Here is a 72,089-nt window from a genome sequence, read left to right as displayed (position 1 = left end):
GGAGACATTGATTGAAAAACAACCAAGGATTATTTCCGATCATAGTCCATTAATATTAACAGTGAAGGTTCCGCAATCGGAGTATAAGAGATCAACATGGACTTTTGAGAGGAGCCTCCTTCAAGATGCTGAATATAGGAAGCACATGGAGGGGTGGATCAGGGTCTTTTGGGAGATCAATCATGGTACTGCCTCTATAGGACAAACTTGGGATTGTTTCAAAGCTGGAGTGAGAGGAGAAACTTTGTGTTTTGTAGTGACAAGACGCAAGAAAGAGAGGTTAAAGATTGAAGCTATCCGGCAGAAGTTGAATATAGAGGAAGGGAAGTTAGCAGCTGCTGTAGAATCTAAATCCAGTTTGGAACACGCATTACTAAATTTGGTAGTATTGAAGACAGAAGCTGTAGAAAGCTTTTCCAGAAAGCTTGCTGAAAAATATTTGGCTAAAAAAGAAGAGGCCTATGAGTGTAGTGAGAAAGTGGGACACATCCTTGCAGTTAAAGTTAGACAGCAGAGGGCAGCTGCAGAGATAAAAGAGATACTGGATCCACTGGGTGTCACTTTTACAGACCCGGACAGGATAAGAGATGTTTTTAGAACATTTTATGAAAAACTGTATACACGGGAAGACACAGGGGGAATAGTGGAAATTAGCAACTATCTTAAAGATATAGTCCCCTCATCTATCTCAAAAGAGGAAGGAGAAATGCTAGAATCTACTCTAGGCCTGGAGGAATTCATCGATGCATTAAGTAGTTTACCATCAGGAAAGGCATCTGGACCTGATCAAATTCCGGTTGAGTTTTACAACGTATTTCGTGATTGTTTATTGATTTATAGGTTTGAGGTTATGTTGCATGTACAACAAGGGGGGCAGGCACCGGATTCATGGGGAGGGGCTGATATAATTGTCATTGCTAAAAAAGGGAAGCCCTTAACTCTCCCTGGATCTTACAGGCCAATCACACTGATGAATTCAGATGTTAAGGTATATTCAAAGATGTTGGCAAAAAGACTAGCAGGCTGTATTGAACACTTGGTGAGCCCATCACAACATGGCTTTATACCTGGGAAGGGTACTACACAGCATACTAGGACAGTTATTACTATGTTTGATGCGGCAGAGGTCGCAGGCGACCCTATTTCAGCTCTCTTCTTAGACGCCGAGAAGGCTTTTGATAGGGTCGCCTGGGAATATCTATGGGAAGTTATGAAGTGGTGTGGTATCGGGCCAGGATACATACAGGCCATACAAGCCCTATATAGAAACCCGGTCGAAAAATAAGAGTAAATGGAGGACACTCAGATCTAGTACATATACAAAGAGGGACTCGACAGGGTTGTCCGGTTTCTCAATTGCTTTTCGCCCTATACATAGAGCCACTACTCCGCAAACTAGAGGGAAATCCTGAAATTCAGTCTATGTCATTAAATGGCTGTACTGTGAAAACTCTCGCCTTTGCGGATGACGTTGCTATATTGACTCCGAACCCAGATATAGCTATGGTGGGAGTAGAAGCAGAGGCGCAGGGCTTTGGGCTGGTCTCAGGATACAGCCTAAACAAAACAAAAACCCAAATAATCATGAATAGGTTTGCAACTAGTCGGGATAACAGGGTGGTCAACAGTGCAATATATTTAGGGATCGATATTTCTGCAAATTTGGAGGAGATAGTCGAGCGCAATATGGAGCCATTGATAGCGAAGGTAAAAAGCGATTTGGAAAGGATAAATAACTTGCACCTTTCTCTGGTTGGTTGCACGAATGTGTTGAAAATGATGGTCTTGCCCAAATGTTTGTATTTATTTAGGTCTATACCTTTAATTTTTGAGAATAAATGGTTCAATTTGTTGGAGAGTGTAGTTAACAGATTTATCTGGGCCCAAGGAAAAACTCGCAGGGCTTATAAATTCATCACTTTGCCAAGGGATAGAGGGGGTTGGGGTGCACCAGATTTTAGATTGTATTATTTGGCTGCTGCTCTCCAGTATATGCAGGGACTAATAGGTGGAGGTGGAGGGTCATCAAAGTCTATTAATATGTCAATCGAAGGTTACACAGCGGTATTAGGACAAAATGCGGAGAACTGCTTCCTGTATTTTACAGATTTGGGCTATCTTAGAAGACAGACTTATAAGACTCTTAGGGCGGCACTTAAAATCTGGAGCTCCTTTTTGAAAAAGACAGGCATGGGCAGATTCAATAGATACACCAAAGTCTATAAAAATAAATCCTTCCCTGAAGAAATGTTTGCTGATTCTGTAATGGCGGTCTGGGAAGACAAAGGGATACATCAAATTGGGGATTTAATAAATTCAGAGGCTATGGTGCAATTTGAGGATTTGGTGAATATATATAATATAAATAGAAGGGATTTTTTTTAAAACCTTCAGATTAGGAGCTTTTTAAGAAACAAGCAAGGGGGGCCGTTGGGTTTTCAACCTAATGAATTGATGGAAGGGATAACTACGGGAGAGGAACATTCCATTAGGTCAATATATGCTGCTTTGGCAAAAAATAGACCAGATAACCTGGATAAGCATAGGGTTAAATGGGAGGAGAGAATAGAGGCTACTCCTGAATCTTTTAACAAATCCCTGGAATTAGGTCGGTCCATGCTCTGTTCTGCCTCCTTGCAATCCCAACATTATAAAACTTTATTCTCGCTGTATTACACTCCAGCTAGGATTGCGAAGTGGGGGGGTACAGAGGGTATTACTTGCCCCAGATGTAACTCCACTGAGGCAGATATTGTCCACATGTTTGCTACATGTCCCCAGTTACATACATTAATTAAGGATATTGAGCACTTTTTAGTTAATTCACTAAGGATACAGATAACCTTTACAGTAAGTTTAATTATGTTGGGGGTCGACGAGGGTAATGTCCAAATGGATTCGGGTGACACAATGTTTTTGTTTATGGCAGCTGCTGTTTTTAGATTAATGTTAGCTAGAGTGTGGCTAGATAAGAGTCCCCCATCCATACAAACATGGTTATCAAATCTTATTGCTATACATAATCTAGAGAAACATATATATGCAAGAAAAGGCAGGGTGGGGAGGATTCGAGGTATCAAAATATGGGGACCCTTGGAGAAGTGGAGAACAGGAATAGGCTGATAGGATTTGTTGACGATTGATGAATTGCTTTTCAAAATGTTACAACATGATATGTTGATGTATTGACTTCCTTCTCTTGAGTTTATCTTGTTTTGATTTAGGATTCCCTTTTATATTATGAGATGAACGAATGTAAGAGGAAAATTTGTTTTTCTTTTAATGTGTGCTTTTTTTGAAGTTTAAAATAAAAATATATTTAAGAAAAAAAAGAGAACGTTCTCGAAGTGCATGGCAGTGGTAGCAGCACACCAGAGGAAGAGCAAGGTGTTTGTCTACCCGTACCTGGACGATTGGCTGATCAAGGCATCCTCCTTCTCGGAACCTCAAGCTCACTTCCAGAAGATGTGCGTTCTCTTGAACAAGCTGGGGTTGCACATCAACATGTCCAAGTCTGTCCCGACTCCGGTCCAATGCATACAGTACTTGGGAGCCTCCATCAATACGCTGTCAGCAAGCGTGTCTCCTTCGGAAGAGCGACGATTATCACTCCTTCGGAAGGCTCAGGCTCTTATGACCACTCCATCTACAACAGTGAGGACGGTGTCTCCTCTACTGGGATCGATGGCCTCTTGTATCTTCCTGACGCCGCACGCACGGCTGCACATGAGACTGCTGCAGGAGTGCTTGGAAGATCAGTGGGATCAGAAGAAAGGATTTTGGGACGACAAGATACGACTGTCTCTGCATGCTCTTCAGTCTCTGAAGTGGTGGTGTTCAGCGGAGAATCTCCTCAGAGGGGTTCCGTTCCACAAGGACATTCCCACGCAGACTATTGTGACGGATGCGTCTCTCCAGGGCTGGGGAGCGCACTCCGGAAACCTACAGATTCAAGGAACGTGGTCCCCGATGGAGACGGCGTATCACATCAATTTCCTGGAATTCAGAGCTGTTCACTTAGCACTGAAGGCTTTTCATCCGTCCTTCCGGACCAACTCTCTGCTTGTACAGACGGACAATACGACCACGATGTATTACCTCAACAAGCAGGGGCGTTCGAGATCACGCACTCTGTCACAGGAGGCGCAGGCGATCTGGCACTGGCTTCTGGCCAGAGGACTGACGATAACGGCTACCCATCTGCCAGGTGTGCAGAATGTACAGGCAGACGCACTGAGCAGACTGATTCAGGAAAACCACGAATGGGTCATAAGAAGTACTAGGAGAAGTCTTCGCAAGGTGGGGGACTCCAGACGTAGATCTGTTCGCCACTGCCGAAAACAGCAAATGCTGAGACTTCGCCTCCAGGTACTACCAGCAGGGGACGCTGGGGAATGCGTTATGGATCAACTAGTCGAACAGCTTTCTGTATGCTTTTCCACCCATTCCCCTGATTCCGGCGGTGCTCATCAAGCTGGCCCGGTCCAGAGCTCGGATGATACTCATTGCCCCGGAATGGCCCAGACAGTGGTGTTTCACGGACCTGCTTCACCGGTCTCTCCTTCCTCACATTCGGCTGCCGTGCAGGCCGGACCTTCTCACGAAGTTCGGGGGACAGATGTTGCACCACAACCTCTCGTCTTTGAGTTTGGCGGCATGGCCATCTGAATCTGCCCGAAGATTGCATGGACATACTGAAAGAGTCTAAGAGACCTTCCACTCTGACTTCCTATGCTTACAAGTGGAAGAGGTGCTGTATCTGGAGCCAGTCTAAGAACCATGACCCGACGACGTGCAAGGAAGATGTCATCCTTCCCTACCTTCTACCTTTGGCGCAGTCTGGCCTTAATGTTCACTCCATTAAGGTTAATCTTGCTGCATTGACTGCCTACAGGAAATGCCCTTCACAGACTTCCTTCTTCCAGATCCCTGTGATCAAAGATTTTCTGGAAGGCTTGTAGAAAGTATTCCCTCCTGTCAGGCTTCCTTCGCCTTCATGGGAACTGAATGTGGTGCTGTCCAGGTTGATGAAGGAGCCTTTTGAACCTATTCATAAGGCTTCGTTGCAGCACCTGTCCTGAAAGGCGGCGTTCCTCGTGGCCATTACATCGGCCCGCAGGGTGAGTGAAATTCAGGCGTTGTGTTGCCAAGAACCTTATACTGTATTTCATGCTGCTAAGGCTGTTATGCGTACTCACCCTAAATTTCTTCCCAAGGTTATTTCTGATTTTCATGTCAACCAGACCATAACTTTGCCTACGTTTTTTCAGAATCCTTCATCTCCAGCTGAAAGGTCTCTCCATTCCCTGGATGTTAGGAGGGTGTTGAAATTTTATCTGGATAAAACCAAAGATATTCGTAGGTCTGACCAATTGTTTATCAATTATGGATCAGTCAGGACGGGTCTTGCTACCTCTAAGCAGTCCATTTCGAGGTGGATTGTGTCCTGCATACAATTGTGTTACCAAAAAGCTAATAAGACCTTAGGAGGTAAGCCTAAGGCTCATTCCACCAGGGGCAAGGCTGCCACGACAGCCTTGCTCCGTAACGTGCTGATTGCAGAAATCTGCAAAGCAGCCACTTGGAAGTCGGTTCATACCTTTGGTAAGCATTACTGTCTGGACACTGATGCCAGGGCAGATGCTCAGGTTGTACAGGCTTCGCTGCGGAATTTGTTCGCACAATAGTGGTGTTAATTTCTTTTATTTCAATCAGTGGGGGGTTGGATCACTTGTCCTGCCAACCTGGATTACTCGGGTATTCGGTACATCCCTCTGTAAAAAACCCTCATACACTCGAGGTGGAATCGTGGGTAGCGGTATATCTTGATTCTCCGCTGAATTTATCGAGTGTCTGCATAATCACAGGGTTCTTTGGTATGCAGCCTCCGCCCGGAGGTAGTCATCCAAGGTTGTGTGCAGTAGTGTCCAGTGATTAGTGAAAGTGGTGAATTTAAAATAACTCGAAGAGCCAGAGCGTGAATTTTATTATTCTGGATTCGAGCCAGTGACGTTGAAAATATCGTTGGTATGCGTTTCTGAGAATTATTAGGGTTCTCTTCGCTACCTATTTTCGTGAGTTAAAAGGTCGACATGTTTCAGCCCTTATTCGTCAAAGTGATCGTCGGGCTTTCTTCAGGACCAGGTGAGGAGGTGAGAAGGGATCTTTTATGTCCCCTTCCTTATGAGGTCAATTTTTGTGCCTGTAGAAAAAAGGGGTGTATCAGTTTAAGGGAGGGTGTTATACGGGACGTTTTCTATATACATTAATTCACCTATCTGCTCTGTGCTTGAGGTACATTATTTATAAAATTCTTTTATTACCAATCATAGCTTCGCCATAATCCTGTCTTGGGTAACCACATACCCAAAATTTGCCAATTAAAAATTCACAATACTTTAAGTCACAGAATTGTCCAGTCATCAACCCTCAATCAGAAATGAAGTTTCTCATGGCTACTCACCAACATAAATTTCACGGGATTCTATTCTTATACCCCTATTGGATGTTATCATTCTCCACTAAGACTTCTTTAACTCTACTTTTTGCTTTGCATCTGAGTTTTCATATTAAGTTGCATATTCTAAACATTTCACAAAATTAGTTTCATTGCGTGCTCAAATTAGGTTTCTGTGATATTCTCCTGAAACGGTTATATGCCCCAAACATAAGGTGTGCTCTCAATCGCATGCTCGTAACATACCTCCGCACGTGTTAATACGTGCTTCCGCGGGTGCCTTGGGAGTCTGTGGGGAGGTCTTATCTAAAATTTAAGAAAATAGGAGGCAGGGATTGTTAAGGTTAAGCGGGGATAGCGGTACTTATCTGTTTTCTCCGGAGCAATTCCCGCGTTCTACCTGTAGATCCTCCTTTGCGCCTTGTGCTGACTCTGCCGTCCAGGACCCGGTGGTGTTACCTAGTTCCCGGCACTCTTTTATTCTGTTTGTCCTTCCAAGTAGATATAGTAGAAAGACTATCATCATAGTTTTGATACATTGTGTCTGTTTATTTATCGTGAAAAATACGAATGCGTTTGTTACTTTTCATTTTGCGAAGGGGCAATCTGTATTCTATTTCCATGAGTATTTATTGTGTGTTGGGTATATTTTACTTAATTTCTTTTCTCCACCGCCGCTTTGGTGTGGGGATGGGCTTGCCATTCTATTCACTAGATTATGACTATACACAGAGATCCCCCTACTACAGAAGGAGTAGTTTCTGTCCTGTAACTCCAGTTCTGTAGTAGGGGTATCTCTGTTACAGTCATAAGCGCCTGCCCTCCTCCCCGGTGGAGATAATTATTCGTGTAAGGAATGCTACAGGTCTGGCGTGCTACGCCTTCAAAAAGAACTGAAAGTAAGAGGGACCTGCTATGCATTCTGGGATACTGGGAGAAAGTTCTGGAAAGTTCTCTTAAAGGCACAGTATCCTATTTAAGCCACATAATGGCAGCCTATGGGGCTTGTCTGTCCATTCCTTCCTCTCTATCATTCCAGAGTCTTTTACTGGTAGAGGCAGGTTTCTCTATGGTAGAAACTGGGCAGGCTGTGTTGTGTGTGGTGTTGTTTGGTGGAATTTCTAGTTGAAGAACTGGACAGTGTAGCCTGTGGATATAGGCTGCATTATTTGTCTTTAAATTCTCTCTTAAGTGTATTTGCAGTTTCTGCATGATTTGACAACTTTAGAGATTATTTTTGATTGCCGGGGTCCACGCACATGGGCGGGACTATTCCCTAGATTATGACTATAACAGAGATACCCTTACTACAGAACTGGAGTTACAGGACAGAAACTACTCCTTCACCTTCATTGAAGGTTAGGTAAGTGCTCCCCGATTGACCCGCTTTAACACATCACCAAATTTGGGGTGTTTACACGTGTGTGTAGGTGTTTGGAAGCTATCTTGTCAGCTTGTAATGAACAAAGGATATCTGTGTTCTTGTGTCCAATGCCTAACTGAAAAATCAGGTCTAATTAGGTCATACAAATGTGTACTTTTTCTGTGTAATCTAAAATGTAAATTCTGCCAACATTTAAGAATCCCAATATGGATTGTACATTTTTCAAAGATTTTGGAGATTGAAGCAGCACACACTCCTCTAAAAAGTTAGCTGCCAGGCTCTTCCCTTCACTTGAAAGGTCATATCCCAAAAATTGGACATTGAAGTGGGCTATTTTGATTTTTTTAAAGTTGAATTTGTAGCCCTCAAAGGCAAACCCCAAAATTATGTTGCTTACTCTGGTCAAATGATCCATTAAATCATCATCCATCAGATAAATGTTATCTACATAGGACAATGCCTCTTCATCCAAATTTTGAAGTAACTCTGTTGAGAACAACCGAGGGCTATTCTTATACCCTTGGGGGAGTCGACAGAAGTGAAACTGAAAACCGAGCGCTGAAAATGCTGTCAAATATCTGCTTTCAGGTGCTATATTTTGACTGAAAAATCCATTTGAGATATCCAGTGTTGATTTTGTCCTGCAAATGTTTTTGTGCGTGTGTTCAGATGTCTGTAGTCTAAAACTAGACTGTATGAATTATCGGGTTACATTACAAGAAACAAAGGATTATTCAATGTTCAATTACACCCTGGTATTCAAGTTGATCTAAGATCTCCCTGACTTGTTTAAAAGGGTACTCTCTCTGTGAAGTCGAAGTATTTTTTACTGGTATTAAATGGTGAAGTGACTCCGCATCCCACCCTACAAGGTTGTGATATAATGCTGGAGCAAGTGCTACCTCCCACTCCTGCATGTTTGAACGTTTTAAGTATATTGGAACGAGGTCAGAAAAAGCCGGTAAAATTACAGTTTCTCCCTTTGGGCACTCAATAACTATCTCTGGCGACCAATCTTTTTCAGCCAAAAGGATGTCATAGCCAAAAGTGAGGTTCTCCCAAAAGAGATTTAATTTTTCTGGGTTTGTCCTCCATTTGAGTGTTATTTCATATGTCTGGTGATATGTTCATAAGAATGAACATATCACAATGTATCCACTGTGATATGTTCATTCAAGGCCACTGTCACCAGAAATTCCATCAGGTTCTGGTGAGCTATTGTTACTTCCGCTGCGCAGTCTAGCATCGCCGGAGCCCATTCCCCATTGAGAAGTTGAGTCCTCGGAATACTGGGCATGCCTAACTTTAAGACCTGCTACTTTATTCTTTTTGAATTGAGGTTTTGTTTGTGGTTTATCTTCTTTTTTTGGGAGTATAGTCAGAAGCGCGTTGCATGTCTCTGGAATTTGTATCCTCTTGTAGTCTGTGTCCTGACCGTCTTTCCCTCTCAGAGTTTTTTGATGAATCCAATGAGGAACGTGTATCAGTATCCCGATACCTGTCAGGATTTTTAATGTTATCTCTATTTCTGAGGTTATACCTCCTGTCTGAATGCTCCTGTTGAGGAGACCCACTCCTTAATTAGTGACAGCGGACATTCCTGTTGCTACCTCGCTCATTGATGAATCCAGTGATAGCTTCCTGTTTCTTCGGACTCTTGCCCATGGCCTAGAATTGAGTACAAATATATATCCGCAGAAGCAGGGGGCCACAATTTATACATTCTAGCAAACAGAATATGGAGTGCCACCTTACCAAATTGAAAACTTTATCAAAGTCAAAGGACACCAGGGCCCTACCTTCCCCAAACTTCCCCGACAGTGCCATTGTTATGTGGAGATTCAGCCGGCAATGCGGAGTACTACACTCCAGCATAAACTCATTTTGGCTTGGATGTATCACTTTTGGGGTCACTTTCATTACCCTCTTGGCTAGTATCTTTGCAAGGAGATTCAACTCCAAGTTAATATGGGAAATGAGTGTGTATGATACACATTCGTTCAGTGGCTTCCTGGGCTTTAGGTTTACAGAGAAAATGGCCCTGTGTAAATCGTGGAGTAGCTCTCCAGACTTGACGGGCTCAGAATACGTTCCCATCAATAGTGGGGCCAGTAGGGAAGAGTATTTCTAAAATACTTCAAGTGGGTAACCACTGGGGCCCGGTGTTGTCTCCTCCGGGAATGACTGGATAGCCATCTGGAGCTCCTGTTCAGTCAGGGATTCATCTACAGTCTGCCTATTAATATTGGAAAGTCTAGGCATGATGAGGTCATCTGCAATCAGGTGTTCAGTTTCGGCTGAAAGTACGAATTGCCTAATGTATAGCTCAGTATAATAATCCGCAAGGTGGCAAGCAATCAGTCTGGAGTTTGTTAGCCTATGCATTTCTGTCACTTTGATAATGGGGACTATAGGAACTCCCTACTATCTGTGTGCAAGCCAATATACCAATTTACCTGCTTTGCTCCCTTTGCGGCATGGGTTGCTATTATGCATGGGCCACATTATAGTTTATTCAATCATACACAGTAGAAGGTTTCATACATTGCATATCCTGAAGTCCTTCACTTCAAGATCCTTTTATATTATTAAAGAAAAGGATGGAAAGTGAAATAAAGCACTTGCTTAGAATCACACAATTTCCTCAAATGGGGAAGCCAGGATTGATCCCAGGTTTTCTGGTTTCCCGGTTTCCCATTGTGCAATTCAGCCACTAGATGTACATGTTTCACTTCCGCTACACCGACCTTACAGTCCTCAAGCCCGCTCCTGCCGACCGTCACCCTGCTAGCATCAATGCGGCCCCCGGTCACACCACAGAGCAAACGTTTTGCCCCTTGGGAAAATAAATGTTTGCAAATATCAATGGTTTAATACATGTAGTCTGCTCCTCCTTCATTCTGCTCCACCCTTAGAGCCAGGTCGTACTGCAGGCTGTGTGTGTGTCCATGCAGACTGGATGGCAGGGGTGCCCAGAAAGGGAGGGACTAAAAGATTCCCCCATTGATCTCTAGCAACGTCTAGTTCCCGGTTGCCCTGCCCTGCTGAACCACCAATGTCTATTGCCGTCTTGATTGGGTGGTGGACCGTATTTGGGTGGGGTAGTGCAAAGGAAAACTACGGCAGACTCTGCTGCCTCCTCCCAGTACAGCTGATCAGGCCCTGAGAAGAGGCCCCTCCTCTGGCAGGCATTGCATTGGGGCCTGATGCAGGGGTAAGTACAGCACTCCTGGTGCACCTTGATCGAGGGGCACTTTAGGGGGACATTGTGCTTGGCTGCCCACGCCCACCCCAATATTGACTATTTTAACTGATTCCTGCATGACAACATTCTTAAAATAAAGCCATATAGGCTTAAGTCTTCTCCGTCTGCCATTTTTGTGAGACAAATAGAATCTACATGCTACACTGAAATTGTCACCTGGAATGCTTTACATTGAGGCACAAGTTCAGTAAGGAGCACCAAAATATGTAGCAGAATTAACTCTACGCCAACCGTGTAGTCTAAAATACACCGCCAGCTACTTTCCACAACCTTACCACTCTGATCCGTCAATGACGTTAGTGAACTAATATTGATGGCACTCTGAAATTTGATCAAGCACCACTGACTACAAATGGCAGAATACTGGAACCTCCACAGGGATTCAATCAGATTCCCCACTAATCACAAAAAAATTTAACAGGTTTATCTGGAAACTCACATACTCTGGTGACAAGTAGATAGCATGGGGATGGGGATGTATTTGTGTGGAAAAAAACAATAGAGAATAATATTGGATCTGAAAGAAACAGGTAGTGATCGATTCTTACCTTAGAATTACTCCCAGGTGTCAGACTGGATCCAGAAAGTTTTTCGTCGGCAGTACCGCTGCGAGTCGGTAAGCATCGTCGTGCGGCTCCGCGTGTGTTTTGGCGCCGTGATGGCGTCGTCGGAGCTACCTAGACGTGCCCACGCGTGCTGACGTCTGTGCTTTCTTTTTCTGCGCCAGCAAGTGCAGATCCGGTAAGAGCAAGTACCCCCAGTCAATTTTTGACTGACTTTTTTGAGGCCTCTGTCCTCATTTTTTTGAGTTGATCGACTCCTGGTTTCATAGGGATGCCAGTTTCAATAACTGTGGGGACTGTCATTGCATGATATCTGTGATGGACCCCCACCACGTGTGTCTCTACTGCCTGCCTGGGGCACGACCACGACCCCAAGTTGTACCCTGACTGCCGGGCCATGGTGCCGAAGACTTTACGGGAGCGGTCCTGAAAGTTGCTTGAAGCCGGCAGTCAGCTCCGCGCCTCTCAACGTCCCAGTCCCGTAGGAGGTCGAGGGACCAGTCACGGAGTCGTCATCGCCACTCCTCTGGATTTAAGTCTTCGTACTCTGGGTCAGGTAAGTCGAAGCATTCCAAGAAGTCGAAGCATTGTCGCTCTTTGACTTCCCCTTGCGCGACATGGCTGATGGTGCGGGCGGTGCCAACCCCGCTGCTTCGGCAGAGCCTGCGGCATCAACCCCAGTCTACCCCCCCCTTTGCGGGGGCGACGCCTGCCCAGGAGCAGGAGTTTCTTGCTGTCTGGCCCCACCAGTGTGCCTACGGGGCCCGACTGGGGTCCTGCCTTACCATCTCTGGCACCGCAGGCCCCCAAAGGTCCGATATCGGAACCTGATTCACGCTGGTTGACCTTGTGACACCTCCACCGGCAGTGGTCTCCCTGGCACTGCTTCCGACGCCACCCCCTCCTCGGGACGTCCTCGTCCCCAGCTTCAGCCCGGACACTGTGCCGGATCGGCGTCACTCGGTGCCGATACTGACGCTGATGGGGCCTTTCATGCCTTATGTCCCTCCTCCTTATTTTGAGCCTGTTCCACAGACTTTGGAGGAAGGGGAGTACTGGGAAGGGTCTGAGGACCCTCTAGCACAGGACTGTGCTTATGATCAGGACTGGGCAGAGGCTTTGGGGGAGGCCAGTGGTCTTGACACCTCACCTGACCCTGTCATGCTGTCTCCTCCTACCGTGTCAACTGAAGAGGGGGTCAGTTACACAGTGGTGTTGTTTAGGGCAGCCGAGGCTCTCCACCTCGAACTCCCTACGGTGGCAGTCAGGACGAACCTCCTGACAGAAGTGCTCCAACTGGAGACTACCTCTTCGGAGCCCTTGCTGCCATTTAATGAAGCACTGACGGGCGTTCTTTTGGGCACCTGGTCCAGGCCCATCACAGGGGCTCCTGTGGATAGGAATGTGGCCCGATGCCATCGCCCGGCTCTGGGCAACCCCCTCTTCCTCACCCAACATCCCACCCCCGAGAGCTTGGTGGTCCAAGCCTCAGCTTCCTAGAGTGCGTTCCTACTGCACCTCCGGATAGGGAATCGAAGAAGCTGGATCAGTTTGACAAGAAACTGTTTTCATCTGCCAGCTTAGGGCTGCAGTCGGTAAACACAGCATGCCTCTTGGGCCATCATACCCACTCTCTGTGGGACACGGTTGTGCAGGTGCTGCCCAACTGCCTGGAGGAGGCCCATGCAGTCCTCTCCCAAGCGATTGTGGCCGGGAGAGATGCAACAAAGTTCACCATACGTTGTGGGCTGGATACCACCGACTCACTGGGCAGGTCGATTTCCACGACGACTGGCTTTTCAGGGGATGTCCATAACACCTTTATGGACATGCCCTTTGATGGCCTTCTCCTTTTTGGCAACCAGGGAGACAGTGCGTTGGAGCTCTTCAAGGACTCCCAGGCTACGGCCAAGTCCTTGGGCCTGTCGGCCACCCGGCCTCCTCTGCCTTCTTCTTTTTGCACCTTTCGTGGCCACGGAAGGGGCGCCCTGCACCGTTTGCAAAGCCATAGGCTACAGCAGCAACAACAACCTCAGCGTGGCTGCAGATGTGGGAACCGTCGAGGCGGTTCAGGGGGCCAGCGGGTGGACCAGTCCACTTCCACGCCCGCAGCATCCACTTCAAAACATTCCTAGTCTGACCTTTCAGGCCCATCAGACGCCAGTGGGTGGATGAATACGCCATCATCTCCACCACTGGCGCGACATCACTTCGGACAAGTGGATGCTGCAAATTGTCCGAAGGGGCTACTCCCTCCCCTTCGAGGCAGCCCCTCCAGCCATGCCACCTCAGTAGCACCTCATGTCGGGGTATCACTTGGTGCTTCTCCAGCAGGAAGTAGCAGCCCTCTTGGCCAAGGGGGCCATTGAGTGTGTTCCGACGCCAGAAGTAGGTCATGGTTGTTATACCCATTACTTTCTGGTTCCATAGAAAGTCAAATTGGGCCTGCGTCCTTTCTTAGACCTTCGGAACGTCACTCGCTTCCTCCGGAAGGAGAAGTTCAAGATGCTCACCCTGGCTCAGGTCTTGTCTGCCCTAAACCTGCAAGACTGGGTGGTGGCGTTGGACTTGCAGGACGCCTATTTTCATGTCCCCGTCCTCTCTGCCCACAGATGCTACCTGCGATTCATGGTAGGCCCTGAGCATTTTCAGTCTACCGTGTTCCCCTTTGGCCTTACCAGCACCCCTTGGGTGTTCACGAAAGTGATGGCAGTGGTCGCAGCTCATCTGCGCAGATCAGGGGTTTCAGTCTTCCCCCTATCTCGACGACTGGTTGTTGAAGGCGGGCTCGCCCCAGTCCGTTGTCTCCAACCTCTAGACGACGGCCGACCTCCTGCATTTGCTGGGGTTCTCCAACATGGTGAAGTCTCATCGGATTCCCTCGCAGAAGCTCCTTTTCATCGGAGTGGTTCTAGACTTGGCGCGATTTCGGGTTTATCCTCCCGAACAGCAAGACCGGGACATTCAGGCTATGATTCCAATCTTTCGGCCTCTGTCCCGAGTTTCTGTGAGGATGACTCTTCGGCTGCTGGGCTTGATGGCCTCCTGAATCCTTCTTGTGGATCATGCCAGATGGAATATGCGGGCTCTGCAGTCGGACCTGAAGTTCCAGTGGGCACAACATCAGGGCTACCTGTCCGATCACGTCCAGATCTTGGAGGGCACTGCAAGGCAATTGCAGTGGTGGCTCACGAATCGCGATAGGGTCAATGGTAGATCCCTCTCCCTTCCTCAACAGGAGCAGACAGGTGTGACGGACGCGTCCCTTCTGGGATTGGGCGGCCAAGTGGGAGAGGTGGAGATCAGAGGCCTCTGGTCTTCTGCGGAGTCCCAGCTCCACATCAACCTGTTGGAGCTTTGGGCGATCTGACTGGCACTGAAGGCACTCCTTCCCTCTGTCTGGGGAAGTGTAGTTTAGGTGTTCACGGACAACACCACTGCCATGTGGTACTGCAACAAACAGGGCGGGTGGGGTTGTGGACCCTATGCCAAGAGCTCTGTGTCTCTAGGCTTGGCTGGAACGTCAGGGCATGTCCCTTGTGGTTCAAAACCTGGCAGGTTCTCTGAATGCCAGGTCGGATGAACTAAGCTATGTTGGATCACGACTGGCGTCTGAACTCTGACGTGGCCTCCAAAGGAGTTTGTTAATTAGATCGAGTCAATTATTTGAATGTGGTATACAGGTAACTTAATCGTCCTGAGTGAAGTTAATTCCAAGCGATTGAATGAACACACATACTTAAGACTAACTGAACATGACAATACTTAACGTTGAAACAATACAATTGAAACAATAACCAATGAGCATGTGTATAGGCAAAAAATAGATTTTATCAAACTTCAATCATAAAGGGAAAATACAATACAAAAAGAAGATGTAAAACAGGGATACACGATGAATATCAGACAGGAAATCAAAATCACTGTAAAGCCTGTAGAACGCCTATCCAAAAATAAAGATGTAAACAATTCTCCTTTGGATAAAGCTGGGAGTCGACGTTTCAGTCTTTATGGGCAACTCTTTAAGACCATCATCAGGACGGAGGAAAGTTAATATTGTAACTCCCTTAGAACGAAAAAAACTCTCTCCATGTGTTGAGAAGAAATGATATATAAAGCCAGGGCAGAGATTAATCTCAGTAGCAGTGGGGAAATTAGCAGATAGGATTTTGCTATTGATTTGTCGCACCTCGCAGATTTTTAAATGGATCTTGGGCGTGCAGAGTGACGGCTGACACCTCCCGCTATCTGTGAACTTTCGAGATTGATACAGATCGTTCCTTCCTGATTGATTCCTTGACAAATTTGCAAGTTGTAATACACCAAGAGGAGAGTCTGTTTTGCTCATTTCCTCGTTTTCTCCTAGACATTTTAACAGATCGTTCCTTCGTGACGACGTTGAAACTTTCTAAGATCCATTTAAAAATCTGCGAGGTGCGACAAATCAATAGCAAAATCCTATCTGCTAATTTCCCCACTGCTACTGAGATTAATCTCTGCCCTGGCTTTATATATCATTTCTTCTCAACACATGGAGAGAGTTTTTTTTCGTTCTAAGGGAGTTACAATATTAACTTTCCTCCGTCCTGATGATGGTCTTAAAGAGTTGCCCATAAAGACCGAAACGTCGACTCCCAGCTTTATCCAAAGGAGAATTGTTTACATCTTTATTTTTGGATAGGCGTTCTACAGGCTTTACAGTGATTTTGATTTGCTGTCTGATATTCATCCTGTATCCCTGTTTTACATATTCTTTTTGTATTGTATTTTCCCTTTATGATTGAAGTTTGATAAAATCTATTTTTTGCCTATACACATGCTCATTGGTTATTGTTTCAATTGTATTGTTTCAACGTTAAGTATTGTCATGTTCAGTTAGTCTTAAGTATATGTGTGTTCATTCAATCGCTTGGAATTAACTTCACTCAGGACGATTAAGTTACCTGTATACCACATTCAAATAATTGACTCGATCTAATTAACAAACTCCTTTGGAGGCCACCTTACCCATTCTTATTACGTTTTTACCCAAGCCCCCAAAGGTTTATTGGGTTGCTCACTTTATTTACCATGAACTCTGACGTGGCGCAAGGTCTCTTTCAGCAGTGGGGAGAGCCTTAGTTAGATCTGTTTGCCACTGAAGAGAACGCGCAATGTCATCAGGTCTGCGCGTTTTCAAGGCGGCACTCGCTCGGCGGCCCTTTTCGTTGTGAGTGGAGTTGCGGTCTGTTGTACGCCTTTCGGCCTATACCACTTCTGCCCAGAGTGCTGAAGAAGATCAGGCGCGGGCGGGACCAAGTCATCCTTGTGGCTCCGGACTGGGCTCGAAGAGTATGGTATCCCGAGCTATTCCGTATGAGCATAGATTCCCCAGATCCGTTAGCCTCTTCGGTAGGATCTTCTGTCGCAGCAGCAGGGGACGGTCCTACACCTGAACCTGTCCAGTCTCCACCTCCTTGCGTGGCGATTGAGCGGCAGCAGGTGACGTCTTTTGACCTGTCTCCTGAAGTCTGTAATGTTATTCTGGCAGCCAGGCGTTCTTCCACAAAAACGGTATACGCCTGTAGGTGGAATACTTTTGTGGCATGGTGCACAGCAACGGCTATGGATCCCCTTTCTGCTCCTCTTTCCGAGGTTCTTCTTTTTCTTCTCTCTTTGGCCCAGCAGGGCTCTGCTCTGGGCACTATCTCTCTGCCATTTCCGCCTTTCTTAGGCTCCCAGATCAGCCTTCCCTTTTCAAGTCCCCTGTTGTAAATAGATTCTTGAAAGGCATCACTCACATGTTTCCTCGTGTTCCTTTTGTGATGCCTCAGTGGGACTTGAATCTAGTTCTTACCTTTCTGATGTGCACTCCCTTTGAGCCACTTCATAATTGCCCTCTTCATCTTCTGACTCTAAAGACTGCTTTCCTGGTTGTCATCACATCTGCCAGAAGAGTGAGTGAGCTCCAGGCTCTTTCTTCTAAACCTTCTTTTCTCTCTGTCCATCCAAACAAAGTTGTTATGAGGACTCGACCTTCCTTTCTGCCAAAGGTTGTCACCCCCTTTCACATCGGGCAGACCATCACTTTGCCCACCTTCTTTCTGCCTCCACATCCCTCTAAAGAGGAAGAGAGGCTCCACTGTCTGGACCCAAAATGTGCACTCTCTTTCTATCTGAGTCGCACACAACACTTCGGGTGGATGACCAGCTCTTTGTTGGCTATGTGGGTGCCAAGAAAGGTCAGGCTGTGCACAAACGGACCATCTCTCGGTGGGTCGTTCTGTGCATAAAGGTTTGCTACTCCTTGGCTAAAAAGTAGCCTCTGGTGGGTTTACGTGCCCATTCTACCAGGGCGACGGCGACCACTACTGCTCTGGGATGCAGCGTTCCCTTGCAGGACATTTGTCAGGGAGCTACGTGGGCCTCGCTGCACACGTTTACCATGCACTACTGCCTGGACAACCAAGTCCGGAGAGACGGCTTCTTTGGCCGTTCTGTTCTCCAGGACGTTCTGTTCTCCAGGACGTTCTGGTGTGATCTTGGTTCGCAGATTCACCACTGGGGTTGTTATTGCTGGGGTATCTATTCTAAGGTAAGGAATCTATCACTACATGTTTCTTTCAGATGCACAAGTTACTTACCTTTGGTAAAGATATATCTGTAAGAAACATTAGTAGTGATAGATTCCTTACTGCCCCACCCATCCTCCCTGTTCTGCGAATTGAGTTCTAGGGGTTAAGGTCATCCCTTTCAGGGGCCTTGTATCATGGTACCAGTGGTCAGTATCTTGCATGGCCCTGTGTTCCTGGCGCGGAAAGTTGTGTTCAGAACTGACGTTAGCGCACGTCTAAGTAGCTCTGACGAGTGGGCGTGTCTAAGTAGCTCTGATGAGGTCATCATGGCACCGCCTATCCGAAGCCTTGGACCTAGGGCAGTTGCCCCAGTCCATGAGGGAAGTGCTGGTGGTACCGCTGCTAAAACCTGGGAGGGAGGCCTCGGATGTGACGTCATATAGACCCCTGTCTATGTTGACGGTGGACTATAAGATCTTGAGTCGTATTCTGGCCACTAGACTACTGCCACATAGGACCACGCTGATACACGGAGACCAGGCCGGGTTCATTCCTACTAGGAACACGTCCACAAACATCCGCCGACTGATACGTATCCTAGACAGCGCAGTAGAATCAGATTGCAAGTCAGCAGTACTGTCGGTGGACATTGAGAAGGCCTTCGATAGCCTTGAGTGGCAGTACCTCGAGAGGGTGCTGGAGAAGTTCGGCCTGGGGGGCGGCTTCGGGCGATGGACGAGGGTTCTCTACTCTTCTGCTACTGCCAGAGTGCGACTGGGGTCTGTTATATCTCCCGATTATCCGGTGCGTAGAGGGACGAGGCAGGGTTGCTCGCTATCTCCTCTCCTGTTCGCTCTCGCGATAGAACCACTGGCGGCACGGGCGAGAACGGGAGAACTGTATAATGGGATTAAACGTGGTGAGGGTACTCATCATATCTCACTATATGCAGACGACCTGCTGCTGTACCTGGAGGATACGGAAGGAGCCCTTAAGGGGGCGGTAGAGATGCTCTCCGGCTTTGGTAGGTTATCAGGCCTCAAGGTGAACTGGAATAAAACATGTGTTTTTCCGCTGCGGGCGGACACGCCGTGTCCTCATCTTGCGGTGGATGTGGTCTGGGAAGCCACGTGCTTCACCTATCTAGGAGTCCGTGTTTACCACGGAGCCGTGAATTTGCTGGAAGGAAATATAGGCCACTGCTTGAGGGCTCTGCGGGGTTGCATGTCCTTCTGGGCCTCCCTTCCTCTATCGGTGCATTTTCAGCATTGCTGAAAATGGTGGCTCTGCCGAGGTTGCTCTATTTTTTTCCGTACCCTGCCGATATGGATCCCACAACGGATCTTCAAAGACCTGAGAACGATGATTATTGATTTCCTTTGGGGACATAGAAGGCGCAGGGTAGCGTTGCACACTTTGATCAGACCCAAACTTGAAGGAGGGATGGCGGTTCCTGATTTTGAACTGTATTACCTAGCGGCCCAATTACAGGTTTTAACGCAAAGCATTGCTAAAGAATATAGAGGCCCGGACCAGGAACGGGGATGGGCATTCAGAGGCACATCTTAGCCTACATAATTATGCAACAGAAATTGGACTTGGGTGGTCTCACCGTTGAAGAGAAAACCCTTCGGTTGTGCTGGCACAGGAGCCTGAAGAGGGCAAAGGCAGCACAACCATATGCGCCGGAGATCCCTCTTGGAATGTAGACGGCGCTGCCACATGGAGGTGATTGGTCTCCGTTGTCGGAATGGGAGGAGCTGGGACTACTGATGGTGGGAGATCTATATGTGGACGGGTGCTGGCCCCCTTCGGGGTATTGCAGAACCAGTTTGGTCTCCCGGATGGGAGCTACCTCTTGCATGCTGCGGTGATCGCGGCGATACAAAAACATTGGAGTGGAGGACTGGTGGAACCGGAAACGACCATGGCCTGCCAATATGTGGTGATGGCTGCGGGCACACTCAAGGCGGTGACTTGCCTCCAATCGAGAATGCTAAATGAAGGACTAGAGCCGCTCACTGCGCTGAAGGAGAAGTGGGAGGAAAGCGTAGGTAAACCCATACCAGACACCGTGTGGGGCCAGATTTTGAAACGGACGTGGAAGGGTAGCAGGAACGCCCGCTTCCAACAGGTGCACTTCTTTATACTGCATAGTATCTGACCCCAGGGAAACTTCGACGGTACTTTCGAGTACAGGATGCAGCGTGCCCGAGATGCTTAGTACTTGAGGTTGAGCTGGATCATTTGCTATGGGGCTGCCTGAAATTGGGGACATACTGGCCTGAGGTGGGTGAGCTTCTGAATGTAGTCACCGACAGGGAAGTGGAGTTCGACACAGCGGCATGTCTACTGCTTTGGGTCCCTCACACGGCGAAGACAAAACTTACGAGCAAATTCATAGATTTAGGACTCATGCTGGCCCAAAGAGAGATTACTTGGCGTTGGAAATCCAAGGAAGGCCCGTCAGTTAAGCGATGGACGAATGAGTTGTTGAAATGGTCCAGGTGTGAGAGTGTGATTCGAATGCGACAGGCTACCAGAACTGGTAATGAGAAGAGATTGGAGATGGCAAGGGCTTGGGAGATGATTGTGCAGGCTTTGAGTGACTACCTGACAGAGGACGAGGAGAAAGATCATCCGGGGACTGAAGATCCATGAGGCTTAGGAGAACGAATGCATAACCTCAATTAGTGGCGAGTTCTTCCGTCAGAATCCATACTTACAACCCACATCAGCAGCAGTTGGGGGGAGGGGGGTTGGAGGGGCGTTCTTAAGGTACTGCGGTAATGGCAAGAGGGGCGTTTGCGATAAGGGTCTGAGGCTGGTAGATACAGGAAAGGGATACTGAGCAGAGCACAAGGGTCCACGTTGTGTAGATGAAGATAGGCCCTAACAGGCTTCCACCTTAGGAGTGCACTGGCATAGACCTGATACTGCGGGCATGGATGGCGCTGATATCGCCCACCCCGGGTGGCCGATAGTACCTGGAGGTGACTGGGGGGGGGGGGATGGAGTTTGGTGGGTATAAAAGCGGATACTTAGTTATGCACGCTGGTACGCCGCCCGACCTCCGGGATGTGGGCTGAATGGCTGTGTGCTACTTTACTGATGCAAATGTGCCTCGACCTATCATGGGTATCCCAGTTAACCTACCTCGATGTTTTGTTTATAACTGCAATAAAAACATATTTTAAAAAAAATCATGGCACCGCCTACTGACGAGCCGGGGTACTGCTGATGAAATACTTTACTGATCCAGTCTGATGCCTGAGGGTAATTCTAAGGTAAGGAATCTATCACTACTAATGTTTCTTCCAGATATATTGTTACCGAAGGTAAGTAACTTGTGCTGTAGGTTAAATGGCCAGGTGACAATTGCACGGCCAGGCCAGACCAAAAAAAACATGTTTAAGACTTCCCTCCCATCTGTTCTGCTGCCAGAGAAGAACACCATAAGTTACCTAAGCATTAAAGTTACTTTAATAGCATAACAATGTTTTGTGCCACTGCCCCTCAAAGTTCAAGCAGCTGGATAAATAAACAAAATGTGTGAAAGCAAACTCCTGCCCCAGCAAAACATGTACTTGTGTCTCCAGCCAAAGCCCCTCTAGTGAGGCTCACTTAATTGTCTGGCGACTGCCCAAGCCAGGCCATAAAAATAGCTATATTGGTCAGCTCAAGAATTATACAAGAACTGTTATCAAGCAGTACCCCGTTTTACTGACCCAGTCGTCCTCATTTGAACTTTGCAAAGGCAACGTTCCAATTGCATAACCCAGGAGGGGTGGGAAGGACAACGAAAGAGAAAAAGAAGAGATGATACCCAAAACAAAATATAACCAGAGAGTCAATTAACACTTGCGAAACAAGAAAACAAAGTGATATAAAACGCATAAAAGAAATAAATAAAATCCTAACTAAATAAGATGGGCGAGCGGGCTTGCAGATCCCTGGACCTCTGGCAGAAATGGGTGCGCTTTCTACAAGGCTGTACTCACCACTTGGGAAGAAACCATGGTTTGTCGGGAGGGGGCGCGCTTTCTTTTCCGCAAGGGGGAGGAGCTCGCAGTATTTGCCTCGTCTTCTGGAAGGTGACGCGGCGGTGCATGGCTAAGAGGCGAGGGGATTCCACGGTGGCGGTGCGCGCGCCCCCTAGCAAACGTTTCTTGGGCGAGGAGTGTCGCCGCGCGCCCTACGTGCCGCGGCCCCAAGCCAAGCGGAAGATGGACCTAACGGAAGAGCGCCCCGGGGAGGGGGCTCGGCAGGCTCAAAGACCCCGCTTTGCCGCTCCTGCGCAGCCTGTCTGCCGTCCACGCAGCGCAGACGGGGGGTTGAAGAGATCCCGCATAGACGCAAGGATGCATGGCGAGCAGGAAGCGGTGCCTGACCCCGGTGCAGAGGGGGAAAGCCTGCGGCGCGCGAGCGCCGAGCCTACCAGGAGGAGCCTGTACGGCAGCCAAGATCAGCAGGTAAACAAGGACGATGTCGAGCCCCAGTACTCTTTATTGACTGTAGGGGGTAGGATGACCCAGAGCAATCTATTCTCAACAGCCTACTGATGATTTTACGCGTGTTTGGTAAGTAATCTAAGTACTGGCATGCGTCCACAGTGGCAGTTGGTAGACACCATTCTGACGCAGCAGTCGCCACTGCTGATCGGCGGCTGTAGTACATAAAACTACTATGTTTAAGGCTTGTTTCCAGTTGGATGCTACCTTTGATGACTGGGAGTCCGTCACTGCTCAGAAAAGCAACCCCCCCAAAACATTACTTTCGCTGCTAGCCCCCCAAGTCTTAAAACTCGCTTGTAAACCATCCCAATCTTCTAACGTCAAATTGTGTAACATGTTTTTTTTCTTCTGGCTTGCAGCCCAGTTGTTTTTTTTTGTTACGTGCGTTTTAAGTTGACGGTGTTTTCAGACACGTCTGATATCATTTTGTTGTTTGAAATACAGTTTTAGTAAACTTTGTTGACCCGCGTTGTTTTGACTTGAAAGTCCAACATTCCACGTAAAAGCCGAGCTAGGGAGCAAATCCATCACCTGTTAATTGCAATGTTTTCACGTTGCACGTAGTCTGCAGGACTACATTTTACGAGTTCTTGGCTTTGTGTTACAAATCAGTGGTCTAGTATTAATATAATACAGTGTTACATTAATCTACTACGTTCGTTTAAATAAAAGTAAGGACCTAGCCATTCACATGCCGCACTTGCACATTCAAAACTCGTTTCATTTTGCCCCTCGTTTTCTTTGCAGCTTTATTAAGTCACTAGATAATGTTTTATGTAAACCATCAGGCCCGGTTCTAGCAGGTGGGACAGGGCCTCCTCTCAAGATAGGACCCTAGCTCTGTGAAGGTCCATTTAGAGGTAGAAAAACCTTGGGGCATTGTAAAGTAACCACTCGGTATTCATTAAAGTGTCACTTTATTTCAAGTCATATACGACACACCGGCAGGAAAGAGCGCTCCGGTCACCGGCTTACAATCAATGCCGTTAAACTGTCAACACAACTGTCAGATAGCTCTCTGACGTAACGCATGCAAATGCCAAGAGTCGCGCGGCAGGGACGGGGGCAAAAGAGGGACAAAAGGCAAACGGAGAAAGTGCCAACGTAACACATCTCCTTCCGAAGGGAGGAAAGGGAAGAGAAAAGAACATATAACTGTAAGTCAAACAAAACATCTTAATACTCTATGGGTCAGTTCACAAGGTAGCAAGTCGCCTCTGGTAACTGGTTTCATCCTCGTTGATATCACCTGGGGAGAGTCCATCTTTTGGTTGTTCTTGGTTCTATAACAACTGGTGGTGTTGCTGTCAACGCAGTCTGTATTCCATATTAGCCCACACTAAGTCCTGTCCATCTTCACCGTGGATGAATGAACTTCACCTAAGGACTCGCAGAGTCTTCTGATCCACTGTACTCGAGCCGACCCTCATATCCAGTATGCATCTAGTCAATTTCTAAGTTTATCACACGATGTGGGCATGGTACGGGTTTGTGTGCCATCTTATTCTCTTCCTCCGATTCCTCATAGTTCAGCCCGCCTCGGCAATCTATTTCGGTATTGTGCTCCTGTCTGTTATTACTCGTACCAACTTCTCCATCTCGGTGAGAGACAACAGCCTTAGGATCCTTCTTCTTAGGATATTTCCTTGACCATATTACGCTGCGTCTGCGCCTACTCATACAACTGATTTCTCTTGCATTTTCACCATCAGTGTTAGGTTTAACGTCAGGTCTCTTGTTGTACTTTGTCCCAATGCCACTTGTACTCTCCTTTCCAATAAATCCTCCTCCTTCAATACATGCCACATCAAAAACCTGTCCTTCTACCAATTTCATCAAGTGAATTCCGCATGAGAATGTGGTTGAGTCATCTGTGTCTCTTAACTCATATTCTCTCCGGCATTCTTTAAGCACCCTGTTCTTCCCTAATTGAACTTTCGGGTGTGGACATTGTACGTGTTTGTGTGCCTCCTTACTTTCCTTCTCTGACACTTCTCTATATAACCAGTCATAGTACTCTCCTTGCATGTTACATTTTGACTCAACCAGACACTGACCATCTTCCTCTTCCTGGTCAATGTCATCAGCATATTTCTTTCTTGTCATAGTTTTTAACTCATTCAGTGCAGCAGAGCGCCATGCTTCCCCATCTTTGAGGCAGTTCGCATTGCAAAGGTCCACCTCTTCCATCGTAGATTGTGATTCCATGCACATTCCTTCATAGGTAAGTTCGCTTTTTCCTACCACATCTTCTTCACCAATCTTTTCCTTGTAATCTCTGCTAATATTATCTACCACATCTTTTCTCAATAATGTATTTTGTTTTAGTACGGATCCGTCATTAGCTGCTTCATTTTTCCATTCATTACTCCATGCAGCCCTTGTCCATCCGACATTTGCCTTAGATTTTGGTGTTCTCTCACTTGACATCCCCAACCTAGTAATTTGTCTACTGTTGTTTATTGCCAGCTTACTAACAGGTTCTGTACCATTGGGATTCATCGTTGTTTGTAATTTCTTTTGTTCTTCCCACCCCAGTACAGAGGTCCCTTCTTCTGAAATATATACTTTACTCCATGTACTTCTCTTCATGTAACTCAATTTCGCCACTCTACATCCAATTAAGTTTATTTTTTCTCCTGTGTATGTCGTCAGGGTCGTGTCAGCTTCTTCTAATTCATTTCCAAGTGTTACTTCTAATTTACTCCTCCATATACTTTTGCTTATCACTGTACAATGTGATCCTGAATCAATGATGAAGTCAATTTCTACTCCCCCTATGTCTATGGTACACATAGGTTTGGTCTCACTTTTGTTCTCTTTCATATTGCAATCACCATCTTCCTCGTAAATTTTGTTCCTTTTTGCATTGACATTCATTTTTTGTTTGTAATGATCACTTATTCCATCCATAAAGTCCTCAATTACCTTCCTGTTTGCTCCCTTATTGACTTCCACTTCAATGTTACAGTACACTCTTTGTTCATCGGCTCCTAAACTGTGTAAGAATATTTCTACCTTCTCCTCTGTTTTTAATGGTTCTTCCTCTTCCTCAAATATGGATATATAATTGTTAAAATATTCCTTCCACACCTCCCATTCTGCAATATTATTATCATCTCTTTCCATAAATGGCTCCAGTGGCGGTAAATTATACATTTTGTTTTTATCCATGTTAATTTGCTTTAAATTCCAACGTTTATATTAGTTATTCAATCGTACAGTTACTACTTACTGTATATATGTTCAATAAAATGTCACTGGTTGTATTACTCTTTAAGCCTTATATAACTACACTTCCTCAATTTTAAATTCACTTGCTGGGTTACTTGCAAAATGTTATAATCTTTTTTTTTTTTTCTCCTGCTATCGTGCAAAGCTTCAATTCGAATCACTTGTTATTCTTCTTATTATCTTCGTTAAATTACTGTTTGCCTCTGCTCATTATTCCTTCAACGCTAGGTGGCGCCATTTACTTCAACTCGTTGCGCTGCTGTTCGCGCCACACGCTGAGGAGATTTTTACTCTCCTTTGTCATTCAAACGCGGTTTAAGAGAATTCTTCGCGTTCGCAGCTCCGCTAACTGCTCCTCCTACCGGCATGCAGGGCTCACAACACGGTGACTTTTTGCTCAATATGGCCCCTTGTCGCCTGTATGTAATCAATTTCCTTTTTTTTTTTTTTAAATTTAAGTTGAAGTTATGAGGAGAAACACGCTTCACACGCATGTGTAGTTTCAGATCAATTTCAAACGCAGTGTCAGAGATTTTACTTCATTCCCTTCACCGCTCACATCTCCTCACCCAGCTTAAAGGGGCTCACCTCATGAACTTGCGCAGATTCCGGTGTACATCAACTTGGGTCTTACTTTTCTGTATTTTTTTCAATTTCATGAGAACGCCCAAAGTTCAATTAGAATTCACTGGTCATATTTAATCCGCTCCAAGTCCAAGGGAAATTATATCAACTCACTCATATATCAAAATTGCCGGAATTCACGTTGGAGATTTAACTTCGTTCCATGCCTCGCTCACATCTCCACACCCGGCTTCAAGGGCTCACCTCATGAACTTGCGCAGATTCAGTGTTCATCAACTTGGGTCTTACTTTTCTGTACTATTTCAATTTCACGAGAACGCCCAAAGTTCAATCTGAATTCACTGGACTCATATAATCCGCAAACAGTCCAAGGGAAATTATTTCAACTCACTCATGTATCAAAATTGCCGGAATAGCGGTGGCTGTTCTTTTTCCCCAACTTAGAAATGCTTCGTGTTAGGGAATTAACTCTTCACGATGCCGTCGTGCACTTAGTCACGTCACTAATTATACTCCTCAAGTTGTGGGTTCTCCCATTGTGCTCTGCACGCGTGGGTTCGTATCCCATCCTCGTCGCCAAATTTGTAAAGTAACCACTCGGTATTCATTAAAGTGTCACTTTATTTCAAGTCATATACGACACACCGGCAGGAAAGAGCGCTCCGGTCACCGGCTTACAATCAATGCCGTTAAACTGTCAACACAACTGTCAGATAGCTCTCTGACGTAACGCATGCAAATGCCAAGAGTCGCGCGGCAGGGACGGGGGCAAAAGAGGGACAAAAGGCAAACGGAGAAAGTGCCAACGTAACAGGCATGTAGTAATAATCTTGCGAGGAAGTAGGTTTCAGGTAGGATTTATTGATAGAAGAACAGCTTGACAACCACAGATAGAAGATACCACTGATCTCTCTTAACTCCTCTGCTTCTATATCCGTTCAACCCCAAACATTCCATATGACATAATACAATTCTAAATAATACATAACAGTAGAATACCACAGGACAGATGTGAAGTCCGTGTGAATGGTGGCATTTAGCACGCACACGTGAAAAGCCGGGGTACCAGTGACACATTTATTGTATCAACAGAGGCCCACAAGCCTCCATCACCCAGTACTTAAGAGATGACATAGGGCCAGAGTCTCTGGCATTTCGATTCTGGTGGCTTCAACATAATAATGGATTTGGCCGCATTTGCCAGATTGTCCGACATCTTCGACAGAATTTGCAGGTCTTAACACGTTTTTTAATAGCTCAAACAGATCAAAAGTTACTAAAAGCAGTACCACATCTCATGCTGTGCAGCGGCAGGACTTTTTTATCACACAGATGTGGGTCACCTTTCTTTTGCTGATTGCTGTTACACTTGTTATTGAGGTAAAGCATTTGGCCACCGTGTTAACATGTGAACATGGTGAATGCTGCTTCACAATATGCCACACTAGGCCTCATTATGTGCCTTTTCTTGTTGCATTAGTTAGAACATCCTACTGCATAATTTAGAATGGGGGTTGGGAGCACATTGCCTCATAGTCCCAGCACAGTTCGCCCCTTTGCATCCTGGTAAATGCAGTACACAGATCAAACTACTTCAAAATTAGCTGGTGTTTTTCACCAAAGTTGGTGCAGACATTACTGTATATCTCTAGACACATCTTTCTGGGTTGAGCCCGTCTTCAGTAGAGCGCAGCAGTATTAGAGAGCAAAGAAAAAAAATCATCTGGGGTTGCTGGAAATGCTGCCAGGTTTCTCTCAGGTCGCAGTACCACTCACAGGCACACGGGTGCATCTCCAAAGCTCGAGCACACTGCCTCACAGTCCCAGCACAATTCGCCCCTTTGCATCCTGGTAAATGCAGTACACAGTTCAAACTTACTTCAGAATTACCTGGAGTTTTTCACCAACGTTGTTGCAGACATTGCTGTATATCTCTAGACAAGTGTTTCCATCCTACTGCATCATTTAGTTCTCCCTTGCAGATCATTGCAGTGGCCCTGCATATGGCAGAACTAATCTGATAGGATTTTGCCACCCCAAGATAAGTAATTGAGAATATGCCTACAATCCATTTATTTCTTAGTAGAGCTTTTTTTATTTTATTTCTGCTGTGACCCTATACTTAACTTTTGGCACTATATGAAACCACACTCCCAATGCCTCACGTCTTGAATTTTCTGAATTGAAAATACTTTTCCAGGTTTTACCAACACAACACAAATACTGCATGGCAAGGAGCAGTTCCCGTTATACAAAGAACAGTATTGGCAGCACTGACATCTTATACTGCCACTTTTCTGCCTACTTCCAGTTTCCGTAAGTGACAGCTAAGTCAGACATAGTTAGGAGCTTAAGGCACAGGCCCATAAGGGTTCAAGGAACTGTGCATTTATTATCTTCCAGCAAATGTTCTTTGACACAAAGATATACATGGATTATAGGGCTTCTGTAACTCCCCTCGGTCCTAAACCAGTAAGATAAAGTGGGCTAATGCACTAGCTGCCAAGATGTTCCAACAATTTGACTTCATAAGTTCAAATATTACTACTCTGCTTTTCATTTTCGAATCGAGATTGTGACATTAGGTGCTGTGAAAAATGTATTTGCTGGGCTCGAAAATTGCACTCGACCACTCTCATATGCGAGCTAAATTTAACAAGGTTGAGCTGTTTTTAGGTCCTACTCGCCCTTTTTGGCTAGTAGGAAAACAATGTTATCAACAACACAAGACCTGCCCCTATTTTATGTAGAAACAACTGTTTCCCATATATCTGAACAGACCCCTTTCTTAAGGTGTCAATAATCCGTGAGTAAATCTTGCCCTACTGCTTAATTATGCCCTTGTAGTCATGAGCTCAACTCTAAAAATGGTATCTAAAACTGTGTGTGGTACTGAAGACAACTACACACCCTCACCAACCCTTCTAAAGAAACCATTTTCCAAAAAAGGGGGAGGGGGAGTTGGCAGAGCCTCACGGGAGCAACACCCGCGGAGAAGTGAACAGACTGGTACTCGTCTGTATCCTCACGTTATCATCATCAGCAACTGCCAACTATAACAAAGAAAGGGATAACAAACAGTGCAGACAACATAAACCAAAAATGTGCTCTGTGTAAGTGACCCAATGCGGGATGACCACTCTGATTTCAAAGTGTGACACCACCACCGTTTAAAAAGGGCAGAGCTCCACTAGCTAAATTACTTTTATTTATTCAGTGCTGTGTGCCCGCTCTATTAAAACCAAACCAACATGTTTCATTGCCGTGATAGATTTGCCGGCAATTTCGTCAGGGATTTGGGTCTCCGCGTTCTCTGCACGTCAATTCTTCATTTATTGTACCTGTAGTTGTACATAAAACAGTACCACTCACACTCATTGTCCACATTACATTAATCTCTTGGTTGTGGCCTCTGTTTAAGAGTAGGAAAACAAACCAACTTTTGTCCTCCGTCTGTGAAAACGGAGCAAATGTGACAAGATAACCAGATTTAAAGGCATTTTTATTGCTCACAAAGTTAATGAGCAATAAAGAGGACTTTAAATCTTGTTATCTTATCACATTTGCTCCGCTTTCAGAGACGGAGGTCAAGTAGGTTGCAGTTAGGTCGAGGACATTTTTTAAGGTACTAGTCCTGCAGGACTAGTAACATTTTTTGGATTTTTCAAGCCCTGAAATGTCCTGCCATCCATATATAAATCTGACTTTTTAGGTGTCCCTGAGCTGGGCAAACAACCCACTTGTTTGAGCTACAAATGTATTTTGGAGCATTTTGAAAGGAGCACAGAACTCGTATAGACTACTAATAATATTATCTATCAATTAACTCATAGCTGTGGATGTGGTGGTGTCCTTTCAATAGAAATCCTGAAAAAAACTAAAGTCCACAGCTTCCACAACTGTGGCTCTAAATGGTAGTTAACGTTTTTTGTAAATGTCTAATTAGTTTTGTATTTAACACACATTATTCATCTTCATATATTGCTTACATGTGCATCCGTGGGGTTCAACTATCCCTGCTATCACAACACAAGAAGAAGAAAATCAAAATGGCATGGCAAATGGATTTGTTTTTTACAAATCAGTCAAAGCATATAAGGGTTGTGTCTTGTAGGCTAAGTAAGAACCATATAACAACAAATAATAGCAGAAGACCCCATTTGCACTATTGTCTGTGCCACTAGGCAGTTGCTACATCCTATAGGTACTTCAGTAGTAATACCCACCACCACGAACAATCTTAGCATGTAATTTGCACCTTCTGCCATGGTATTGACATCAACTTTGCCAATTGATGACAAAGGCCGCCATACACAATTCATTAACCAATCTAGCATTCTGGCAAACCTATTATCCCATCCGAGATCACTAGGCATTGTGTGTGTGATAATAATAACACAGAAGGGGTACCTCCTGAAAGGGGAGGAAAACAGCGATTCGCTTTTCCCAAAAATGTGTGTTAACATAAGCACTTAGTGCCCCAACACCGTTCACAGGACAGTAATAATCCTTTAAGAAGACCCCTCACTCACCAACCTGGTTGGTGACATGCTTCATCATCGGGGTCCCACCCCATAGGCCGAGTGCCTACAGGGTGTGCTACGACACCTGACTACAGTGGAGCTGGATATTGTTTCTTTTTATATGTGCTAACTATGCATGTGTGAGGATATATTAAAAAGGGCCAGTACTACTCCGTTCAAGACTTTATTCTTGAGCGTCTGAACCCTAATAAAAACAAACGTGGCACCTTTGCCCAACTAGGAGGGCTTTGGTGTCTAGAGAAGTGTTATATTAAAACCCGTTATAAAAATAGCCAAGTGTGCTATGTGACATGAAATAATAAAGTAAACTAGGTCTACATGTTTCAACCAATATAAAAATTCTTTGGTTTTCGTCAGGACCGTGTGTATTACAAGGGGCGGTCGCACGCGCTAAGGTGCGGCCTACCCTCAAGTAATTTGCAGACCGCAAATAATGGTCTGAATGTGAAAAGGTGTATTTAATCCTGAATTCAGGAAAAAACACTCAAAGCGGTATCTCTCGCTTCATGGCTTCGGATGAACCAAGACGGCGATTCTCCATCATTTCAATGAAGATTGTTGCAAGACTGTAAACCTACTCGGTTCCAGTGCGCGAAGCCTCCGTGTGTGTACTGGAACCGAGTAGGTTTACAGTGTTGCGGTCTGCAAATTACTTGAGGGTAGGCCGCACCTTAGCGCGTGCGACCGCCCCTTGTAATACACACGGTCCTGACGAAAACCAAAGAATTATTTCATGTCACATAGCACACTTGGCTATTTTTATAACAGGTTTTAATATAACACTTCTCTAGACACCAAAGCCCTTCTAGTTGGGCAAAGGTGCCACATTTGTTTTTATTAGGGTTCAGACGCTCAAGAATAAAGTCTTGAACGGAGTAGTACTGGCCCTTTTTTAATATATCCTCACACATGCATAGTTAGCACATATAAAAAGAAACAATATCCAGCTCCACTGTAGTCAGGTGTCGTAGCACACCCTGTAGGCACTCGGCCTATGGGGTGGGACCCCGATGATGAAGCATGTCACCAACCAGGTTGGTGAGTGAGGGGTCTTCTTAAAGGATTATTACTGTCCTGTGAACAGTGTTGGGGCACTAAGTGCTTATGTTAACACACATTTTTTGGAAAAGCGAATCGCTGTTTTCCTCCCCTTTCAGGAGATACTCCTTCTGTGTTATTATTACTAAACTACGGGGACCAGGAGTTCCTACCACACATAGTCATATGTAAATTTCCCTCACTCTCCCTTTGTTACAAACATTGTGTGTGTGATGCCAGATACTCTGCGCATAACCAGGGCGGCCTGTTTTTCTAACTTAGCAATGTATGTGTCCCAGACAGTTATTCCTGGTGCCCTCCCATGTTGCATAGATATTGTATTCAAGGTGGATAGCTCCATAGCCCACATTTTCAGGTCCCCAAACCAGTGTCCCAATACTGGAGCGGCTGGAGATTTCCAAGCCAAGAGATTGAAGATGATGCAGTCTTCGCTGCAGGATTTTCGAGATAAAATCGCACGTGAATTTACAGAGAGTCTGAAAATCCATGAAACATGAGATGAGATGCTTGCAAATGCCAAAGGCCACTATGTTCTCAATTCTTGCTTGAAAACCAAAATCTATTAGATTATCAAACCTGTTTTGACTGCAGCACATCTATCATCTTTTTTGGTCTTGCTATAGACCAATTTAGGTGATTGGCGACATCATTTCAGCAAAACACACAACGTATATAAACAAGCATTGGCATAGCCAATAGGTCTGGCCTTCAAGACTGTATAAGTGTTAATCTAGAGCTATTGGCGTTTGTTTTCTTTCTGCATTTATTTTTAAAAGTGGAAAAATACAGAAAATTGGGATTCTTAGAAGTGTGTCTTCATGCTGTCTTTCATGATTTCCAGGCCAACAGCTGAGCAGATAGATGGCATGGAGAGTTAAAAAACAGGGTGAGGTTTCCTTATCAAATGGCATATGTCAACATAATGGTAACATTTACCTGTGGGTGCATTATTATATTGTAATTGGCTGCTTAATATGCTAAAACACGAAAGGCATCAAAGTAAGAGTACACTATTATCAGTTACGTGTCAAAATACACAATTTTACAACTTCATTTATTCACGAAACACAAAATAAATATAGGTAAATACCAGTAAGATGGCTGAAAAATAAATATGGTTAAATATATATGGAAATGTAAAAAAAAAATACCATAATACCAGGAGCTCTATTTATAGCATGCAACAAATCCAATAAAAAATGCAGCTGATGTGGTCCAGGTGCTGCAAGCAGTCTGAGACCCTTTGAGTTCTATGCAGGAAGGATACACTTAAGTGCCAAGAGCCTCGTTCTGGAATGCGAATATGGCTAATTGCAGTGCGCTGCCCCTAGAGTATTCAGGCCTCCCAGAGGACAGGTACACTTGTCCTGATCTGCTGCCATAGAAACCAGCAAACTATGTGGGTGCGCACGTGTCTGTTTCTTCTCCCTTTCTTGCTCTCAATTCAAACTTGTGTCAAATGACAGTCAAACACATTCGGTCCAAGGAGAAGAGAGCAAGACACAGCTCGCTGAAGGGTGAGTGAGATACATGGCAAAATAGGGATAAAATGGAGGAGGAGGAGAGACCTAGAAAGAGGGGGAGAGACAGTGACAGGGAGACAGAGACGAGAAGGGGCTAGAATGAGAGGAAGTGAATGAAACGCAGAGGCGGGAGAGAGCAAGTGAGTGAAAAAGAGAAAGGTAGGCAGATGGAATAGAGGAAGTCGAGAGGCAAACTGAGAGCGTGAGAAACAGGAGAAGAGGAAAGAGAAACATGTAGAGAAGAAGTAACGGGGGAGGGGAGACAAAGGAAGGGATTGCCAAAGGAAGTACGGAAAAGGAAAATATAGAAAATTGGCGGTATTTCGATTTCCACAGCCGAGCGACTGAAATGTAATTCTGTATGCAGGCCTCACCAGTGAGTCCGGAGATTCTGCCAGTACCTTCCTAATAAGAAACTCTACATCAGGTCAATGAATAGTTATTATGTCAACACTATCAAATCCCCTTAATTAACCTACTGGTTTGCAGCTCTTGGGGCTGTCTGTTATCCATCTTTGTAACAACAGCATTTTCCGTCTGTGGAAGTGAAAAAGATACATCTCATGTGCAAGCAAGGTGTGGGTGGCAGCTGCCCTGACCTTTGCTTATAGAACATACCATTTCAGTAATATTTTTTAGTAGGTAAGCGTTTCTTTGAGGTTAAACATGCCAATGCTATCAAGGCTCAATACTATGTCATTTTGCATTTGGATAAAGCTGCCCAGCATGTATAATGTGAGAATGGGCACTCCAGGACCACAGTGCGGAGGGACATGAGGTTAACTTGGGTAATCTTAGTTCATCATTGCGGTTTCTCTGAGAAAAAGACATGTTCAGTAGCGTAGGCATCCACTCCAAAAAATAAAATACCAGACAGCGGAATAAGCGACCCTGAGGTTTATTGTTGTCATTGTTTACCAGAGCCGTATTTACTTATTTTAAGTGTGCATCTCTGAGGACTGATGAAGTGTGCGCCACATAACGCGCCCAGAAAGTTAAAGCAGCACACACGATTTGGAGCCCACAGACTCTTTCCTAAATAAAAAACATGAAGATTACTCACACCGGAGGTAATCTGCTAGCCCATAAGTGGTGCCCGCACGCTGTAAGGAAAAACAAGCGAAAGCAAGGCCCCTTGTGCGTAACCTGACACTGTTCGCTCCCGCAAGTCAAATACTGTGGGAGTGAACATTTGTCAAAAAGGTGGGACATGCACCTGCGTTTAGCCATTGGTGGGCTACAAAAACAAAATGACACAGGCAACAGCCAACCAAATGCGCGGTGGGAGTAGGGTGACCAACCGTCCGTAAATTTCACGGACAGTCCGTAATTTCGGCCGTCTGTCCGTTGTCCGTGAAGGATTCTTTAACAGACGCCATTTGTCCGTAATTTTAACTGGTCGCACAACCGGCACAGCTGGCCCCCACCTCCCTTCTTGACTGCGATGATGCTGAGGTCGGTATAACAGACTCCGAGGCAGTACAAAAGCTCAGATACCCATCAGCATTGGCGAGGCACAGCGGGATGGCAACCCTCACACCTTCAGCCCTTGATGAGCTGTTAAGAGGTGCTTGAAGGTGACAGAGGGAGGGGCGGCAGCTTCGGAGCAGGGGCATCTATTCAGATGCAAACAGCACTGAATGCGTCTTGTATCTGCAACTGGTGTGAGACATTCCCTTTCTGCCCAGGGTTCCAAACATCCTAAAACCGGCCCTGATTACACCGAGGCAGCACGTGGTGCACTTCACAGAGCATAATTACTGTCACTAAATTGTAAACAAACCTCGATTCTTCAAACATGCAGTCTATATTGTAATAAAATAGAGAAATGGCACAATCGCACTCACACTGATTAACAAAGTATGGAGGATAATCAGTTAAATCAGTTCTCTTGGAGTATCTCCTTTCTGTACTGTACATCAGTGTGGGAGGAGGGGGGCAAAACTAACATTTTGGAAACAGAGCCTGTCTTCTCGTTGTCTTGTCCACGAGAGGGTGAGGAGCCCTCCCCCACCCTGGAAGAGACCAAGATGATACTAGAATACTGCATACCCACCCCTGTGTCCACTCTGGTGGATCCTGTTCCCCCTCCAGTGATGGCTCTTGTCCCCCCATGTGGTGGCTCCTGTCCCCCTCGCCCCCCCCGCCGCCTGTGATGGCTCCTATCCCCTCCTGTAGTGGACCCTGTCTCTGCCCTGGGTGGTTTCTGTCCCAGTCCAGGAATGGCTCCTGCAGCGAGGGTGAAGTTCTTGATGGGCCTCTTCTCAAAAAGGCTCAGCCCAAAATTAATATGAAAAGGTGGGCTAGTGAGTAAGTGAAGGGATGGCTGGATGAATTAGTGAAAGGGTGAATGGATGAATGAAAGATTGAATAGATGGATAATGGAAGGGGATGGATGGATTGATGAGTGAGTGGAATGATGGAAGAGAGAAAAAGAAAATAGCTGGATGTATGGGTGGAAGGGTAGCTGGACGGGTAAAAGGATGGATGAGTGAAAGGATGGATGAGTGAAAGGATGGATGAGTGAAAAGGTGGATGATGAGTGAAAAGGTGGATGATGAGTGAAAAGGTGGATGATGAGTGAGTGGATGGATGAGTGAAATGATGGATGAATTGATGAATTAATAAGTGCAAGGGCGAATGGATGGACGGATGAGTGAAAGGGTGGATGTAAGTTGGATGAGTGAGTGAAAGGGAAGGTAGATGGACAAAATGATGAATAGACCAGTGAAGGAGTGAAAGGATAAATGGATGAGAGAAAGGATGGATGAGTGATAGGGTCAATGGATGGATTCATGAGCGGATGAGTAGATGGATGGATGGATGGAGGGAGGGTGGGTGGGTGGGTGGGTGGATGGAAGGAAGGATTGCTAAGTGAAAGAGTCGATGGAGAGAGAAAGGGAGGATGATGGATGAAAGGGTGGATGGGTGGAAGGATCAGTGACTGGGTGGATGGATGAGTAAGTGAAAGGATGGCTGGATGGGTGAAAGGGTAAATCGCTGGATGGATGAGTGAATGGATGGATGGGTAGAAGAGTGGAATGATGAGTGTACAGATGGATAGGGTGAAAGGGCGGATGGATGGATAATGGATGGATGAGTGAAAGGATGGATGAAGGGATGGATGAGTGAAATGAAAGATGGAAGGATACATGATGGATACATGATAGATAGGTTTGCAAATGGCTGAATATGTCTAGATATGGCTGGGCTTACTTATATACAATTGCGCGACCTCTGACGTGTCTGTAAAACTTATCCAATTGTCCTGAAGTTTTGTCCTGAATTTTGACCTCCTGTCCTGAATTTGTGTCCTGAATTTTGACCCTTTGTCCTGAATTTTTGCACTCACCGTCCTGAATTTGCACCAATGTCAGTTGGTCACCCTAGGTGGGAGTCTGAGCCACACTGAAAAGATTAGGGTGATTACATGAAGCCTCCCATAGAGCAGCGCAGAGCTCGCCCTAAACAGGGGTTCGGGTCCGACTTCTTTGTTCATTACCTTATTTGTCAAATGTTCTTCAGGCATTGGCTCGCTCAGTAGTTCGTCACTCTTTGGCCCCAGCCCACAGCACTTCGTGGCTATATGTATGCACAGTCCGATAAAAGGGTAAGTGGTCAAAAAGAAGATCTTTGGTAGCAACTCCGTAAATGCATACAGTGATATTGACACTTTCCCTTACCAGAGTATTAGTGCACTTACGCAGAACTTTTCACAAACATTTTTTCTAGGTTGTTTAAACACTTGTACCACTTTGGTCTGTATGCGTAACCATAAATGCTGTTTTTTTTCCAGCACATTTAGATTTATGTATGGGCGCAAACCTGCTTCAATATCTCATTGCAGCCTGAAGATGTAATTAAAAAAGTGTATATTTAAATGTTTACTTTCTTTTGCAATTTTATGCAATATTTTGTTGCATTTCTCAAATGGCGAAACTTCTATTCTGAAATGCTAAGCAAGCAAGTGTTGCTTTGAATATCTGTAGTCTGAGGGCACTAAATATGTCTGGGTTTCTTAGGAAATATAGTGTGCTCAACTAGTTATGTAATATTTAACACCAATTAAAAAAAATTTGGCAGAAGGACTGTTTCTTGTGCACAGGTCATTTCATGGCTGATATAACTCTGGGCGATATGGAAGCAGTAAATTATATATTGTCTAATTCTGTACAGATTAGGGAATCTGTTGGTGCAAACCAGATCTCCCTTACTGCGACTGGCTTGCCAGTAGAAAACCCAGGTAATTCCCTTCAGCCTCCTTTGTGCAGTAAAATATCCCTGCTTAGGTTTGACCCCAGTTTTGATCCTCTTAGCATCCTGCTTATGGGGTACCTGGTTAACACTGTTTTTTTTATGGGTTCAGGGTGCCTAAAAGTGATACTTAGTGCAGTGAATCTTGAAAGATGGGAAAGCAACTGAAAGCAAAATTAATATGAACCAGTCTTTTGTTAACGGGTATCACTGCTGAACTGTTGACAATCCTGCAGCAACCATATCTTTTTTTTAATCGTCTATGAATCATGAGGTTTCTTTCTTGGGTACTAGAAATCCTTCACCGTGAGTAGCTGGCCTGCAGGGTTCAATGAACGGATAACATGTTTGATTGTTAGCATGAATGTAATCCCATCAAATGTTCCTAATGCAGGAAAGTATATATGCCAAGTCTCGAACTCTTGCTCTGTTCCTTTTCCTGAGCACCAGGGTATCATACATGTATGGGTTTAATGTGAATACAAGAAATAAACTAGTTGCAGTGCATTTTGAAAATATAAAAAGCAACTGCAAGTGAAATGCTGATTTAGGTTAATTGTTGTTTAGCCGCATGTATTACCGGGTTGGGGTGTGTAATTCCTATAGCAAAGCACCCAGGACAAGGACAACACTTTTTTATTTTGTCCTTGGGACAATTCGGCCCAATACCCTGCAACACAAACCCTTTGGCTGCCAATTTACAATTTTACATGCCTTGTTTTGGCATGGCTTTTGTAAAACTTTATTGTGGGAGCTGCTGGGTCTTCACTATTGTAACAAGCATTTGCAAAAAACAAAAACATGTTTTGGTCTTCAGTAACGCACAATACCATAGTAGTTGCTGGCACTGAACAAAACTACTTTGTGTGCTGATATGCTCCTTGTTAAAGAGCAGATTGCAATTTCTCACAGAGAAGCCAAGCCGATACATGGATAGAGAGAATTTTAATACAAACAAAAGGTCTTGGTTACCGCCAGACATAATTGGGGGCCAATTTATTAAAGACATTTACAAAAGTGCACCCCTGGTACGTGTCCTCGTATTATACAAGTTTACGTATTTCATGAATTTGCAGAAGTAGACCAGGAAATCGTACTCTTTAGCACTAGTGGATTTGTGGATATGTAGATTTGCTCATGCAAAAATCTGTGGATTTTCAATGGGTTTGAAGAGAGATCCACACAATAGAAAACACACAATGTTTTTAATGGGTGCAAATTCCGTTGGGGGATGACTAGTGTTTGGGGTTGGCAGGACCTAGGGGAACCTACCAATGACTGACATTTTTTAAAACTAGAGAGACCGAGGAATCGAGGATGATGTGGCTTTTTTTTAACCCCAACATGTTTTTATTAGGCAGATACCTACGCAAATGTCAAAATGTAGTAGGGAAAAAAATCACAATTAACTTTTCTGTGAAAGAAAATTCTAGCACTTAACTGACAATGCATAAATTCAACCACCCAATCAGTGTTTACACATGTCTACAGATGGAAAAAGAGACCCCCTTCATGTGTGAGGTCTGTTATGTGGAACAAGAATAGGCCAACATTTTGACCATGTGGTGACAGCATTCACTTCACATTGTCATGTATTTGGCCCGTTCTTGTAAGGTAACAGGCTTACCCCTACATGAAATAATCAAAAAAGTAGGGAGGAGGGTAGAAGGTCCATTCATTACCCCAGTATCAGCAATATAGGTAACCAAAAGAAGAATGGACACTTGGTACTACTTAACCATTGGTTAAGTTGGGACACTCTCATAAACGCGGTGTTGTTTGTGCGGTGTATCTCTTTCTTCCGCCCCTCACTCGCGTTGTGGCATTTATCATTGAGTGTTCCAACAACGTGCTATATGCCAAGCCTCAACCCGAGGCAACCTCTGGCGCAAGTAGCAGTGTCCAGAGATAAAAATGCATGAAAAAGGGCACCCAAAAGAAAGGTTTGTAAAAAACATATACTTCACCCGTGGTAGGCTTTAATGAAAAATAGGTGAGGTATTGTTATTAAAAATAAAAATTGCGGTATTGCTGGAGGTCGTGTTAATGAATCTCCTTATACCTTATGAACTACAGTGTCAACATGTTTCTGCTCCATGTGGCCCAGCCGGGTCTAGGGAGCATTCGTCAGGACAGAACATAACAGATGTATAACAGACAACAAAGGGTTTACTTGCACGATTTGTGTAGTAATGTTAATTCAAAAGTTGTATCCAAAGGAGCCTTTTGGAAATTTTCCCACTTTGTGGCTGCTTGCAGCTTCAACGGGTGGCTACGGGACTCTCTGGTCCCAGACAGCGTGTTGGTAGTTACCGGGACTTGTGCTGTCTCTACCCCCGGATACGGTATCATTAACATTACTACACAAATCGTGCAAGTAAACCCTTTGTTGTCTGTTATACATCTGTTATGTTCTGTCCTGACGAATGCTCCCTAGACCCGGCTGGGCCACATGGAGCAGAAACATGTTGACACTGTAGTTCATAAGGTATAAGGAGATTCATTAACACGACCTCCAGCAATACCGCAATTTTTATTTTTAATAACAATACCTCACCTATTTTTCATTAAAGCCTACCACGGGTGAAGTATATGTTTTTTACAAACCTTTCTTTTGGGTGCCCTTTTTCATGCATTTTTATCTCTGGACACTGCTACTTGCGCCAGAGGTTGCCTCGGGTTGAGGCTTGGCATATAGCACGTTGTTGGAACACTCAATGATAAATGCCACAACGCGAGTGAGGGGCGGAAGAAAGAGATACACCGCACGAACAACACCGCGTTTATGAGAGTGTCCCAACTTAACCAATGGTTAAGTAGTACCAAGTGTCCATTCTTCTTTTGGTTACCTATATTACCCCTACATGAGGTACTGTTTTTAATTTTAGGGAGCACAGGGTGAGTTTTACAGTTCCCCACAAATTCTTGAACTTTACGTTACAGAAATGCAAGGGACTTGTTTATTTTATTGATTAATTAAATATTCTCTCCTCTCTCCTCTCTCTCTCTCCCCTCTCCCCTCTCTCTCTCCCCTCTCCTCTCTCTCTCTCTCTCTCCCCTCTCTGCCCTCTCTCTCTCTCGCCTCTCTCTCCCCTCTCTCCCCCTCCCCCTCCCCTCTCCTCTCTCCCCTCTCTCTGCCCTCTCTCTCCTCTCTCCCTCTCTGTCCTCTCTCTTTCTCTCTCTCTCTGCCCCCTCTCTCTCTCTCCGTGTCTGAGGTCCATGATAGATGTACTTGTCTTAGTGTGTTTAGAATTTTTTTTTTTTAACTGCCGGACTTACTACCTGATGTTTGATTCCTTACAGAAACCTGGCTAGGTCTAGCTATATTTGCTGAGCCTATATTAACCCTGCCTCCTGGCTACAGCATCAAGAGATCGAATAGGCCTTGTGACAGAGGGGGCGGCAAAGTGATAATTCACAAGTTCTCTGTGGGCAATAGTCTGGTCCCTTGTGCTATCCAAGATTGTGAAAGAACTTTGTTCTAAATCCCTTTTAACAACAATGTTACCTTCTCTGGATTTTTAATATATATACCCGCCGTTCGAAAGCTTTCATAGATTATCTGGCTCCATTAGTACTCAAGATTTTCAACTTTAACCTAATCCACGACCTGAACTTACACTTTGACCAAGCTAGTGAGACTGGGCTTCGCAACTTTACGGACAATTTAGCATCCATGGAACTGTCTCAGTTACTGTTGGGCCCAACGCATCTGGCGGGTCACCTTTTTAGACCATTTTTTCCCCTGCTTCCTTATTTGCGTGTCTACCCCCTAACCTGTTCAGACCATTGTATGATGCCTATGGCTATTAATGTTGCTAACACCAGTAGCTCTATCACAACCAGCACGATTATGAAAAGAAGTGGCAGAAATTGAATCACTCTGAATTTTGGAGTTGCAATCTATCCAAAACTCCCCAATTAGATCTTAACATGGAGCTTGCAGAGTCCAAGATAAAGTCATGGCTTACTTCGGCCCTCAATGTCTTTTTACCTGCGCATCAGGAAAAAAATAAAAAGTAAATACCTGCTCCCTAGTTCAATGAAACATTGGTTGCTAAATAGAAGTTCTGTAAAGTGTTTGAACAAGCGTGGCGGAAGACTTATGACACTCTAGCTAAAGTGCGATAAATGAGTGCAGTAAAAATCTATCATAAAACGATCAGGAAAGCTCAGTTCGAGTTCTTCTCAAACAAAATTTATAAACCGTAATAATCCGGCAAAAAACATTTTATCCATTGTCAAAATTCTAATGAAGCCGACAGCATTAGTAGAGCCGGTTGAGGCCTCGAATGATAATTGTAATAAATTAGCTAACTACTTTTGTCTCAAAATTCAACGATATCTACTCACACTTTTCAACAAGTGATAGATCTCAAGCAGTAGACAGTCTTTGCCTGATAGATTTTCAGAACTGAATGTATTCGCCTCACTTGACACAGCCCTGTGCAATCAAGTTAAATCGGGTTCTCCTGATGACCCGATTAAACCTGAACTCATTTTAAAATTCCAAGAATTTACTCTACCGTCCTTTTTAGAGATTGCCAATTTGCCAGACTTTTTCCTCTGCAGCAGTATTTGGGACATGGATGCATGCAAAAGTAATTTGCCTTCTAAAGAAAGGATCCCTCGACACGGCCAAAGTTGAAAATTACCGTCCTATCTCCTTGCTACACTTTTTAGCCATAGTAGTGGCGAAAAATGTAAACAGTCTTCAGACTACTTTACCAGAAGAAAGACATTTTTGACATCCCCAAAAAGATTTAGCCCTGAATGAATGAATGAATACTTTTATTCTTTGGTTACTCAAAACCATTACATTAAAACAAAAGTACAAAATTGCAAAGTTACAAAAGTTAAAACCAGGAGAGTTTCGAGAGATCAGTCTATATGGTGACTCCCTGAGCACTGGGAATACGATAGATAAGTTCGTAGTAAGACATGGGCCTGCTAAGTCTCTATATGTTCGAACCCTCAGAAGCCATCAGCAGGGACCGTGTCTGATGGATAAACTTTCCAAAAGGCCATGTGCTTTACCGTAGTCAGGGGTGTAGAGATGGATGATCCCCTCCTTTGCGGTACGTGACCCTGCTTGTTTTAGGATTGGCCTGAGATAAAGACTGCGGGCCATGCGCAGTGCCGGGCAGCAGAATAGAAGATGGGCCAATGACTCACGTTTATACCTGCAAAGCCTACATTCCCGGACTCCTGAGCCAACCTGACCGAAGGCATATCATTTTTTGAGGGACAAGGGATGTAGTCTATAGGCTAAGATCTTGTGTAGGGCTGCACGGCCTGCCTGAGATGATGTTTAGGATTGTGCAGGATGTGCGGTAGGCACAGGGACTCGTTAAAAGTCTTTTCTTACCAGAGACTCCAGATCCCGTGACCGCGCTCGTACTTGTTTTTTTATAGATTTTTAGACCTTCCCACAATGGTATGGAATCTGCACACCTAGCGGTGATGGGAGGCACTTCGTAATGCGGCAAATGAAGGCAGCTGATCTGCTCTTACTCTCCTCGATGTGAGAGCTGCCTTTGACACAGTATTGCATAAGGTGCTTCTCCGGCTCCTGCATGATATAGGGATACGAGGTAAGGCCCTAATGTAGTTTACCTCCTTCCTAAGCCACTGATCCTTTCAAGTAATATCTTAAACCCCCTTTTCTTCCTCACAGAGAACCTTGGAAAATAACAATCCACAATACTCTGTGTTGAGCCTTACCCTCTTTAGCATTTATGTCAGGCCATTAGTAGAGGGTGTGAAATCTTTTGGGATCTCCTTATTTTCATATGCTGACTATGCTCCACTTTTTGTTGCACTCACTGCAGATGTGATGAAAGATATAACTATCAGAAATGCATGATTGCAGTTGCCAGTCGGTCTTAAAGCATTTTGGCACATGGTTGATTAAGCACTCTCCTTCAAAACCCAAGTTAGAACACTAAAGGGTGCTTACTTTGGCCTATTGAGAGGACTCAAACCAATCATTGGTTTCTTCCATCGTCCAATCCACCAGTAGATAATTCAATCCTTAATCTCGTTGAGCCTGGTCTACTGCATCGTTCTTTATCTGGGCGCCAAAGAGATCAGTTATCAAGAGGTTACCATTTGTCCAAAATGCTGCTGCCATATTCCTCTATTCTCTCTCCAAATTGTGTTCCGCCTCCTGGCTCCTTCATGAATTTCCTTGGCTGCCCATTGAGAAATGCATACAGTTTAAATCCTTCAGTACAGCTCACAAGATCTTTTATGCACTAGGTGCCCCTATTCTCTGTGGACTTCCCTTCACTCGGCTGATTTATATATGGTCCTTACTCTACAGTTCTAAAGAACTAGATCAATAAGCTGTTCTTTCCATGCCCTGGCCCCTGCCCCATTGGAACGACCTATCACTATTTTTAAGGAACGCTGAACCATTTTAACATTAGGAAACAGCTCAGAAACTTGGTTATATGCAGTGTAGATTACATAACTTTTTTTAAAAAATACTGTGCTCTCCCTTTTATGCTGATCTATCTTTGCATGGTGTATTGTGTTAATAGTGTAGCATTGGGAAGCCCTGTTGCTGGGGCAGCCATGCGCTTTGTACGTTAAAAAAAATAACCATCTTTTTTTGGTACAAACACACGGAATTTTACATATAGGAAATAGTTGTATTGACCCCTTACTCCTTTTTGTTTTGACAATTGTTCAGTTTTATAGAATGACGATATTAACAGCATTATTCGTCACAGTCCTTTTACCCTGTCCTCCCAATAGACCCCTGTATGCTTGCCAGAGACCCACATCTTTTCCCATTACTTGGGGCATCCTCTACTTGTGTATATTGTACATTCTGCTTGCCAGCACCAATCCAAATAATTTTTCCATTATTCTACTGTAGGAGTGGACGCCCCGCCACCCCCCAATTCTTGGCAGTATTTAGTTTTGCCAACCATTGCTTTACGTGTCTCGGACAGTTTTCATCTCCTGCGCTCAACAATAGGAACCATTTTGGTACCCTTTGTAGCGTCATGCCAATTGTTGCTGCCATCTCACCCGCTATTTTCTGCCAGTATATCTGGAGCATTAGGCACTCCCACAGTGAGTGGTAAAATGATCCTTCTGACTCGCACCCCTTTATTATAAAAATGTAACAAAGCATCTGGCTCCTAGCCCGGGTACAGGCACATGTGTCTGTGCCCCAGCAAGGAGCTAGCAGGTGTTTAATTGTTTTTTATTTTGGATGAGAAAAACACCACACTGTCTCCAGGGCAAAAGGATGATTGCCACTGCTGGGTTATCAGTCGGCAGGGGCAGTGATTTGAACTGATACAGAACTCTCAGTCTGCATTCATGTTACAGGGTACCTTTCTCAGTGGGCAACCAAAGAAGGTGGGAATGGTGGTTCCAAGTAGAGAGTTGGTAGAGGTGATGGGCAAGATAACAGTAACCTAAATGGAGTAGATATAAGCCACCAGACTCTGTGTTAGCAGAAGTCTTGCATCTTCTTAAATGAAGGATTTTATTTCTTGCAACTTCTTAAATGAAGGATTTTATGTCTGAGTTAATGGGATTTATAATCGGTATCCCAAAAACCTAATTGTATCTTGGGGTGAGCTGCAACAATGGGCGTGGTGGAACAGAACATTGGTATTGCCTCACATTTTGCCTAGCTTAAGCGATATCCTGAGAAGTGTGTGAGGAAATCATTAAAGGACATCAAAGTGGACAACAATAAACTGAGGTCAGTGATTCTGATGAGGATATTGTCTTCATAGAGGAAGGACTTTTATAGGTCTCAATTCACTGTGTATGCCCTTGATCAGGGGTGAGGCTGAATAGTTACAGAGCGAGGATATATAGAAGAGGGGATTATGGGGAAATCTTTTATTAAGCTGTTTTTTATTGAATTGGGACTGGAAAGAAATACTCCCTGGTTTTTGGGTTGTAGGATAATGGTACAACTATTCCACTATAGAAATAAGTTCCTGAACCTTTCCATTCCACAAAAGGGGTATCCCATATTCCACCCAATTGAATGATTTTTTAGCGATCTGGAAAATTGTTAGTGCATCTTCCTCAAAATCCATGGCAGTCCATAGTACAGGAAGGTTCTCTGGTGTTTCCTGGAGGAACACCATAGAACAAAGCCCACATCTGTGAGTGTTGAGTAAGGGAATGACTTTACGCAATCTGGTTACCAGAATCATTGCCAAGTTTCTGATTAGTAAGTTGGAGGTAGATGGGTCTGTAGCTCGTTGCCTTCTTTAAATGGAGTGTTATGATAGCCATATTATAGATGGACTCCAAGAAGCCTAAGGTCTGTGCTCACTAGAAGTCCTCGCAAAGCATAAAAGCCAGTACAGATTTTCACATCTTAAAACATTTGCTGGTAAAGATGTCTTCACCTGGGGATCTACAAGTCAGTGTTAGGGAGACGGTAAGGTGATGGTGGCAGTGTCCCCGACCCGCTCGCTTAACGAAGGTGCCTAAAACTGTGCTCCATGCTGTATATGTTCTAATTTTAAATTGAAATTCATTTAATTTGAAAATCGTAAATCTGACATTATGCCTAGTTTTTAAAAATAACGTCTGTGCCTGATGATTACAATCTCGCCGAATCGGTATTTTTAATTACTACGATTTTCGCTCTCCCTTCCTGATATAATAGGAGGGTAGCAGCTCCTTTATTATTCTCCTTGAGTCAGCAACAAGTCGAGGCTCTACTTCCTTCCTGCCCGCCCCGGTCCGACAGGGTAATTATTACCGTTGTGCGGAGGGCGGTCAGATGTGAGCAAGACACTTCCGGTAGCATTGGAGTGGTTAGCGCTCAAGTGCTCGCACTTCTGGGGCTATTTAGCCCTCGCCCCCAAGAGCAGCCCAAGAGCAGCCCGTCTGCGCCAGGACGGGACCAGGTGCCCTGGGCCTGATATCTATGGCTAAAGCCTTAGCTGGGACCCCTTACATCAGGTACACGGCCTATGCTCTGCTACAACTCAGACCTTCCCCTCTCACAGGATGCTCGAGAAACTCCTGGCCTTGCCCCGAGGGCCCTTTATCCAGTATTGGGGTATCTTTCATAGATTCGCATGCCTGAATCATTCCCCGTCGTCGAGGCGGGAGTCCCACGGTAAATAAAAAAGCAGTGCCCTAAAGCACTTTGTAGTAGTAGGCCCTAGAAAAAGGCCTGAGGCCTAAATTATAGTAGCCTATCTACATCATTATGCTAAAAGGACCAAAGTCCTTGCTCCAACCAATCAGCTCACAGCACCCTCTAGAACCTTCCCTGCAGAGCCAGCTCTCCTCAGATTTTCACCGCACGTCGTGTGGAAGGGAGTCTCCCTGAGTCTTGACTCAGTTTTTTCTTCAGAGCTTCAAGATGTCTGACAAGAAGGTCTTGTTTATACCCTGCAGAACATGCGAGAAGAAGAGGGTCCATGTGGATGACCAGCACAAGGACAGTATTTATTGCCTATATCCCAAACATGAGGCAAAAAGCTGTAGGATCTGCCTTACCTTCCCTGCCAAGACCTTAAGGGATAGGGAGGCCAGAGTCCTTTTGTGGCTTAAATCCTCTTCCACGGATGATGACGACAGAGCCTCTACCTCTAGCAAGAGGGCGAGGTCTCAAGAGGATAAGACAAGTGAGGGGAGAAAGCATGCTAAGACCTCCCACTCCACTTCAGGCTCTTCACAGAGATCCAAACATTCTGTCTCTGGAGCCTCAGCCACCAACGATCCGGCAAAGAAAACTGTGAGTAAGACTTCTAATGTCTCTTCTCCAGTGACCACTGTCTCTACTTCAACCTCTTTTTCTATGGCTATGATATCCACTACATCTGTTACTACTCCGATTGTGTCTACAAAAATTTGTATTGTGACAAAAAGAACTCTCGTGGACGACGACGCCATCGAAGAATTCGTCATCCAAGAAGAGCCCGTCGACGAAGTCGATGACGCCGCCGTCGACGACTGCCTCGTCAACGAAGAAAGCATCGACGTCTATACCGTCGACGACGAGCCCGTCTTCAGTTACACCATCGACGACCGTCCCATCGACGGTGGCTCCATCGACGTCGAGTCCATCGACGACTGTCCCGCCGACGTCGAGCCCATCAACGGTTCCGTCGACGGCAAGTCTATCGTCGCCGATGCCCTCGTCGTCGATCTCGTCGACGATAATCCCGTCGACGACGGCATCTTTTCAGCAGGTGGATGCACCTTGGTCACCGGGGACATCAAGATCGATGGGATCAGCTTTATTAAGACCTACCTCTGGAAATCAGGCCTTTTGTACGCCAATAGCGACAAAAAACTTTCAACTCGTGTCTTATAAGAGGCAACAGGGTTCATATATATCACCACTTATGCCTTCTCATCTTCTAGAAACTTATGCTGATGATGAAGAAGATGATTTTGAAGATGATGATGATGATGAGGGCGCTTTTGGTGTGGCACGTCACCCATCCGAGCTTGTCATCAAGTGCCAAGATGATGATGAAGACGATTCTTATGCTGAACACTACTACCAGGAGGATATCGTAGTGCCTCATTCATTGGAACATCAGAGACGGCCTAGAGTCCCGGAAGTCACTCAGTTGCTGCCTAATTTGATACAGGACTTACAGGCTATGCTGGCGGATTACAAGCAGCGTTTTCCACCGCAAGTACCTCAATCTGATACTGCAGTTCCTCCTCAGCAGCATCCACCGGTTTCTCCAGTCATGGAGACTCCGCAACCGGTATTGCCTCCACAAACTCCGGATACGTCATCAGATGAGGAGGTAGAAGATGGAGAGTTGCCTAACATACCTTCATCAGACCCATGGGATGACAACTCCACAACCTTCAGATTCACCGCCTGAAGATGTAGGTGGTTTTCACAACCTGATGCAGAGGGCATCAACCAGGTTTAAGCTTCCGGTTACAGTGGAGCAAACGGAGTGTTTTCTCCATGACTTTAAAGAGGAAACAAGGAAGATATCTAGAGCCATTCCCATGATTGAGTTTATTTGGAAGGAAGGCGTAAAAATAATGAAAAATCCTGCATCTGTGCCTGCTGTTACCCAGAATAGAAAAGAAATATCGTGCTCCGCTCTCTAGTCCGGCGTGCCTTATTGGTCATCCACGCCCGGATTCGGTAATCTCTCAAGCGGCGCAACAAAGGTCAAAGAACCCAGCTACCCCTATTTCTACTCCACCAGATAAAGAGGGGCGACGATTAGACCTTATTGGAAAGAAGTTTTCCACTATGGCTGCAGCATCCATCAGGATAGCAAATTCAATGGCGATTATTGGGCGCTACGATCGCCAAATGTGGTCAGAGATGGCTAACTTCATAGAGCTATTGCCAGAGGACAAAAGACAAGAAGCCAGGAAAGTTTTAATGGAAGGAGAGCGGGCAGCGGAAGAATCCATCGACTGCGCTCTAGATATGGCTAATACGAATTTCAGGCAGTTGGCTGGGGCAGCTGTCCTGAGACGTCAAGGGTGGTTAAAAGCCACTACATTTCGTCCGGAAGTGCAATTGAAAATACTGGACATGGCATATGACGGAGAGTCCCTCTTTGGGAAACATGTCGATGAGGCTCTCCAAGCGATTAAAACTGACACAGATACTTCAAAGTCGCTAGGATCATTGCAATATAAAAGAGGATCGTTCAGAGGAGCTAGAGGACGAGGTTATTCGTCCAGAGGAAGTTATAACCAGCAAGGCAGGCAATATCAACAGCAATACCGCCAAAACTATCAGTCTTCTTATAGACAATCTGGATCGGCTGGTTTCTCTCGCCAAGGAGGAAGAAGGCGCGCAAACAACCAAGGAAGAGACAGTCACAAGAAACAGTGAGAGCAATTGGGCGCCACCTCCAATCCCTTACCTTCCCGTGGGCGCGAAGATATCTGCTTTCCAACATCAATGGCAGAATATAACAACGGATCGGTGGGTGTTAGACTTGATCCAACATGGTCACACCCTAGAGTTCATCACCAAACCTCCACCAACTCCGCCCAGGGGTCCCCCTCCCCCTCGTCTTCACTTATTGTTCAAGGAAGTGCAAGTTATGCTTCTCAAAAACGCAATAGAGAAAGTTCCAAATCATCAGAGAGGGGCAGGTTTCTATTCCCGGTTTTTCCTCATAAAAAAGAAAACAGGGGAATGGCGACCGATCCTAGACCTACGCAATCTGAACAAATATCTCAAGAAGCAAGGATTTCGAATGGTCACCCTCTCGGACATTCTCAGTTGCCTCAACGAGGGAGATTACATGGCTTCCTTGGACATGGAAGACGCATACTTCCACATCCCAATCCACCCGAACCATCGGAAGTACCTCCGTTTCAAGGTGGCCGGCGCCCATTATCAATTCAAAGTTCTCCCATTTGGCCTCAAGTCGGCCCCAAGGATTTTCACGAAGTGCCTGGCCCCTGTGGCAGCAGCTCTTCGGGCAGCAAAAGTGCAGGTCTTCCCATATTTGGACGACTGGCTAGTCAAAGGTCCATCAGAAGCCAAAGTAAGATCCGACATTACAATATGCCGCAATCTCTTCGCATCGCTAGGCCTCACAATAAACAGAACCAAATCTCAAATGGATCCAAAACAAAACCTGTTGTTCCTAGGAGCTTGCTTGGACACAGTGGAATGCAAGGCATCCTTATCTCGAGAGAGACAGCTCCGACTGCAGGCGTTGGCCAGAAAAATGGCAAGAAGAAAATCCCTTTCAGTTCGCCTATTTGCATCACTTATGGGGATGTGTTCTTCAGCCATCAACCTCATTCCATTGGCGCGTCTAAAGATGCGGCCACTGCAAGAGGAGCTAAACTGTCGATGGCATCAAGCGAAAGGTTCATTTGAGGACACTATCACAATCACCAACAGGATGGTGCATGCCCTCCAATGGTGGTCTCAGATCAACAATCTGGAACAGGGGCTTTCATTCTTGCAGAATCCTCCGGATTTTATTCTGACGACGGATGCGTCCATGGAGGGCTGGGGTGGTCATCTCCAGGACCTACAAGTGCAAGGGAAATGGTCTCAGCAACACAAGAAATGCCACATCAACAGTCTAGAGTTGAAAGCCATTTGTCTGTCTCTTCAAGCGTTCCTCCCCAGGATAGTAGGATCCTCGGTTCTAGTCAGAACGGACAACACCACAAGCATGTTTTATATCAACAAGCAGGGAGGAACGAGATCAGCAACGTTATCCAAACAAGCCCAAGAGTTATGGAAATGGTTAACAGTTCACAACATAACTCTCAAAGTGGAGCACGTCAGAGGCCTCTACAACACCTTGGCAGACAAACTGAGCAGAACATTGTCAGATTGCCACGAGTGGGAACTGGAGAACGACCAGTTGAACTATGTGTTTCAGAGATGGGGCAAACCCAGGTTGGACCTATTTGCGACCCAACAGAACAAGAAATGCCGGTACTACGCCAGCAGATATCCTCAACAGGGGTCAAGGGGGAATGCCCTTTCGATGCGATGGTCAGGGACCTATGCATACGCTTTTCCTCCGATCCCTCTGATTCCACGAGTGGTGCGCAAAATGAAAATGGAGAGTTGTCGCCTTCTCCTCATTGCTCCCAAGTGGCCTCGCCAGTATTGGTTTCAGGAACTCATGCTACTTTCACAGGAACCACCGATCAAACTGCGTGTAACTCCAAGGTTACTGTCACGCAACGAGGGTCAGGTACTTCACCCAGATCCTCAATCGCTGAAATTGCACGCATGGCTCCTAACTTCCTAGAATTCGAACATCTTCAAATTCCTCAGGACTGCCGAGACATTTTAGAAAAGGCAAGAGCCCAGAGTACATTAAAAACTTATCGTCTCAAGTGGAAGCGATTTTGCGCATGGTGCATCTCTAGTGCTTTACACCCCATAGAGGCGCCGGCAGAAAAGATATTACCTTACTTGTTGCATTTAGCGCAATCTGATCTTTCATTTTCATCGATAAAGGTCCACTTAGCGGCCTTATCCAGGTACAGAAAGATGACTAACACTCGATCACTCTGCTCTTCATCGCTAATCAAACAATTTATGAGGGGTCTGTTCCGAGCTTATCCCCCAGTGAAGCCCTCACCACCGGAATGGGAACTCAACACGGTTCTATCACAGCTAATGAAGCATCCGTTCGAACCTATCCATAGAGCCGACCTAAAGTTCTTGACATGGAAGATTGCTTTATTACTGGCACTAACTTCCGCAAGAAGAGTGGGAGAAATTCAAGCTTTCACCATAAAGGAGCCCTTTTTACATTTCTCCCAAGACTATGTCACTTTGCGAACGAATCCAACATTCATACCGAAAGTGCCTTCCCAGTTTCATCTAAATGAACCTGTCAAGCTGAAAGTTTTCTTTCCAAACCCGTCAACCCCGGCTGAGAAAACATTGCATTCTTTGGACATCAAACGATGCTTAAAATTCTATCTTCAGAGAACCAAGAGTTTGAGAAAGTCAGATCAACTGTTTGTAGCTTAACGCCAGACTACATTGGGGAAAGCGGTTACTAAAGCCACGATTTCCAGATGGATTGCATCCGCTATTCAATTCTGCCACGTCAAGGCTAATCGACCATTGACAAGATCTGTTCGATCTCATTCCACAAGAGCTGTGGCAGCGTCTGCGGCTTTGTTTGCAGGAGTGACGCTTGAGAACATTTGCCGTGCTGCGACATGGAAGAATGTCCACACGTTTACAAGACATTACTGCCTGCAATCAGCAAATCAGGATGATGCGGCAGTGGGCCAAGCTGTTTTACGTCACCTGTTTCCATAAGGAGTATGTTCAGGTACTGATGTTCACTTACTTCATATAAAGTACATGTAACTCAATGGATTGTTTTAAATATGCAGACATATGCTAACATGTTGTGTATTTTAGTATAATGCTTAAGATTTCTTTCCAGAAAAAAAGTGCATAATTTCAATGTTGAACTTGAGCATGATTTATTAATAGTTCAATCTCTAGGCGTTTGTTGGTTGTTGACGATACATTCATGGGGGTGCACTGCAATAAGTCTCCCACCATCCGCAACCGACTTTGCCTGGCTTACTGCTTGCTATTCTGATTCAGGCATGTGAATCTATGAAAGATACCCCAATACTGGATAAGAAAACAAGTTACTTACCTGTAACTTCAGTTATCCAGTATTGGTATCTTTCATAGATTCACATGCACCCACCCTCCTCCCCGGCGAGTCAGTTCTCTAAGTTGGGGATACTTGTTCCCACTTGTGCTACGAAAATCTGAGGAGAGCTGGCTCTGCAGGGAAGGTTCTAGAGGGTGCTGTGAGCTGATTGGTTGGAGCAAGGACTTTGGTCCTTTTAGCATAATGATGTAGATAGGCTACTATAATTTAGGCCTCAGGCCTTTTTCTAGGGCCTACTACTACAAAGTGCTTTAGGGCACTGCTTTTTTATTTACCGTGGGACTCCCGCCTCGACGACGGGGAATGATTCAGGCATGTGAATCTATGAAAGATACCAATACTGGATAACTGAAGTTACAGGTAAGTAACTTGTTTTCTTCTCCTGCATTCACTGCCAGTTTCAAGCCTCGTATATCACACCTCATACGGAGTCTTTCACATAAAGAAAGATACATACTTTACCAAAAGGGACAAAATGTTTCCTTTTGAACGTCCGCTCCCTACCTAAACATCAACTAAAAGTATGGGACCTAGTACATACAATGCAACCTGACCTCTGTTTTCTAACGGAAATTTGGCTGAAACCTCATACAGTCCCTGCAATAGCCATAGGGGTTCCTATGGGATACAAGTTTGCCCATTTCGACCGTCCTGTGAAAACAGGTGGTGGCCTAGCCATCATATATAAAGAACATCTGAAGATTACAGTACTAGAACAAAAGTATTGTCCGCTTTTTGAAATAATGATCTTTAAAATGCACTACGCCACCATCAGATTTTGGAAAGGAGCTTTAGTCTATCGGCCTCCGGGACCCAGTACAGGCTTCTCCCTTGCACTATTGGAACTTCTAGCACCAAACTTTAAAGCCAAGGAATATTTTCTTCTTCTCTGATTGGTCTCTGATTTATCCTCCCTAGGTCTAGATCTGCAGAATCACGAACCCACCCATACAGGAGGCCACCTACTAGATTTGCTATTTACTAACTGTCCCAAAATACAATGTCTTTCCCCAGCTCAAATAAACTGGTCTGATCACTTTATTTTGGAATTTTCTATACCCGAGACAGATAAGCTCCCCCATAAAAACACCCTCCCACCTGTCTGGCGTCGACAGTGGCATAAAGTTACTGCAGAGGAATTGCAAAAAGTATGGAAGCAGCCCACTCCCACTGAGACGGATAGTGTAGAGATTGCACTGACCAAATTTAATAACTCTCTTACAGAAGCAATTGACAAAATAGCTCCTTTAAAGTCCCACAAACAATACCCTGCCACCAAACAGGAAATTTGGTAAACGGAGGAACTCGACTCAGAGAAACAAAAATGTGTCCTGCTGAGGCTCCGCGATCGGGCTCTCATGCTGACCGCTTCCCAGCGTCGCCCCGACCTGTACTGACATCGGCCGGGTGTCGGAGCGCATGCAGTGCTGGGAGATGCCGCTAAGTCATGCCTGGGTGCGCTCCCAGCAACAGACCGGGGAGAGTTGGAATGCATGCTCCCGGTGGCAAGATGGCGCCCGCCGGGGCTCTGGGAGCCCGGACCGGTGCCTCGAGCTATGCGCCAGGAGCAGCACGGGGGCACTGGTTTGCGGCCGCAGCTGAGGAGTGGCGGCACTCCGACAGTGCCTTTCCCGGATGCGAGTTCTGGAGGGCACACGAGGAGGCAGGTAGCGGCGATCGGTGACGGCCCGCCATTTTGGCTGTCCTGGTCTCTGCCTCGCCGCTCCACAGACCTGCGATCACACCGAGCATGGTCGTGACGCCACCCATCCATCGGCGGCGATCTGGGAGCTGGAGAGTCGATTGCTGCCCCCAACACCGCGCTGAAGCACAAAATAGCCCCCGATCGGCAACAATCGCCTGACTCCAAAATGGCGTCCAATGTTGAAAACGGCCGACGGAGCCGATCCTGAATATCTGTGGGTGTACAGCACCATCGGGACAGAGGTGAGCAGCGGACCACGCGCTTCCAGGGACAAACCTAAAGGGATTTTCTCTCTCTGCAGCAAGAACTTAATTAACACACGAGGGTAAACACCCAACCGCTGCTGTGGACTGCCTTTCTCCCCCCGGACTTGCAGCACTCTTCCTGGACTTTCAGACCTAGACCCCTGTGTTCCCCACCATTTTCTTTTTATGACTCACTTCTTCTTCTACCTTTCTCCTCCGCCTTCTTAGCGATCTCTCACCTCCCCCTCTCTGTCCTAGTGACCTCTCTATTGTCTCTCCTGATGCCTACTTGTTACTATCTGCTTCCCTCGCTGGTTGGTCTCACTTTCCTGCCCTTCTCTGTCCCCCCCTTGGTGATGTGACTTTAAAACCAGTCTTATCCCCTCCCTATGTATATAGAGATAACTCTAATCACTAGCATATGCAGTAGATGTGACTTTTAGAGTATATCCATGTGTCTCCCCTCCCTATGTATATAGAGATAACTCTAATCACTAGTATATGCAGTAGATGTGACTTTTAGAGTATATCCATGTGTATCCCCTCCCTATGTATATAGAGATAACTCTAATCACTAGTATATGCAGTAGACCGTTGTGCTCTCTTCCATTGCTATGTGACTCTTAGAGTATATCCAGGTGTATCCCCTCCCTATGTATATAGAGATAACTCTAATCACTAGTATAGGCAGTAGACCGTGCGCTGTGACTGCATCCACTCTTATGAATAACTCTAATTAATGGTATTTGCTTTAGACCTCTAAGTGATTCTTAGATTGTATCCATGTGTATCCCCTCCCTGTGTTTAGATTTATAGCTGTAACGACTAGTCGCCTGTGTGACTGTTGGAATATAGCCAGGTGTATACCTTCCCCCGTGTGAAGAGATACCCTACTCACTAGAACAAAAAGAAGCGTGCTGAAATGTGTAACGTAACTGATTCTATGCAAAGTGCTTTGATAACATGTAACGGAACGGGTGCTATGTAAAGCGCCTTGATAACCTAATCGGTTCAAGTTCCTGAAATGTGTAACGTAACTGATTCTATGTAAACTGCTGTGATAACATGTAACGGAACTGGTGCTATGTAAAGCGCTCTGATAACCTAATCGGTTCAAGTTCGCGCTATAGAAAACTCTAAAAATAAAATAAATAAAGTAGGAGATAGAAAAGAAATGGAGGAAGACCAGAACGGAAGAAAACAAGAAAGCACATCATGAGGCCCAGACTCAATACTATAAGAACATTAAACTTGCACGGAGGAATAGCCTCTCTCAACAACTTGCAGAAGCGGGTAATCGATGTAAGGAATTATTTAAAATTCTTCAGGAGTTTGTAAAACCTACTGCATGCGAAAGCCCTAACTATTTCTCACAAAAATTATGTGATAATCTCTGTTTTTCGAAAACAAAATTAACCTGATCTACGGAAAAATCTTACAAGCCTCCAATCAAAAAAATAACAACAACTCTCTCTCTCCCCCTACTTTGCCCACTCGGAGAAAAACCACACTTACTGCATTCCCAGCAGTGAACGATTCAGATCTCACCTCCCTTATAAGCCATATAAAATCTGGATCTCCAGATGACCTTCTACCAGCTAAAACAATCACCACTCTGCAAACTCTGCTTGGGCCTCATATCCAAGCACTAATCAACCACTCTCTCAGGGAAGGATCTGTGCCCACAGAATGGAAACAAGCAGTGGTGAACCCAATCTGAAAGAACGCTGCACTCCCATGGACCGACCTCTCCAATCTTCGACCCATCTCCCTCCTGCCATACCTCAGCAAAATGACCGAGAGGCACGTGAACACTCATTTGTCCAAATACATCGAGGCAGCGGAGGGCCTAGATCCCTCGCAATCTGGATTTAGACCCAACTACAGCACAGAGTCTGGCCTCCTCTCAGTGACCGATAACATCAAAATGTCACTGGACGGAGGGGATTCCATGATTCTAGTGCTGTTAGATCTATTTGCTGCCTTCGACACTGTGTCTCACAAAATACTTCTCGGTCGTTTGAGGGAGATGGGCATAGAGGGTGCGGCTCTCTCCTGGCTGAAAGTTTTCTTTTGGACCGACAACAAGGGGTCAGACTGGGCTCCAATCACTCCATCTCAAGGGAGCTCACCAAGGGAGTGCCACAGGGCTCATGCCTAAGCCCTACACTGTTCAACGTGTATGTGGCCCCCTTGGTGGACATTGTAAGATCTTATGGGTTCACCCCTGTGTCGTACGCCGACGACTCAGCTCGTTTCCTTTCAAAACCCTAACGCCCGCAATAAAAAATCCTTTGCGGACGGAATGAGGGCAATATCTGACTAGATGGCCACAAATCGCCTCCAGTGTAATGTAGGCAAGACTGAAGTCATATTGTTCGGAGAGGCCACACTTCTGTGGTCCCCGGAATGGTGGCCCCCGGATTTAGGACCAACACCAAGTCCCAAACAGACCGTCAAAACCTAGGTGTGCGGCTAGACCAAACTCTTCTGCTCAAAGAACACACAAACACAATATCAGGATCTTGCTTCAGGGTCATTGGAATACTACGACGCGTTTTTCCATTCCTATCAGACTCCTACAGGAAAACTCTCGTCCAGGCCTTGGTAATCAGTAGACTGGGCTACTGTAATGGCCTGCTGATCTCGGCAAATGAGGAACAACTACAGAGACTGCAGGTTGTCCAGAACACCGCTGCGAGACTGGTTCTCAACGCCCAGCCAAGGTCTGCCTCACTCCCCCTCTTAGTAAAGCTCCACTGGCTACCAATAAGGCAGCGTGTAGAATTCAAAATTTGCTGCACTATTCATAAGTGTCTATTTGGCAATGGACCAAAATATCTAAAAGAAAAATTCATACCTTTATAAACCCATTCGCACTCTGCGCTCCAGCAACCAGCAACAGCTTCAGGTTCCACGCATCAAAAAAGCTAGGCGGGGAGGGCGAGCCCTGTCCTACAATGGCCCCCACCTTTGGAACTCATTGCCCCCTGCCCTTAAAAATACCACAAACTTTCAATCCTTTAAGAAGACTCTAAAAATCTTTCTATTCGTTGCCTGCTAAATATCCAGTGTAAATTCCTCTTACAGCTTGGAACTAGGTCCGGGCCCCTCGAGTAAAGCGAAAAGCGTGGAGATACCCCTTCGGGGGTCGAATTCTCGCGCTATACAAAAAAATAAATAAATAAGGGAAAGGAGTGTATTATATGGTGTGGTAGTGCGACCTCTCCATGTAATGCTTCCAACTCTTTAAGTCTAGTAGGTTTCATCTGTAAAACCCTCAGTAGCTATGGTAGTGAGCAGCATGACTTACACAAAGAAATACATGTAAAGGATTTAAGCAGCACCCAAACATTTGTAGAACAAATGGACACAACTCTCAACAATTCTGACACCCAAGTTATATAGACTGTATTTTTACAAGATTTTTTTTTAAATCCACTGAATGGTCCTCAAGATATTGATCTTAAAAGCAATAATAAAAGCAATTTCACTGATTGATCCACGAACAAGCCTTGGCAAAGTAAAAGAATCAGACCCCTAGAATCCTTTTTTAAGGAAAACGTATGTAACTGTCAGTGCGATCAGTTTAAAGTACTTGGGGCGACCAACTGCGTCGGGGAGCTAGTCAAGTGGACCAGTAAGGTCCTCGAACAGTTAATCTTCCCAGAAGTTGCAGTCCTTCATTAGTTCCAGGCCCTTTATCTGCATTGCAATGGATTCCAATGGAGTGGTCCTGATATTAGGGATTACAGATACTGAAGATGCTCAAAGTATGCTGTGGATGCAATGCGATCAATGAAAGTCTTCCAGCAGGGATTCCTCCATTTACGTAGATGGTGGGGGGTCCCTGCTGTAGGGTCAACGTCCCAAGAAGTCCTCTCCAATCTGGCCAAATTCTAGTCTCCATTGAACTACCATTACCAATTTCCTGTTGTCACAGGAAAGCCTCCCTGTGCAGATAACTCCCCTTCTGAGGGCCTCAGCAACTCTACGGCAGCCCTTGAGCTCCACAAACTCTGGTGCAATTCTGTGCGTCATGTCATGATCCTCGGTGCTGTATGGCAGAGGTGGTAGTGGTTTAGAGACTTTGGGCTACAAACTTGCCCCAGCAGGCTTCTTCAGCTGTTGTCCCTGTGCTGCAGACAGGAGGCCAGTCAACTGACCCTGAATGTTCTCTTTGCTTGACTGGCCTCTGGAGACAACTTCTCCCCAAGCAGTACAGGGCAGGCGCAGTCACTCTCTAAACTGGCCACCAGGTGAAGTACTCCTCAGTGCAACCTCTTTGTTGATACCCGGTGCAGCAGGGCAGTCCTCCTTCAGTACTTCTTCAAAGTTGGACAAAATCTGAGGTGAGGACTGGGTGTCCTCTTTCTCCTCAGAGTGCCCTCCGGCCAGTAGCCAATGGGCTACCATGTTCCCTCCCACCTGATGACTACTTCCTGTGGTGTTATATGACAAAACAAGGGCCACAGCTGAGATCTTCCCTTGGGACAGCGCAAAATTTATGCAAATAGTTGTTTTGAATCAAACAAAAATAACCTGTTCAACGTATAACAACATATAAATTTAATCTTTTTCAGTTTTCATTTGTTTGTAACACTATATTTTAGTGCATGGAAATACATACAGTTTAATATACAATATATACAATGGTAACGTGAAAATCAAAAAAAAGAGAGCGAAAGCGATTGCACACTTCACATATACTTGGCCAATCAGTCCTACAACACATTCATACAAAATAATACAAAACACAATGGGTCCACGTATCGGTCGTGAATGGATAGATGAAATCCTTTTGTGATTTCACAATTATTTAGTCTTTATACATCTCAACAAGTGTCCAATCTTTTGTTGATGGTGAAAGAGTCGTTATGACACTATGAATATAAGCCAGATACGGGACGGGAGTGGTCCCGTATCTGGCTTATATTCATAGTATATGAAGTATATGTGAAGTGTGCAATCGCTTTCTCTCTCTTTTTTTTGATTTTCACGTTACCATTGTATATATTGTATATTAAACTGTATGTATTTCCATGCACTAAAATATAGTGTTACAAACAAATGAAAACTGAAAAAGATTAAATTTATATGTTGTTATACGTTGAACAGGTTGTTTTTGTTTGATTCAAAACAACTATTTGCATACATTTTGTGCTGTCCCAAGGGAAGATCTCAGCTGTGGCCCTTGTTTTGTTATATAATTCTAGTTTGACTCAGCCACGCTGAGTTAGGAGTCAAGGCCCTTTTGTGTTTTTTTACTTCCTGTGGTGTGGCATCTGGCTATCCCATGATGTACCATTCTGCTCCCGCTCAAGATGGCGAGATCAGTCTGTCCGTGTTCAGACCTCCCTAGCCCGCTCAAGGTGTGGCTACCTGAGGGTTGTACACCCCTGTGCAAACCAGTTTGTCAACAGGTTTTTCCCCTCTGCTTCCTGTGCCAGCCTTTCTACCTCCACTATATCTCGACCCTCCCTCCTAATGTTACACATCAACCCTTCAAAGGCGGCTTTACCCTTTACGCCTCCCTTTTTGGGACTAACAGACAAGTTTCTTTCTGCAGGAGGGAGGTGACACCTTCCTTGCCCGTAATCCCTCTGTGTTCTCTTTCTCGAGAGCATCTCTCTCCAGGTGGGCAGAAGGCTGTCTTTGGAGCAGGCTCCATTTGAGCACTTGAAGGCACAGGAGTTTCAAAGGCAACAAAGTGGTAGCTTTGCTAAACCTACACACTGCAACAAGTTGCATTAATTCCGACTTCAGACACAAGTTGGGCTTAATGTAATGAGTTGTTTCATACTTAGAGTGCCCACTTTGTACAATTCAAGAGTTAGTACAGCTGAGAGGGCCGTGTTTAACTCTGGAAAGCATTGGTCGCCCAATTAGCGAGTACAAAGTAAAACAGTTGTTTTGTGGGTTTTACTGTCAGGACATGAACATTACATGTCCTGCTTGTGCCATATGTTGCACCCTGCTTTTAGGACTTGGTAGGCCTGTCATAGGAGTGACTTGCACACATGTACTGGGAAAGTGGTGGCTTTGCCATTGCTTTTAATGGCCAAGTTTGGCCAACAGGGAGTGTCTGTTCTCCCAGTCTCCATGGCAGACTGGAGGAGGACCCGTTGTACTTGGGGGACTGCCAGTATGGCACAGCCAGTAGTGTAAGGCCTGTGGTACCCCTCTAACTTACAAGACCTGGGATTTAGGGCACCATTTACTAGGGACTTACTGGTAAGTTAGCAATTTCCAATAGGGTGCAGCCAATTCGGCATGCACTATAGGGTCCAGGCACTGGCACCAAGATCTGATTAGCAGGCCTTGATGCATTTGAAAAACCAGCAGCATCAGTCAAAAAACGTGTGTGTTATTATACAAAAGATGCATTTCCTTACAGTTGATATGTTTGAGCTAGCCTTGTTGCCATCATTTAGAGTAATCCCACAAATCATTGTCCTGTCTTTCGTCATTCAGCAAACGTAAAGGAAACATTCCCCTTTGGGTGAATTGTCCTGCGTGGAGGTTTAGAAGTCCTTCTAGAACGAAAACAATCATTTGCAATGCAATAGATCCCACATTACTGAAAGTTTGAGCTATTGTCACTTCGTTATTTGCAAAGCCAATAGGTCAATCTTTCAGTAATGCGAGACCTATTGCATTGCAAATGCTTGTTTAAACTTGATCTTACTGCCAGGATCCCATGACATTCTTCAACATTAGGCCTGTGGCCTGTAGAAAAGGGCCTACATTTCCCCCTCCAGATAACGACATGGATGGGTGCTGCACTTACACTGGGAGGATGGGGAGAGCGCGAGAAATTATTTTATTGTAATGGAATGTTTTTATTTCACTTTTTTGTGTCAACAGACCGTGCTGTTAGAACAGTTACCCCTATCAAAAGTTTCATGCCAGCAGCAATGACTAGAGGTGGGGAGTGTGTGAGAGCGAAGAGTCACTAGAAGGCCAGAACTGGACAACCAAAAGAATCAATTGGTGATGTCCGCTGGGAGGGAACCAACACCTGAAAGGTGGTACAGATGCACAAAATTAACCAACCAGAGAAAAGCTATTTTTAAAAAGCAGGCCAACTAACCAACCAAAAGGGGTAGGCGTGTCCACAGCCCCCGATAGCCCATATACCAACTACAACATGCCTCACAGAGCAGCGCATACGCAGCCCAGGCTCTACCTTATAAGGTCTCTTAGATGTCCTCCTGGTGTCACCAGTCGAACCACATGGTCCTTTATCTCAGGGATAGCCTGCAGTGCTTTGCACTTCCATAACTAGTAAACGAGCATCCTAGCAGCTTTTTTTTCCTTCGCTTGAAATGCCTCTTTGAGCCTAATGATGATTTTTTTTTTTCTGCTGCAGTAGTGTATACAGTGTTGAGCGAACCTCTCCTCCTACAGTCAGCATTGAAAACAAACAGAGGAGGGGTGGACCCCTTATTCAGCAGTCAAGTAGGTGATGCTGTGTAGCCAAGGCAGAGTCTCACTTTAACAGGCTCCTCTGTGTCCCATTCAGAGTCTGGACTCAGGAAACAAATTGCTCATTGTCTTCCAGATAAAGGTGAGCATGAGTCCACATCTGCTTCTGTTCTGGTAACCTTTCTTTAGATGCCTCCAGCATTGCACAAGGGATCTGCGGCAGCTATGGAAAGGTCTAGCTGACTAGGGGAATTACCAGAGACACTTCTGGTTACAAACTCAATTCATAATATCTGGCATAGCAGAAGGCCACGCATTAGTCTGTGGGTGGAACGAGCTGCCACGAACCTCGTCTGAAGTTAAGCAGCACGCCAAGCATCTACCAAGTTGTGGTTGGAGATTAAATCTTGTCCAGCATCGGGTCTATGACTAATTTTCACTCTTCCCTAATCCAAAATAGATTAGAAGTCTTGACAATTGTCGGGAAAAAAAATCCTACCTTATTTAAGGACCTGCGCAACCCAGCACTAGTGTGGGTTTGGCAGTCAGTTTCACAAAGGCATATCTGCCCTATGGATCTGTCCAAGAACAGAGAATAATGTGCAGGAGGTTTTTGTGCATCACTGTGCAATATCGTATCTCTCAGATAACCTTGAGCCAACTCGGTCTTTTTAGTTCGCCTTCTTTGTTTGGGAGGTGCATTTTCTGCAATAACACTTTACTCCATCATCCATCTCTCGCTAACTTAGAATTAGTAAATATGTCTGCTAATGTTCACTTCACCACAATTATCGAAGACGAACGTTCATCCTTTTCTCTTTGCCCTGAGTGATTAAACATTTCATTTGGAGTTTTTACTTTTCCCTCCTTACGAGCTCCTACTCCAGAAGGGCATCTAAACAGGGGCGTAACACAGGCCCACGCAGCCCCCGCAGTGCGGGGGGCCTCAACGCTCCGGGGGGCCCCAATCTCACTCCCAGCGGAGGAAGACTGCTGCAAGCAAGGCAGCAAGCCTAGATTGTATGGTGCGCACACGCCATGGAACGGTGACAGCCTCTGTGTGAATGTTAAGTTGCAGGGGTGTGGTGACACGGGCCCCCATGGGGGGGCCCCATGCTCCAGAGGCCCCCTCACGGGCCCCCACGCTCCAGCCTCACTCTCGGCAGAGCCAGGTCTGTGGAATGCGTGCACACACCACGGACGGTGACGTGGGGGCTTCTCTATTTCACTATTAGTTATGGGGGTGTAGGCACAGGCACCCGCAGGGGGCCCCCACGATCCAGAGGCCCCCTCACTGGTCTCAGTAGAGGCAGGTGCAGGCAGACCTATGAGCAGTGAGCACACACCACGTACGTGTTTGAAATGGTTTGTGGGCATGGCGGCGCGCAGTTGTTGTCTATGGGTCTGCGTTCTTCGGGGTGGGGGCGGGCTGGTGGCGAATGCGTGCAGTTTTTTCATGCGCATTGTGGGGTGCGCATGACTTTGGTACAGACTTCGAGGAGGGGTGCGGCTGCCGTTGTTGTGTCGTGCTAGAGCAGGGATTGTTGGCCTCTGCCTGGCCCTGCCCTGGCGGCTGGCCTCACCTGGCAAGGCCCCGGTGTCTCCCTGTCTTCTGCTGCCCGCAGCCCACCCCGCTCTCCTTCGGAGCTGCAGGCCAGCCCAGGCCTGGGGAGGTGAGGAGTGATGAGTGTGTTTGTTGGTTGTCCTGCTCGTGTTAATACAGGAACATGTTTTGTGCGACATTTGCTTCCACACGCGAAACTGTAAAATTGGATTCATGCCATCTTCATGGTTTGCGATTTGCTGGATCGTTCTAATGGATTGGTAGTTGGTATGGTTTTCAATGTTTCCCTGTGAGTGTTGCATCAAAACAGGGTGTTTTGGACGTGTTGTGGTCTCTGGCTGCGCTAGTGGAGGGATGTGTTCTGGGTGATGCATGTTCTGATGGTGACGGTGAACCATGGAGTGCATGTTTGATGACGTTTTGAGCTGACACACAGTCTGTGTGTGATGGAGCGAACCGGGAGGTGAGAGCACTGACTACATTTGGAGCACTGTTTTGGATTCGTAGGAAAGATGAGCTGATCGCATGCATTGTGCTGCAAGTTGTTTTCCATCTGCTTCTTTTTTGGGCCTCTCCTGCAGATACTTCTAGTGGCAGCGATGAAGAGGCAGGCTCACAGGCTTCTTAGCGGGCAGCGAGGTGTACTTTGTTTCTCTATTCCGACTTCTGATGTTGTAGCTTTTGCATTCAGGCGGAGCTTTGCCTGCATGGTCTATATTGCAGTCATGTGTAGTCCAGTCAGGGGGCGCCGGGGGAAACTAGAATGTACAGCATGGGCCTATGGAGAGAAGCAGTGAGGTGCTTTGTATGCGTGGACCAGGAACAGGGGTGAACAAAAAGTCATGTAATCCTTATGGAACCATGAACAAGGCAGAGATGGTTCCAAATTAGTAAAACGGTGCCACATCGGTCTGAAAGGAAATTGGTGGCATGGGCAGTGTCTGTCCATCTTTGTAGGAGGAGGGATGCTTCCAAGTACTGTGCAGATGTGGCCTCCTGGGTGAGGAGATGAGTGGGAGAGCAGTCACAATTGACAGTCTTGAGCGGAGTTTGCATTGTCCTGGGGGGTCCCATTTTGGCCTACTCCTGCCATGGTGAATGAGGTCAGCATTTTGAGAGGAGATTCCGGCCTTCAACATCTCATGCTCGGGAGGGCTGTCAGAGAAAGAGGTGGACATGTCGGACCAGCCCTGGATGGGTGGAGGGGTGGATGAGTGAGTGAGGGATGGATGGATGAATGAAGGGGTGGATGATGGGCAAGTGGGTGGATGGATGAGTGAGGTGATGGATTGATGAGTTGATGTGTGAAGGGGTGAGTGGATGGATAGATGAGTGAAAGGGTGGATGTGGGGATCGATGAGTGAGCTGAGGGGAGGGTGGATGGACAGAGGAATGGATGGATGAGTGAAGGAGTGAAGGGATAGATGGATGAGAGGGGGATGGATGAGTGATGGGGTCAATGGATGGATTCATGAGTGGATGGGTGGGTGGATGGGCGGAGGGATGGCTGGGTGGAGGGGTCGATGGGGAGAGAGAGAGGGAGGATGGATGGATGACTGGGGGGTGAATTGGTGGAGTGATGAGGGACTGGGAGGATATGAGAGGGTGGGGGGTGGCTGGATGGGTGAGGGGGTGAATGGCTGGGTGAGGGGGTGAATGGCTGGATGGGTGAGGGGGTGAATGGCTGGATGGGTGAGGGGATGAATGGCTGGATGGATGAGTGGATGGATGGATGGATGGGTGGAAGAGTAGATGGATGGGTGTAGAGATGGATGGGGTGAAAGGGTGGATTAATGGATGGTGAATGGATGGGTGAGGGGGTGGATGAATGAAATGGTGGATGGAGGGATGCATGATGGATGGGTTTGTGGATGGTTGAGTATGTTTGGATGTGGATGAGCTTACTTGTATGCTGTTGCACGGCCGCCTCTGATGTGTCTGTGGAGCGTGCCTTTTGTCCCGAGGTTGCGTCCTGAGTTTTGGCCTCCTGTCCTGAATTTTGACCCGTGGTGGGGCAAGGTGGTGGGCTGGGACACCGGGGAGGGCCCCCTCGTTGTGCTTTGCAGGGGGGCCCCCTCAAGTTTCGTTACGCCACTGCATCTAAATATCATTATTTTCCATCCCATCATACCACCTGTTCACAAAGTGTCCTTCAAACCTCTCCGGTGGAAGACTACATTGCTTTGGGCTCTCGATTCAGCTTGCACAGCCAATTAACACATGACTTGACGTCACAAAAACCTTTTTAGTTATCTCTGATGAGACCTTCCCACATCTCCACTTATTTGCACTTGAGGTAAATCGCCACCAAGAACATCTTAGCAAACACCCTCTGCTTCTTGTCCTTATGAGGAGGGAAGTTCTTTCGAGAGTATGTGCTCTGTAAGAATTTGCTTCCACTTGGAGCCCCTAGGGTAAATTACATTGAGAGAGACCGGAACCAAGTTTCCCGCTTTGTTCTTTTTTGACAAACACAAGAAAAAAGCGAGCTATCACGGTCTTGACAGGAAGCTAAAATAAACCAGAAAGCTATCCAGTCATAAGCAAGGGCAGACCCAAAGTTCTCTCTAGGTCACAGTAGGGGTAAAACACTGACAGCTGCAAACAATAGTCTGCCTATTTACTGGTAAATTCTCCCACCTATTTACTGGTTTAATTAGATCGATGTAAATGCTGGAGTTCAAAATATTTCTTGCTTAGGAACTCCCTTGCAAAGAAATGCAGTAATTCTAGTACATACCCGCCAAATTAATTAATATTCTAGAATGAGTGCATTCTCTGTAAAAGCTCTTAAACTCCTAGTTTAATAATTTTGAAGTAGTCACAGCCATTTTCAATCCTAATATTCCGAAAAGTAATCAATTTGACTCCCTTGAAAATTGTAATATGGTCTGTTTATTGTCTTGTTATAAAGATTAACATGCTTATGTGAATAAAGCTTTTATTTTCTAATAAGTAATCTTTATTTTGTATCTGCTTTCTTTTCAGGATGGAGAAGAATGCTGGCAGTATAATTCATTCCATTACTGGAGAGTTCCGTTGCCCAATATTGATCTCTCTGACATTGTTCATTTGGATGAGGAAAATATAACGGAATTTACACCTGCCAGTCGCACTGAAGGAGCGGAAGTTGAAATGGAGAGTTAACGTTTTTTCTGACAATGCGACTACCAGAGCATATGTTGGATTTGAAAAGAAATCTTGTTTTGAAAATAACAAGTATATTTTGATGTGTGAGAGTAGAGATCATTCTTTTGCACGTCTTCGGAATCTGTTGTCATCTAAAGTTATGTGGCAGAAATCTACACTTATCCCGCTTATAGAAAATGTATATGCATTTGCAAAAACACAATCTAATTTCTACATTTTTCGATCCGTAAAATGGTCTGTTGTGAAAACAATGTGTTGATGAGCAATAGCAATTAATAGGCGAGGCGTTTTAGCCTTGCTGTTGCACTCGAGAACTTTCTGTATTTTTTCTGTTTTCCCTGTACAGAATTGTGTAATGTTTGAGTACATTGTTTTTTTTCTTTTTTGGGAACAAACTTGATATACATACATTTTTTGAATCCCAAAATTGATACTTTTCTATCGCAGGTATTAATTTAAGCCTATGAAAAATGTTCCTTTCAGTCAAGAATTCTCAATTTTGTTTAAAACTCGCTCAACATGTCAATTCTTTACGAATTCCAATGGGTTTGGTATGAAATTGACTAAAACCACTAATCTTCCAGTCATTCAAATTCTGGGAGTATGAAAAGTGTGTGGAGTGAAACACAACCAAACATTTGTTATATTATTTCCAATAACTAATTCAAATCAACATAGAAGCTTGAGAGAAACTGTTAATAGCATTTCTGATCGCATTGTTGGGTATACAGGTTGCCTAGAGAACTTTATATCAAAATACAGTGTTTTGTTAACTGTTGGATATGATCTGCATCAATAAAACTGCTATTTTTTGTATGCAATTTCAAACAAATAGTTTCCCGTCGTTGTTCGTCGTGCTTATACAAGCTGACGTCATTATATCTAATGTCTTTGCTAAAAAACATGTTTTGAGAGTGTATGTGTACTACCAACAGATCTGTGCTGGTGTATGGTATAGAAAGCATTTAGTCTTAATAACTTTTCCCACCCTTCTGCCTTTGGTGCATAGATGGAAATATTTTTTCCTTGTGGGCATTTTATAGTCTTGCTTGTAAATATTGCTTTGAAACGATTTCCAGAATGTTCAAGATCTGGGATTCCCCTTATATGCTCTCTACTCCAGTTCTCCACACTTACAAGGCAAGATTTCTCATCAAAGACTTATGGAAAACCGCTGCTTTCCAGAAATAAGTTATGTTTCTGCATATACATAGTAATTGGCCATCCCAACCAAACTGCGCAGACTTACAGTATAGGAATTGAGATTGAAGGGTTGATTGAAATGCTGGTGGGAGGGACTAATAGAGTTGGTGTTTGCCGCTCAACACATGGGGCCAGATGCATCAAAGAGTTTTGCCCATTCCGTGTCAGCGGGAAAATGTGTTGATGCATATGGCCCTTGGAAAGTACACATGGTGGCCATGTTTGACCTAATAAAGTGTGATACTTAACGGACTGGAGAGGAGTACACTGTTTTGTGACAAATGGCATGATTGTTATACTTTGATACACACAGCACCGTCCTATGTGCATTGACCTGCTGCTTTTTAGGATCTAAATTGATAGACATGAACAGTAGAATAATTCCCTGCTGCAAGTGTTGACCCTACCTTTTCTTCAAACTTTTGAAAGTGGGTGTACAATTTTAGCATGTCCATTGTAGTGCCTGGCGTAAATGTGGCACCTTATGACACCCACTTCAGAACACTTTCTGGACTTGCGAAAGAATGAATGAATAAAGGAAAATGTATAAAGCGCGTGGGTACCCGGGGGCATCCCAGCCCTATGGCGCTGTTTAAACTGTAAGAAGATCAAGGAAAGAAAAAGGTTTTCAGTAGTTTTCTGAACATGAGGTAATCCGGTTCAGAGTGTATGTGGATGGGGAGGTTGTTCCAGAGCCTGGCTGCATTATATGTGAACAGTCGGCCTCCACTAGGTGATCGTTTAATCTTAGGATTTAAGATTAAACCTTTGTTCTCAGATCTAAGGGCTCTGTTGGGCACATAGGGTTGGATCCAGGGACGGATCAAAGGCGAGCCCTTTCCGGAGAATACCTGGTAGGTGATGCACAGAGCTGCCACTTTGCATGATTGTTTCTTAAAATCGAGGTAACAATCAAGCAAGACCCCAAGACTTTTGATTAGTTTTTTTGGGACAGGGGGGGCACCTAGGCCAGAGGAGGGGGCAGACTTCCCCAAAAGTAGGAGTTCGGTCTTCGATCCATTGAGTTTTAAAAATGAATTATTCATCCAGTTAAAGACTTCCTCAAGGCAGGTGGCTAGATCAGGACCATGTTGGTTGTATTGCTTCATAGAGATAACTTGAGTATCGTCAGGATATGTGACGATCTGTACACCAAATGGGCATACAGTTCCAGCCAGTGAGCTCATGTAAACACTGAACATGTTGGGGCTAAGGGAGGATCCCTGTGGGACCCCACATGTTAAAGGTATTTGTTTCGAGGAGGATTCTTCTTCAAAGACTGTAAAAACCCAGTTTTGAAGGAATGACTGTAGCCATTTTAATGCTAATCCGGTCATGCCAACCTCCCTAAGTCTTTGGATCATTAGATGGTGATTTACAGTGTTGAAGGCTGCGCTAAGGTCCAATAGAATAAGGGCAGCGCATCCTCCACTATCAAGGGTCTTCCCAGTTTCATCTACTACAGCCAGAAGAGCAGTTTGGATACCCTGTTGAGGTCTAAATCCTGTCTGAGTGGGATAAAGATGATTATTGCTTTCCAGAAAGGCCGGTAGGTTTGAATGAATGTGCTTCTCCGCTAATTTACTTACTCCAGGCAGTAAGGAGATAGGTTGATAATTTCCCCAATGTTCTGGATCCAGGTTAGGTTTCTTTAAGATCAGATCAGATGAGGACTAGACCGCTGTCTGAACTGAGAGGAGTCCTTAAGGGCTGGACATGCTCCCTCTTGTACCCAAGACAAATAAGTAGACTCCAGGGTTCAGTTGGCTGACTGTCTCTACAGGGAGACAACAAGCTGCAAGAAGCCTTTTCCTGAAAGTACCCAGCAGACCAGTGGTAGCAGGTCTGCACCCTGCTGTTGGCCTCCGAGTTCCTCCCTTGAATTCCTGGGGAACTTAACAAATGTACTCCTGTGGTTAATTGGGGCTTTAAAGCCCGAGGCAGAGGGCAAACACTTTGACAGGGATGAACCTGGTTGGTATATTTGATCCAGATTCCATCGCGGTCAGCTGGAAATTGCCACTAAGACCTGGTCTGCAATGACCATAGTCTCGTTGGTGCGTATCGCTTTTTGGTGTTATTTCTACTTAACTTTCAAAAATCATATTTCTGTTACCCTTCGTTGGATTACCCCAAGGTAAACCTATCTATTCTGTGCCATAACTACCAGGGGGTTGAGCTCAAGTTAACTTGGATATAGGTTCTCTGACAAGAGATGTGATTACTTTTTTAGGAGGGCAGTCTCCCACTCGAAGTAATAATCCAATTTCCTACACCACTTTTGTTTTATTTGCCTCTCTGTGCCAGTTCTTTTTCTGGTTTGTGAGAGGGGAACCATTGTGGTTGTTGCTTTAATCCAATTTACACAGTTTTTTATCTGAAAATGTTTTATAATTCACCTTTCTCTAAGTCTTTCCTCACTAGAAAGCATTTTCGAGCTTTCTTTAGCCTTTCCAGTGAGTGTTCAGTCACAATAAGTTAACTTTTTGGGAAGTCTATTTCATGTGGCAGGAAGAAAATACAGTTTTGTATCCCCATCTGTTTGCCTGCTTAATTTGAATGTTGTGTAAATATGCCCAAAAGGACACTGAAAGATCGTTGGGGCATCAGACTGCTGTGCAAACTTGAAGGGCAAGGAGGAATAGAAAGCTAAAAGGGGCCATTAGAGAGTTATACCACTGCTGTGTCTAAGCCCTCGGCCCTAGAGAACATCCAAAGGGGGAAATTCCAGGGAGAAACAAATACAAAATGGAGAACATCATTCCTGCCATTCCTCTCAATCCCCCTTGACATCAGCCTGAGGTAAGATGTTGACATATTTGCTTTTGAGTTTGATATTGACAGTGAAGCACTACTACCATTCGGCATCATGAGCCAATTCCCAGTATGCTTTTTCTCTTTACCATATGAGACCTGCTTTGCCAGCACGGCATGTATCGATGTCTAGATGCTTTACGTCAAAGCACTAGACTGCATCACTTGGGTTGAAGATGAAAATATTGTCCTGTGCATCTTCAGTAGCCGAAGTGTAAACAAAGGGAAGATACTCAGATTATTTCCTATTTCGGTTGTAACACCAGTCCCTTTTTGCCCTTTAACTTTCAGGACTGCATCTTTAAATCTAGTATAAACTCCATTGAGACCTTAGCCTATGGCTCTGCCTGTGACGCTGAAGACAATGGTTTGAAGGCCAATCTCAAGCTCTCTGGTCGGAAAGAGGCATCCTTCTCCTAAGAAATTGCCTCAGCATCCACGTTCTCCACTTCCTCTGCAGGAGGTTCTCTTACAGGATTACCATCCTGCATGGAAACATAGGCTGGAGGGGTCTCTTTCATGGTCCCTTTTGCTGAAGAACCCCGCCGCAACCCCCCACCCACCCCACAGAGACACCAGCAACAGGGCCAGCTGGTTCACAGCAGAACTCCTAGATTCCAAGCAAGCCTGCCAGAAACTAGAGAAGAAATGGCCCAGTGAACAAACTCCGGACAGCCACGCAGCACACAAGGACGCCATCCGCAACCAGCACCAGCTCATCAGGACTGCCAAGAAGACCTCCTTCAAAGACCGCCTCGACAACAACGCACACAACAAGAAGGAGCTCTTCAACATCGTGAAGGAACTCTCTAACCTCAGATCCAACACCAACGACATTCCGCAGTCGCAAGCCCTGTGCGACTCCCTCCCCACCTTCTTCCACCGCAAGATAGCAGACATCGACAGC

The 72,089-nt window shown here is 45.4% G+C and overlaps 1 protein-coding gene across 1 annotated transcript; it reads left to right on the top strand.

Annotated features, from left to right (window-relative positions):
• Positions 1–22,291: 22,291 nt before the first annotated feature.
• Positions 22,292–67,997, top strand: C3_1H9orf40 (chromosome 3_1 C9orf40 homolog). Its single transcript, XM_086961281.1, has 2 exons — positions 22,292–22,695; positions 67,004–67,997. The coding sequence occupies exons 1-2, from the start codon at positions 22,333–22,335 to the stop codon at positions 67,160–67,162; spliced, it is 522 nt and encodes a 173-aa protein (XP_086817407.1). The 5' UTR covers positions 22,292–22,332; the 3' UTR covers positions 67,163–67,997.
• The last annotated feature ends 4,092 nt before the right edge of the window (positions 67,998–72,089 follow it).

This window comes from Lissotriton vulgaris, chromosome 3_1 (genome assembly GCF_964263255.1).
Source record: "Lissotriton vulgaris chromosome 3_1, aLisVul1.2, whole genome shotgun sequence".
NCBI classification, from domain to species: Eukaryota; Metazoa; Chordata; class Amphibia; order Caudata; family Salamandridae; genus Lissotriton; species Lissotriton vulgaris.
This window is presented reverse-complemented; position numbering and strand designations above follow the sequence as displayed.

Coding starts and splice junctions, on each gene's coding strand:
- C3_1H9orf40 (XM_086961281.1), top strand. CDS start 22,333: ATGGCTAAGAGGCGAGGGGATTCCACGGTGGCGGTGCGCGCGCCCCCT. Junction 22,696..67,003: donor ACGGCAGCCAAGATCAGCAG/GTAAACAAGGAC, acceptor CTTTCTTTTCAG/GATGGAGAAGAATGCTGGCA.